The sequence below is a fragment of the Glycine max genome, chromosome 3, assembly GCF_000004515.6.
Source record: "Glycine max cultivar Williams 82 chromosome 3, Glycine_max_v4.0, whole genome shotgun sequence".
NCBI classification, from domain to species: Eukaryota; Viridiplantae; Streptophyta; class Magnoliopsida; order Fabales; family Fabaceae; genus Glycine; species Glycine max.
Genome location: NC_016090.4, coordinates 38955873 through 39027250, shown reverse-complemented (window position 1 = coordinate 39027250; position 71378 = coordinate 38955873). Strand labels below are relative to the sequence as shown.

Sequence of the window (71378 nt, the reverse complement as noted above, 5' to 3'; positions counted from 1 at the left end):
GCAATTTGATTTGAATTGGAATCGCTACTAGCTGAAGACTCAAAGCTACACAGACGATCTAAATCTTGATGTAATAAATGATCTGAGGGGGATGAAATATGAGAGGAATTACTTTGCTTAGAGTTACTGGGAAGTTTGACATTATTTTCCTCACACCAATTTGCTATCATAGCTTTAACAGTATAATTGGGAATGAGATTTGTATGGACAAGTATCTGGCGAGTGTTGGGACAAACAGTTAGCCCATGATCAAGCCACTTTTGAATGGATTGCCTTTCATATGTCTGACCTGAAGCCACAATAACAGCATCTGACATGAGTTCTAATGATAAAGGACATCGAAAATAGGGGGGAATTGAAACACCACTTTTGACTTCAGGGCGCTCAAATTTCATCACATAATCACGTAAACTGCACACAAGATTCACAATTTGGTTAATTTCATCCAAGTCCCCTTTTGTTTTATTGACTTCAGCATTTGACCTTTCCTTTTCCACAGCAATACTTTCTATCAGTAGCTCCTGGTTTGATATCATGAGTAACCGTATAATTTCCTTTAGAGAATCATAGCAAGGTTCGATATTATCCCTTTGATTTCTCAATGCGTCTTCTATATAGATCATTGCAGGTTCCTTCTTAAGACACTGAAGTTCCTGCATATATTGCTGAAAAGTAGCTAGCAATTAGTGCCATAATTCTATTGAGCCGCAAGGCACCCACAAAACAGACAATAACTATTACTGCCAAATGAAGTAGTTTGACTTTCTTTACCCTGTCCTTTTACTTTTACAGGGGAGTGGGATAGGAGAAGTGAAGAACAAATGAATAATGATAAGGAAAAAATTTACTTTTAACGTTGGACCTACCTGAAGATTACCCGAAACCAAAACAGATGCAGGTCCCTTTAGTGATTTAACTATCATGTGACAAATCTTATATGAAGAGTTCTGTAACTTGATCAACAATTCCCCACTTTGAAGAACCTGAAAATAGAATATTCCCAACAAAATAGTTAAGAGGTTGTGATCAATCTCTTCCAGAGAAGAAAGACAGATGGGGGAGGTATTGGTGGTGCATTGTTTCTTTTGACCTTGTTCAAATGCCAACATAGAGGTTTAGGATCTTAAACAAGTTCAATAACAGTTGTCGAATAATGATATTTGTTCAAGTACAAGAAATTAAGAATGTAAGTAATTACACTGTGAATCCTGCTCATCTTCGGGCCCCATTTTTCAATGAACTCCCTAGCTTCATTAACCCGCATATCCAATTCTTCACATTCTCTATGCAGATTTTCATCGAAAGGGATTTTGAAATCCACAATATCATCGAGCACTGGTTTCAAATGCTTCAACACACAAACCATATTATTACAGTTCTTTTGAAGGGGCATAGGTTTCACTGCTTGGCAAGAAACTAGATGTATGAATCGCGAAATGCTGTTGACAAGACATTTCACTGAAGATGTATTTATTTGACCTGCTTCAGTTAGACCAAAATAATAGCAAACCAGTGTTACAAAAACAACAAAAAATAAATTAAAAGAGAACATTTGTAACAAGCACTAGGGAATTAAGTTAATATTTCGCTAAAATGAATATAAACCCCCTCTAGTTACAGGACAATTGCAGCAAAATTTCATGTGGTTCAAAACTCAGTAACATGGCTCCCTAAACTTACCAAACACATAACCGTTTGAGCATGTGTAGGAAACCCTTGAAAGGAGCCATTATGCACGATTTGCTAAGTTCAAGGAATCAAATTGATTAGTTTCAAAGCACATGGTAGTTTTTTGCAATTGACTTATTTTTCATTCATTTCCAGCTCCAAATGTCTAGTTTTCTGATTGTCCAACAACAATTAGTGACTAAACTAGAGTCCAACGTTGAAAAATATTCTAAAAAACAGTACCACATGTTTGTGTTCACGCAAAAACGCAGATCAGCATCTAAAGACTAACACATAAGCACTTGAACCGTGCTAAAGTAGATAACACAAAATAATTTTGCACCATTGCATGAAAAGGCAAATGGATTTCACTTGCAAGTATAGCAGGTCTAATATACAAAATTACAAAGAGGAACTCAATGATTCACTAAAAGAGACCAAATGCAATTGCTGAATGAAAATGATGCATGCAAGACAAACCGTTAAAGTCCATGGAAGGAAAAAGAAAATTCGGTTTTCAGAGGTTTCAGTAACCTCACTCGTCAACTCAAATGATACTAATTCAACTTTCAGACAGAATTATTCATCTGCCAGAACCATATATTGGTAAAGTACTTCAATTTACTCTCTCTTTGACAACTTCTCCCAAGTTTTTCCAATGAACACAGATAGAAATAACACATCTTTCTATGACCAATCTAAAAACAACTCTACATAGAGCCTCGACAACAAAAACATAGCAAAGGGTACCCAATTATTAAGAAATTTCTAAAATGTATAACACCGCACAAAATCCAGAAACCACCCAAAATAGTAGAAACAATAGACGATCCTCCAATGGATCAAAAGCTACAAAAGGGCACCTGAGAAAGCCATGGAAAATTATAAGAAAACTAAAAAAGAAGGCATTTTGTGAGGAAAAGTAGCAGGTTTGGTTTGGATGATTGCATTCGCAGACATACCTATATGCATAGTTATGAAAGTGGAAGAGTGGTGAAAGAAATGGTGATGAATTTCAAAGCACGAGATTGTCTAAAAGAAGTGAAATGATATGTGAATTAGCATGATGATGATGGTGAGTGAAAGGGGTTCTTCTCCTTCGTTCATGGCATAGCTCTGTTTCCCAACAATGCTACCCGGAAAGCCTGACGCAGAGGGTCCAACAACTAAAGGGAAATTTTTCATCAAATTAAGTTAAGTAAAGAACAACCTAAAATAACCATAAAATAGTTAAGGTGGTGGATCCTTAACAATCTTAGCACACAAATCGAATTAAGGTCTTATTCTATTGCTTTCAAAAAGCAATTTTTTAAAATTTTAAAAAAAATAATGTGAAAAAATTTAAAATTTTTGTAATATATTTATAGAGTTTTTTCGGTATATTATTTTTATAGAGTTTAGTTTTTATTTAGTATAAAAAACTTTATATCGATAATCAATAAAAAAATGTTTAAATTACATTACTAGTATATTTAAATTATAAATTATAGAAAAAAATAATAATAAATGTATCATACATATTAATATTTAAATAATGATAGTATAAAAAAATACATTACTAGTATATTTAAATTAAAAATGAATATTGCATAACTAAACTGAGACAAAAGTTTGGGCAAATTAATTTATTGTTGATTTGAAAATTTCCTTCATGAATGATTAAGATAAGCCCTTGTCTTAATTTCCCGTCATTAAGGTAGTTATAAATTTTTTTATAAAAAATTAGTTTGACTGCCATTATTTTTTGGATAGTCATTCTCTTAATAATTGATAGATATTTTAATTATTTTCTTTTTATAAATTTGAGTTTCAATTCCTGTGACAAAAAGAGGGGAACTAGCTGGTTATGAAAGAGAAACAATTAAAATTTAAAAAAATTGTCTAAACATGTTAAAAAAAACTGCCATAAATGATATATTTATTAATTTCATAATAATTCCTTTAAAGTCGTATTAAAAATATTGTAAAACCAATAGTGTCATTTTTGTGTAAGGAGAAACAAGTTCAACACTATGAAGGAAGGGATATTTATTATCTTACCAAAGAGTGAAAAATATTGTAAAACCAATATTCAAACAACATATAAAATAATTTGTAATATAGGCCATTCATCATTAGAGAATATCACTCCGCACTTCACCCAAAAATAAAATAAAATAAGTCAAGAATAGTGCATTTATAGGCAGATCTATCTAAAGTATTATTCATCTATTAAGTGCTTAAAAACATACATTTCGTATTCTTTTGAATAAACTATAATCTCTCCCACAAAATACTACCTTCTCTTAAAATAAAAGTTTCTGAATTAAAAAATTACAAAAGTAAAGACGATAATATCATATGTATCTAGATTATGGTAGCAGTCCCTAAGAAATTACATTATCCTTTAGGTATTTAAAATCATCATAAGTAATTTTTTAAGTATTGAAAAATCTTTCGAATTAGTTCACGATCTTTAATAAAATATATCAACTTAAGGAATGAAATAATAGATATTTAATATTTTAACAATTACTTGCATTATTTCATTACTTTTAAGGAATACTTAAAGATAAATAATAATACTAAAGAAATTAAATTCGTAATTTATTTTAGACTAAAAGATAATTTTTATCCTCGTATATATCTAAATTTATATGTATAATTTTTTAACATTAGTTATATATATAAGTGATATAAAAAATGTTTATTTAGATTGATTACATACATAATTGATATAGAAAATATTACATTTACATTGATTATATGTATAAATCATCATTATGGATTTGGATACTAACTTTAATCCAGAAAAAAAAAATAACACTTATAATTTTATAAAAATATATAATTTTATAAAAACGAAAAATATATTTGAACCTTTATTTTATTATCATTCATCTCATTTTTATCTTTTTCCATTTTTCATTGCATCACTTGAACCATGTGACTAGCGTGACCTACCTAAAATCACCAGCCATTCAGCCAAGTCCTTATGGATAGAAGGGCTAGCTAGGTCTACCAAAAGAAAAAAAGGGTTAGGTAAGCCATTAAAACTCAGAATTCATTAGCAAAAAAGGACTAGGCTACTACCCGGTCTACACTCTTCCATTTGATGCAATAGTGCAGTTAGGGAACATCAATAGTACCATTGAGCTGAGTGGCAATGCTAGCTTACTTAGTTGGGGACTTGCATTGGGGCAATCTTTGCTGGCTATATTGAATTGTACCAATAACCAAATCGTCCTTTGGATCCAAGCCAATAGCAATAGAAGATCTGACCCTCCCTCCGTGAGCACATTTAAACATTCAGCTGTGCCTGTGACATTTGTGGTAAGCATGTGAGCCAACACCAACACCATTCCATGACATGAATTTTTCTTTTTCTCCACAAATCACAAATGGGGTGTCATTGTAGTACTGTCAGTAACCTTCAATTGATCATTTTCAAGATTTGCCAATGTTAATAAGATGCCATTTCTTTTGCTTTGAATTAGATGAATCAGATTGACAGGCCCACGTAAACAACTTTCTTGACTATGTTCCGCTCCGATTTATTTAACCACTATGCTTTGAATTAAGGCAAAATAACTCATAATATTTTTTTATCCATAAATATTAATTTATTAATTTTGTTAAAAATATTAGTTACGACATTTGAATTTACAACATTTTTTTCTCTTTTTTTTTTTACTTTTTTTAACCACAAAATTAACCTTATATCTTCTAATGATTCTCATATTGTGTCTTGAGAACTTTTGTGTTGCATTTGATTCATATCAATTCTGTTAGAGAACGTTAAATTCTTAGGCAGTGCTTAGCCAGCTCCAACTCCAAGTCAAGGTTTCTATCACTCATTAAATTCTTAGGAAGTGCCAACCATAAGCATTGTGGTTTTGAAACATTGAGTACAATGAGTAGTAATTGTGAAGACCGTCAAAGTCGTGGAAAAAACTGCTAATAAAGTTTGATATTTACATAACTACTTTATTAAAATTGTGGACAAAGTGGCTCTATGCAATTAAGATTTTTTATCCAAGACTTATACTAATGGGTTTTTAACAGCAATTTATATATACTAATGGGCTAATTGTTATAAACATATCGCTCATGTTTTTCTTCTATTTCGTTTTTACCTTATTTTCTTTTTATTTATCTCTTCCTTTTTCATTACATCACTGTCACACTATACCAAAGAAAGATTTGGAAAGTACGTAGCACTTCTTGGATATTAACCTACTTGTATCATATCTGTTTTTTTTTATCCAAAGTCAAAACAATATTGTATTATGTATCAGTCGTCGTGATCAGCTACACAATTTCTTTGTTCGCTATGCACATAGTAAATGTTTATGAACTTAATTAAAGTCATACATGTCAACTTAATTAGACCCGTTGGTTATTCTTGGACTTTTGTTTTGTTTTTACGAGCTTTATTTATTGTCATAGCTGTAATAATCGTAGACTTCCTTTTTTCTTTCGTATATCTTACCCATAGCTGTAAATAATCATTCCTTTCATTATAACCATTGATGTACAGCAGCTTTATCTATTTGTTATTTTGTTATATCATCCTCATAAAGTCACACCAAAGTCCATACTCTTGGAAGAATTATAATGTACTTTATATATTGGATTTTATATCATTCTTACATTTTTTTTTTAAGAATACATATATTTTTCACGATAAACACTCTTTCAATTGAATAGAATTATTATTAATGATAAAATTATTTTCCTTAGCACACACAAACTATTTTTAAATTTTTTAATTTTAAAAACATATAACTCATAGTTAAATGAACACTTAATCCACTAATTATTTAATGAGTAACTAGACATCTGACTCATGTATATATATTATTTTTTGTCTCATCATTATTGATGTATGATTTCCAACACAATTTCTCTTATCGAGAATTAGACATGTCAATCATAAAATTTGTTAAACTAGACTTATACAGGTCTAATAGTAGTTCGATAGCAAGTAACATAGAATGTCTAATGATACTCATTAGAATAGACTCTAATACTATATTAGAATTATGAGTTATGATTGTAAAACCTTATAAAATTGGCTTATAAGGTAAGGTTTGCGCTTCAGTTATACTTTATTTTAGTCATATAAAAGTTATAAGATTGATTTGATGATTATGAAGAAAGGTTTAAGGGTTGAAGCAAGAAGAATAAAGAGAAGTTATAAGTTTAAATCTTCTATTAGTATTATAATAAAAATTAATATTTACCAATAAAAAAAATATTTTAACTGTATCATTATACTAAACTGATGTGGTAATCATTTTATTATCCAATAAACAATGTTGAAATATCATGTGATTCAGATATTGATTATTCTCGCTATCCAATAAATAATGTTAAAGTGTTATGTGATTCAGATATTGGTCATTCTCGCTTGGGTTTTGGACACCCTTTATATCCTATACATCTATATATTTTTTATTTGTTGATAAAAATAAAAAAAGAATTAGACGACATGAGATTTCAACCCCTCCTATAATTTATAAGCCTTTATTTTTTTCAATAAGCAAGAGTGTTGACTAAGAGAAAAAAACACTCAAAGTTATCAATACATTTTCTTCGTGATTTTTACATAATTACGTTTTGATTGAACCACCTACTCTAGATACGAGATGTGATTTTTAAAGATGTGTGATACGTATTTTCTTTTGCTTTTGCTATACCCTTCTTTTTTGGGTTAAAATTGTATCCCCTCATTATCCCTCAAAAAGCTCAAAGTCAATCGGTATCAAGCTAAACAAATGAGATCTTCCTTGCTCGCCTTAGATTGGATTACATATTAACTATTGCTTATCTTGTTTGCCGTATACGTCATGGTTTGCATAATAGAGGGATTTTGTTTCCCCATCTCTTCCTTCCCCCATGTGAGTGATTAAATTTGATAAAACAACACACATTAAAAACTAAAGAAATTAATGTCCAAGTTACTGAATCAGCGGCCACCAACTCACAAGCTTCTTCGGCTAAACTTTCAAATTGGGGACCCCTTGCATGTGAATTGTGAATATTCTATTCCCTTTTCTATTTAGCGGCACTTGGTGACTGCTATATTAAGTGGTGATAAGGAAAATGTTTATATTGGAAGCAAGCATAAGCACTATGCAGGCAAGCCAAACGTGATGTTGTCTCCTAAAAGAAGGAAAACATCTTTTTTTTTTGGCGATGAAGGACAACTTTTTTTAAACGAAGGAAAACAAAGTGGGAAGTTAAAACTATGAGCTCCTAATTTTAATTAATCATCTTTTTTGTAAGTGAGCTTTTCTAATTTATTTTTCTTTCACCCTAACAATCTTTTAGGTAATTTGAAATGTAAAACCTTCATTCCAATTAATCTTTCCACTATGAGGGGGTGAAAAGGGATGTAGGTTGAGATTTTTGGGATGCAGGGGAAAAGAGAGCTTTGTTAAAATAAACTACTCAGAAATAGTTTCGGCCTTGTTTGTTGGGTTTGTGTCATTTACACCCCACTTTTTTGCTTTTTGTGTTGCCTACCTATTTTTCTGTTAAAAAAATTGACAAAAAACATTTTATGGAAATTAATTTTCGTAATATAATAATTTATTAAAACATAACTATATTAGAGAGACTAATTTCTGTAATATATATGAAAAGTGAGGGTAGGAAAGTGAGAGGGAATAGTGATATTTTAGGAATATCAAAAAACAAAAAATAGAAAATGGAGAGTGTGAAGAGCAAAAAGGGATTATGAATAGCATATATAGATCCCTTTTGTCATAAATATTTTGCTACCCATGTAGTCCGTTCGGTCCTGTTTTGCTAAGCTATATAGCTTTCAGATCCAATGTTCGTTTTTGTTTAAGGAATATAATTATTTTCAAAAAATAAAAATTGATAAAAAAAAAAGTATTACTACATTTATTTATTTATTTATTTTTGCTGGATATGTAAACAAAATGGTTAACAATGGCCTGATAAGGATTATAGCTATACAATACGGTTAACAATGATTAATAGTCCCGAAGCATTATCATACTGAAATGGTGTACTTTTAATCAGTAAAAAAAAATTCAAAAATCTCATCGTGGGAATACAGTTACAAATTCAAAATCCTCCGAGGCCTGAATAATAGCATGGTTATTCTATTTAATGATCCACAAACCCTCAAGTATTTGAAGGAATTAAATTAAAAACGATGAAAAAATAAACCAGATAAATTCACAGGTAAAAAACAGATATTGGTAAAATCTGTTGTTCCTTGATTTTGCTTCTCTAACTTATGGTCCAAATCAGCTTCCAGTTAGCAACTCCATGAGCTCACTCTTCTTCATTATTGAAAACCCTTTGAGGCCACGAGACTTCGCAAGTGCCATTAGTTCAGACAGCTTCATTGTACTCAAATCCTCATGTTGTTCCACTTGTTGGTCCTCCCCATGTTCATCATTATATATTTGTTCAGAATCAAGATAATCATCATCATGTGAAATCGCAATCCCCACTTCGGGGAACAAGGGCTTATCCTTTGGATCAAGTTCCAGTTCAGAGTCATGCTCTGGCTCAGGATCAAGCTTGATGCCGATTTGATCCTGATCTTTCTCTGTAACCACATTACTCAGGGGACTGCATTCACATCCTTATCGTCGTTAGAGACAGGTTGATACTTTAACCGAAAAAAAGAAGACCGTCGTTGGAAATTAGATGGAGGCCTGATAACTAATGAAATGTTAGTTTCTTGAGACTCATTATTAGGAGTACCATTTAAATCAGGAAATTTTGTGCTTTGACTTTCATTGTCTTGACCACAATCTTGCAACCAGTCCAAACTATCGTTTTCCCCTCTGTTAACACCACTACTTCTCTTTACTTGCTCAACTGAGTGTTTCCTCAGTAGCTTGAGGAGAGAATTAACAGAACCATTCTATTTAGACTGTGCTTGGGATGCTTCAACTTTCTTTATTTCCTTAATAGTAGTAGCTCTCTCTCTTAGCCGAGCCTGAACCTTCTTAAACAGTGTAATAATCTCCTTCTCTTTAGGCCTAGGGGCAGCATTGGCATTGGCATGGTTTTTTAGTGTGCTAGAATGAGATACCAATGAACCATTTTTCAATGATAACATGTCTTTTTCAATGTTCTCAAAGCTGTCTCTGTCTACATTGAGCCACTTCCTGCTTCTGGAAAATCCATGCTTGTTTTGCCTAGAGAAAGATTCAGGGTTCCTCCTCGCTTCACACACAAAAGATGCACATGCACCCCTAGAAGAACACTTTAGCCCTCTAATTGTGACATGTGAATGAATTCTGTGGTAACCCTGAGAGGAGCAAGAAAACACAGAAGCTGTTCTTCCAGAAACACCCAAACATGGAAGAAACCTACCTTCTGCCACTCCACATCCCACGGTATGACCAAAACCACTTCAAAAACCATAAAGAGAGAAGTAAAATAAAATGAACAGAAAAAATATAATAAACATATAGCCATATTTATTGGACAAAACTTAGATGCAATTCCATGAGTACTTTTGCTGTTGTTCTTCAATCAGGATTGGAGTTCCACCTTGGTAATCTATTTGACATTTATTGAAAACCTTTTTATACCCGAATTACTGAAGTGAAACTCCAATTCTAATTGGACAACATCAACAAAAAACACTTGTAGAACTGCATCTAAGTTTTGTCCTTATTTATGTATGACAGAAAGCAACACAATCCATCATAGAAACCTAGGATAAGGCACTAAGTAATCAATCTCTGAATTGAGCAATGATACATACATCACAATTGTTTTAGGAATTCAAATGATCATGATTTCAAGTTTATCTCAGTAGCGGATAGAGAGTATGATCCAGGATATATATTACTAGTGCTTCAGTAAAATGGCACAATTTAATTGCAGAGTGGTTATTTACAGAACAGCAGTTTGATTTTTTTTCAATCATGACGGAAAAAGAAGCTGAAAACGATCCATGTCTCAAAAGCTAGCTATCATAGGAGGCAAACTGAAAAGAAACATAAGGAAAAAAAAAAAACCTAAAGGCTAGAGTGGAGGAAAATGAAAGAAGAGAGTGAAGAAGGGTTATGGTATGGTTCAAAGGATGAAGGTGACAGAGAAAGACGCTCACCGGCAACGTTGTAAGTGTTGGCCATCATCAGATGCATTGCTTGCAACATCGTAACCCAACCGCCCTCACTCAACGGCGGTTGCAGCAACCTTTGCTTCAATTTGCACTCACTAGCAGTCGCAGGTTTTTTCTTGTTGCTAGTTACCCGTGTCGTGTCCCATAGTCATATATAAGGGACATTCTCGGGAATCATTATTTTCATCAGGGACCAACTGAAATTCTCGCTCGGGCAGGAACCTTTTATTTTTCTTTGTTATTATCATTAAGCCTAAAAAAACGAGTGAAAGTGTGGAACATTCATTTTAATCCTTTCAAGTAGTTAAATTACAGTCATTTTTCTTTTAGATTTTATGTTTTCGAATAAGGGGAGAAATAAAAGTATAAAAAAAATCTTGAAACTGGCTTTTCCAAAAACATTTTTTTAAAATATATTCTTTTAAAAATTACATTTTTAAAAGTTTATAGTTTTTAAACATTCTAATTAACTCAATTTTCCATTTTAAGGACAATTAAGTCTAAAAAAAATTAAACCAAATGAAATATCTATAATCCCTAAGTGGTTGAGTCAGAAATATCTTTTAGTTAGTCAACAATAAATGATTTAAAAACATGTTTTAAAAACCATTCACACACCTCCAAACCTGCTGGAAGAAAGATACAAATGACTCCTTTGGCAAACATCCATTCGTCTCTAATTCCAAACAGACGCTTGAGGTGTGTTTGAATAACCATTCAGTTGAATATAACTCACATTTAATCTAATAGTATTGTTAGTTGTTACTTGTCTTTTGTGCATTGAAATGCACAAATGAACATTTGGTACCTCTCACACAACAATCTAAGCACACACTAGTGTGTTTGTTTTACTTAAGACACTTTCTAATGCACGTTCAACTGAATCCTATACTAGATTGACGTTCAACTAAAAGTAACGCTTATTCAAAGACAACTTTTTATACATACACAACTTTATCTCATACTCCCAAGTTTAATATAACTTATTATAATAAAAAAAACCAAAATATAAGCCATTATTTGTTGAAAATAAATTCTCCCAAGCATACACTACAAAATTTAAAAAAGTAAAGAATCGCATGCTTTTTTACTTTTAAGATATGAAGTACAATTTTTTTTATTTGATATTGATAAAATATTAAGCTTAACAAAACGATATATATTATAGAAAAATATACTATTACTATTTATACATCAAACAAGCAATTTATCCTTGGGCTTTAAAGAAAAAGTCAAACATCTAATATGTATAAATTAAAGAAATCACACAACTGATAACACCACCATCACATTCTCTTGCAAAAAAGTAACATCCTATTATTGCTCTGCCTCAAACAGGGGATACGTACAAAACTATCTAGTTAATGATGATCAGGAGATTCGCTTGTTTTGACATAAGTATATGTTGTGATTCACTTGATAGAAAAGTGCATTCATGGGAAGCACGTTTTCCCATTTGGGTTGACAGGAATGTAAACCAAACAGGCCTAGGCCTTGTGATTCTTTGACATCTCCTCAACATCAAGTTCCACTGCCAACACGGGCCAATCCTTTAGCATGCTGGAATGACTGGCAAAGGAGTAAATTATATCAATATTTTTTTTAAAGAAAAAAAAAAACCTTCCACATACCATTTTACATAAGAAATAAGATAGAAATTTACTAATTTAGTTCACCTGTTCCGTACACAGTGATGGTCTCTACACAGGTTCGCAGGCGATATATGACTCTGCCTACAATGTCTGTCATATTAACTGGACCAAATAATCGACTAGTCTTTATGGAGACATTCACCTTAGACTTTAGAGCTTACAGATACTACACAATTTCAAAGCAGCTAGATGTTGAGGAAACAAAATAACAACAGCAGCAAAAGTTTCTTTCATTAGGTGGGGATTGGCTACATAGATCAAATGACACCATGTTGTCCTTTTATAAATCATGTAAGAGCGACACATGCACAAAACCCCATGAGTTTAACAGAGTTTTTGGTAAAGAAGTAACACAGATTTAATATCCTTATTAGTAGAGAAAAAAAATATAATTAAAGAGACAAAGGAAGAAAACTAAAAAGAGAGAAAGAAAAACATTAGTATTTGGAATTCCAGAGGTTTTCAATATCATTAAATTACCAAATCATGCCTAATTTTAATTATTTTAAAAACAGAAAGCTGTTGTTTTATTTTCCAACAAGTAACCTTGTATACTTGTACGTCAATGGTAACTTATTGCTTGGTGTCATGATATTTTACTATATAAAACTTCTTAAATAATCAGCATTAGCTTCTCTCTTGCAATAAAATGCTAATGCCAATTGATATGCTCCATATATAGAGAGACCAGGAAAATAGAGCAGTCTTACCTTGGGTTTTAAACTTTTATTTTCAGCATCTACCCAACACTGATCCTTCTCAAGAAAAAAAGGGTTCATCCTTTTCATCAGTTGATACCATTTCATAACCTTCAATACAGTTAATTGCCTGACAAGATAGTTATCTGCCTTCAGAGGGTTTTTCAAGACCACTAAATCTCCTACAAAAACATGCCTGTCAAAGAAACATGCACAGCATTTGAGATTGCATTGATTGATGAACACCATTTGAAAAATTCAATCGTCAGTCAAAATCTCTCTAATTTTAGTGGAAGTCTAAAAATAAAAATAAAAAACAGAAGTGAGCAATGATTTCTAAATTTGCAAACTGATAGTCAGTCAACAACATTTTTTGGGAGAGGAAGGGGAGGATTATCAGAACTCATTATACCATCCATAGACCATATCACCGACCAGATTACAAAATGTAAAAAGAAAACCTATTTTAAAAAAATCTACAAATAACACAGGCATAAGCATGAAGTTTATCACATTGTTGGTGCCACCTACCATATATATTTTTTAAAAAAGTAACATCTGCAAGACCAAAAGCCTCAAATGGAGCTTTACAACGATTAAAATATAAATCATCATAGGCAAGAACCACCTTATGTTTTAAATTTTAACTTCAGAACTGATAAATCATAGTAAACTAGTGCTCAAACTAAGACATGGTAGGAGTTTCTCAAAATGAGAGACTTTTAGTAACTTACAAACAGTCAAATCTATATGTGATATCAATATACTAACTTGCTAACACAAATCAATCCTTTTGTTACAATAAAAAATTGACAGCCAGTTATTAGGTAGCTGTGTTTGTGTTAATTCTGCATTAGGACAGTTATTAGGCAGTTATGTTGGTTTCAATTATGTATTGGCAGTTTTGTTTTAGGATGTGGCGGTTAAGGTGTCAAATTGTTATTTACGGTGTTTTGAAGGAGAAAACTCCTTGTTACTTGTTAGGGGGAAACCTTGTGTTTGTTGATGTTTGCACTTAAATTTGGCCAAAAAAACAGATAGATTCTATGATTTATTCAGAATTCAATGTGTTTATTTTCTGAGTTCAACAGTTATAAACTCTAGATTCAATTATTATGTAATATATGAAATCAAGATGAGAAAAGCATCTGTTTAAAGATTTTTCATATGAAAAGCAAGGAATAAATATTGCATTTCAGGAGAATGACACATCCTAAGCATAAAATGGACCATATCAGCCAACTCACAATAGCAGTTAACAATTCTACAATCCAAAGAACTGTTGCACAATGAGTATGATTACTTTGGATCTGCAATTGGTAATTTCCGAACAAGAAGAGTTTCTGTTTTTCCAATACTAGTAGAAGCCACCTGGTCTCCTTCACTCCGGTGCAAGTAAGTCAACTTTCTCAGCAGGACAGTCTTATAAATGAAGTCGCTTAGCTCTTTATATGTAAGTTGACATCCTTCAACTTTATAGCTCTGTTTCACATCATTAAACCAATCTATAGATGAAAAGGCTTACAAGTTACAACTAGGGTATTTTAAGTGCTAATGTTGGAATAAATTGCTAAAAAATACAGAAAAAGCAAGTACGTGTACAACTGTAAAACAGTGGATCAACCACTCATTGCCAAATAAAGGGTTTTAACTTTTAACCACTCATCTATGCATCTTTGATGCCTGCACTATACCAGTGCAAACCTTACAACTTCAGGGTTGAAAACTAGAATGCCTTTTGCAGGTACACACCTTCCCTCTTAAACCTGAGTTATGATAGCAACAGCAACAGCAACAGCAACAGCAACAGGAACGTAGAAGAGATCAACACATTACCTGAAGCCCATGCTGGAAGGCCCAAGAGAAACACTGCGCGCCCTACCTATTTGAAGGACTTGGTGTGATTTTGGCCTACAAAGTTTGTTACTGATATGTTATAATCTGTTACAAAAGGCAGTGTATAAATAGGATATCGAATACATGAATAAAATCAGAGAAGCATTTGCGTAGAACTTAGTTTATTTCAGGAGGTGCCTTGACCTCGAATCCAATGCGTTCATCTTCATCCTCTCGCTCACAACAAGTTACCTAACACTAGGACATAACAAAACCCAAAATAAACTTTGAGGGATGAAAATTGTAACTTTTTAAATTTAAAAGACCAAAATATTTGTTTTTAAATTTAAGAGACTAAAATTAAATGCACCCTTAATTTTCAAAACCAAAAATATAATTAAACCATAAGTGTATACAAAGGAAATCAATTTCTACAAAACTTTTATCCGTTGATGAAATGAAGCGTTATTTTCCGTTGTGATTACTAGTATATGAAAACATTACACATTTTTTCTAACGTGTAAAAATTTATTTAAATTTATAAAATTAAAAAAAAAAGTTAAATAAAAAATAAGATTCATAAAAATATACTATTTTAATAGACTTTAATAGATAAAAAAGTATATTCAAAAATTGTGTCTGAAAATGAGAAGTTAGCATCTATATATATAAAAGGAGAAGGATGAGATTTTTTTTACATATCTTTATATATATAATATATAAAAGAAAGTGAGTTGGGGACATTTTTGTAAATATTATTTTGTCTCATAAATGGGAGTTAAATTAATAATTGTATGGGAAAAAAAGTAAATAAAATATTTTTATTTTAAAGAAGAGTAATTTCACATTAATAGAGAAATTAGTTATTTACATTAATGATATATTAATTAGCAGTTTTAATCAATAATAAAAATTAACAGTTTTAATTCATAAAATACATTTAATACACTCTTAATTCATATAATTAGGTAATTTTCTATATTCTAATATGCACGTTTTAGAAGTTGAATAGAGAATAATAATTTCTAATATTATATTATTCTTATTCTATTTAAACATGTGCTTTTATCGGTAATTGAGTTTGTTGTTGGTTTTTTATAGGATCATACTTAACAATGGTATGTTCATTGAGTTTTGGTGTGAATTATTCATTACAAGAGACAGAAATGGAAGAGGAGGTGATAAAGGCGTTCAAATAGGGAGAAAAATTCAAAGTTTTCGGTGTCGTACTTGCAGGGAGAAAAGTTCAAAGTTTTTTTTTTTTTACATTCATTTGAGTTTTTTCATTAATTCTTTTTTTGTTATTTTATCACATGATTAAACACACAAATGGCAAAAGATCAATGAGTTCATATTACAATCAATCAGTAGTTAATAACACATTAGTTCTTTTTCTTTTATTTATTCATGTTTTAAAAAATTATTGGGTCTATTAGATAAGATTATTCTTTTAAAAAATTTATTATGTTTTACGTGGTGTGTAATATGAATCTGTAAAATATTATATTTTATTCATTAATATTATTTAGATTTTAATCCGTTTTATATGTTTTTTTTTTGGAAAATTTGTTTTGGATGTTGTATTTATTTTGTTTTACATTTTTTTAATTATTTTTTGATGTTTTGTCTTAATCCACCATAATTAAAATCATTAATAAATTTAAAATTTAAGTATACAAATATAATTATAAATGGCATGGTATTAATGGATAATATACGTTTAAATAAACAAATTTGATTGTATCTTTATAGTATAATGATAAAATAAAATTATTATATTAATAAAAATATATTAAAATATATTTTTCGTTCTTATACATATTAGAAAATTTGAAATCCGTGTAATTTTTATGATATATTTTTCATCCTTATAAAATTTAAATATGTTATTTTTTGGTCTGGATCTAAGACGAATTTGAGAATTTTTTAAAACTTAAATTATATGCTAAAATATATTTTTTTATCTTTATAAATATTGAAATGTTTAGAATTCATTCTTGTAAAATTGAGTTTTTTTTGGTTCTCAAAAAAGTGAAATTTGGGAATAAAAATAATCACAAAATCCAGAAAAAAAAAATTACACAAATTTATAAGTTTTTATTTCTTAAACTCATTATTCTCTAACTTTCTTTATCTTCTTCGAATTTAAATAAATAATTTTTTTAAATTTTTCTTCCTTCCAAAAGCCTAACACCTTCATTCTCGAACTTAACACTATAAATATCAATTCAAGTGTTCTATCATAATCAAACATTGTCAACAAACTCTCAAATTCATCTCTCTCATATTAGCTTGGTGGACAAAGAAGATGAAGAAAGTTAGGGAGGAGAGATTTACAAATGTGTGGGTTTTTCTTTTTACATTTTGTGGTGATTTTAACCCCCATAAATCACTGTCGTCGATCAAACTGAGTAAATCTGAACCTACTTCCGACCAAAAATAATAAATTTCAATTTTTCAAGGATGAAAAAAAGACTCAAAATTTTATAAAGATGGATTTGAACCTTTTGATATTTATAGGGATGAAAAATATATTTTAGCTTATAATTTAAGTTTTAAACCATGTAGGCTCATATTCACCAAAGCTTAATTCCAAACCAAAAAAAGACACACATTTCAATTTTATAGGGATGAATTTTGGATTTTTTGATATTTATAGAGACGGAAAATATATTTTAACCTAAAAATATGATTGACAAAAAATTATTTTGGTAATGAAGATATATCAATGAAAACCTATTAATGAAAATACTTTTGTTAATAATAAAATATTTCATATCTTTTTTAATGAAAACCTATTAACCGAAATATTTTTATTAATAACTGAGATAATTTAAATATGACTTGATATGTTATTTATCGAAAAGTCTTTCAAATTTAAGGGAAGTTATTTTTTCTATTTTCTATTATGAATTGCTTATCTACTTTTTTGATATTTATTAGTATATTATTTTTTATATGTGTACTCTTTAATAATGATTTATTATTTTAAATTAATCAGATATTTTTCATATCAAAAACATATTACAACAAAAAATTTCATTTTTTTAAACTTCAAAATATAATTCATCACGTATTTTTTTACATATATATAATATCCTGTATTAATTATACATTATGTTATTGCATATATTAATGATGTAAAGTTGCTATAAAAAAATTAAGTTCATTTAACTTAATTGATCAATGATTTATCAATTTCATTATATTAAATTGATTTTATTTATATTTTCTTTGATAAAATATTTTGGACATGTGATGAATAATTGAAAACTTATAAATCTGTTTTGATAATTTATAGTCATTTATAAAAAAAAATTAAATAAACTTAAATAATAATAAGAGTCCCATTTCTAACATCAATACATATTTTATTACATAATAACTCAATTTCTTTATTATATTAACTTATTTTAGAATTTTTATTTATTATATGTCAAAAGACAAATCATTTAATACAAAAATACCTATATTTTTTAAAATAAGTCTTGCTTATATAAGAAGATTACATAAAAATCAGACATATATATATAAATAAAATATTAATCCCTACATCAATTTGTCAAAAATATCTTCTTAAGAAGACACCTAACACAATCTTTGTATTGGTTAGATTCGACGTGAAAATTTTTAAGTTGAAACCGTGACAAATTCAACTCATGATTAAAATATTTAGGGCGAGACAGAAAAAGACGTGAAAATGAGTTAAATGCATAATTTATTATCATTAATTAAATCCCACCCACAAACAAATCCCAGTCTACGGCATTGATTTTTTTTTTTTTAAAATAAAAAAAACGTGTCACAAGCAATTGATCAGTATATTGACACCACCACACACACCCCTCTTGTCTCTCGTCACTTGTTCACTTTATAATCTTCAAAGCTCAGCTTTTTACTTTCCTCACATTTCACCCGATCTAGTTAGGGTTCCTTACACGATGGAGCGGTTGAAGTGGGCGCAACTGGGTGAGAGGCTGAAGACCGGTGGGGCCCAGATGGGGCGAATGGTGAGCGGAAAAGTGAAGGAGATGCTTCAGGCGCCGACGCCGGAGTCCAAGATGGTGGACGAGGCCACGCTGGAGACCATGGAAGAACCCAATTGGGGCATGAATCTCAGAATCTGTGGCATGATCAACAGCGACCAGTTCAACGGCTCTGAGGTCGTTAAGGCCATCAAGAGAAAGATCAATCACAAGAGCCCCGTCGTTCAGACCCTCAGCCTTGACCTCCTCGAAGCCTGCGCCATGAATTGCGACAAGGTCTTCTCCGAAATCGCTTCCGAGAAGGTTCTCGATGAGATCATTCGCCTCATCGATAACCCGCAGGCCCATCACCAGACCCGCAGCCGGGCTTTTCAGTTGATTCGGGCCTGGGGCGAGTCCGAGGATCTCGCTTATCTTCCCGTCTTTCGTCAAACTTATATGGTCTGTTTATTTATTTATTTTTACTGATTGAGGATATTGCCATAACTGGATTACTTGTTTGTTACTCTTGTCTTGATACCTGTGGTCTGGACAAAAAAAAAAAAAAAAGAAGAAGCTTTCTCCCATAGTAAATCCTATTTTAGTACCTGAATTTGTGAGACACTATCGTACTAGTCCTTGAAATTAGATAAATGTCGAATAAATTTTTTAAATTTTAGGAATTTATTTGATATTTTTCTAATTCAGGGACTGCTATAAATACGCCCAGCATATTCAGGGAGTATTGATTAAAATGGGGTATACTCATTTCTCAGGTGACGCTGGGGATTTTTATCTTGTACAGAATATTGATTTTGAAATGTAATTGTATTGGGCTTCATGTTCTCACTTATTTTCTGCACTTTATGCAATGCCTTCTATTTCTACATTTTACTGTGATAGATTCTCTTGCATCCTTCTCTTTCACATTTATTTGAATCCTTCATCCTATCTTTTTGATGGCAGAGTTTGAAAGGAAGGGATGAACCGGTTGACATGGCGGGAGGAAATTCACCACATGTTCCGTATGCCTCAGAGTCATATGTAGATGCCCCTGAAAGATACCCAATTCCTCAAGCTGAACTACATGATATTGATGATCCAGCAGCTTTCTCTTCTAATTACCAACACATATCAGTTGAAGAGAGGAAAGAGCATCTTGTGGTTGCTCGAAACAGTCTCGAATTGCTCTCTAGCATATTGAATTCTGATGCAGAGCCTAAAACTTTGAAGGTAAACATCTTGATGTTAGAGAAAATCAACATTACCCGAATAATAAATTGGTGTTTTGTATACTACTTCATCATGATGTTTTTTTGTATGCATCCAGTCTTTCTTTTTCCTCTTTTTTTTTTTCCCCATGCTTTCCATCTACTACTGTTAGATAATTGCTATATATGGCCTTGTTCGGACAGACTTTTCAATAAGTACTTGTAGGAGAAGAAGAAAATAAAAAGTTAAGATATATTAAACTTCTCTGACAAGTTAAAATCAACTTTTGCGTTCCAACTTCTGTAGAATAAATTCTCATTTAACTTATCCAAAAGTTGAGATGCATAAGTTGATTTTAACTTATGGCAGAAGGTTCATCTACTCTGTTTTGTAGTTTCTTTTCTTGTAAGTGTTTATAGAAGAAGTATTTGCCCTTTATTTTCTTCTCTATATTGCTGACAGAATAGTTGTTTGATGATGGAATTTGCAATAATTTTGTGTGGCTGTAGGAAGATTTAACCGTGAGCTTGTTGGATAAGTGCAAGCAATCTCTCTCTATCATCAAGGGGATAGTGGAAAGCACTACAAACGATGAAGCAACACTTTTTGAGGCTTTATATCTCAATGACGAGCTGCAGCAGATTGTTTCTAAATATGAGGAGTTAGATGCTGCTCAAAGTTCTGGGGCACAACAACCTCAAAATGCTGACACTGACAAGCATGATGCCAAAGCTGTTCAAAACCCCAATGAAGTACCCGAAAATGAAGAATCTGAAGCTGCTCAGAATCTGGATCGAAAGCTTCCCCAAAAGTCTAACACTCTTGAAGTCAATGCAACTGAGGGCGAGAGAGATGATCTTGCTGAAACTAAAATAGTGGATGGTCTTGCTGAAACTAAAATAGTAGATGATGGCACGAAGGAGAAGAATGCTGAATCTAGTTTCAAGCGAGATACCGAATGAGCAAAGCATAGTTGGCATATGTATCTTCTAATTCGCATTTTATCTTGTCTTTGTTCATATCTTGTAATAAGCTATAGTCCTTCTATGCGGGTGATTTACATTGCCCAAATGTGTAATTGGCAGGAGTTTCCATCCCGAGGATTGTGATAACATCCTTGTGAGATCATGCTAGTTTCTCATAATATTAAGTGGTTCCCACATTTTGATCCGCTTCCTTATATTATTAATGCGAGAAGGGGATGAAGTTAGTACTGTTGTTAGTGCATAGAGTGTGGAGACAACTAATCGCGCACATTGGAGTACAGATTAGAAAATCGGACTCTTGTTTGAGTTTTATTTATGATAATAATGTTTTGTTTTGTAAGTTATATAGAAATGACTACTTTGTTTGTTTAGTTTGTGTTTTGTCACTTGCTTGTTGTAAAGGAGGATTGCATGTCACGTTTTTTACCTGAAACTTGAGGTTTAGCGCTACCTATAATGAAGCAGCATGTGCACAAGTGAACTGCAAATTTATTGTTAACAATTAATCCTATATCTAAATTCTTATGGGGGCAAGAGAAAAAACCAAACATATACACTTTACGTCTCACATGCTACGTTGGTTGGTATGATTGAAATTGATAGCAATTCAGTAGAATACCACACAGGTCACAATACAGAAGCCACTTACCTACAGGACTTCGTTTGAGCGCCAAAATGCACAAAGGCACTAAATGGTTGCAGAAATCTTCATTAATTAGTTACAACATTCCACTAGTTTGTTGATGGTGATAATTCTGTTACAACAAATTGCATTCTATTAGCATATTAGTATAAATATGTAAATAAAGTGGAATGAAGAATCGTTGATGGTGATAATTCTGTTACAACAAATTGCATTCTATTAGCATATTAGTATAAATATGTAAATAAAGTGGAATGAAGAATCAATCAGAACAATTATCTCCATTAGTTTCCTTCTTAGTTCCTTAGCAGTAGTATGTAGTGTAGCGTTTCGTATCAGAAATTCAAGAATCATGGCTCTTATAATGGTTTAATTGATCAATTTTATGTTGTTATTGGGTGATGAAATCCATTGCATCCAAAAATCTGATTTCTAGCTCTGATGAGCTCAAGAGAAACCATGAACAATTTAAATAGGGAAAGGCTGGATCTGAAGAAAAATCAGTTATATCCAGTTTGCTCTTATTTTGACTAGAGAAATTCTCAGGTGCTACAAGTGCCAGGAAAATCGCTTACTCTGTATTTCTAATATAAACGTGTACCACATCAGATATAGCACTACTAATGCATTTGACTCAGATAGTGATGGCCACCTTGTTGATGTGATACACATTCAATAGTATAAATCAAGAGAAAATTCTAGCTTTGGAAGCACGTAAGAATTTCTTGTATATATTGACAAATGAATGTAGAAGCAGAGTCCTTTTTTGGTGAAGACCTTCTGAGTGTGATGAAAATGAAAATTGTGTTTAGGGGAGGAAATTTGAATTGCTATTATGATGTTGCAAAGCTGAAATATAGGTTTAAAATATTGATGGGATAGATACAGAGTTTAGCATACTTTGACACAGTAGTTGTGCATTTTGGACACTTTATTAGTTTATTGTGTGTTGTTTCCATGTTTTCAATACAGATTGATGTACAATTATAGTGAAGGATCCCATTCATCTTCAGATATTATTTGCATTCAATAAAAGAACATATAAAACTCTCTCATTGGATAGCATTTTCACTTTAAAATTTCAACTAGGAGTTACGTGTGCAAGTTCTGAATGGGGCTCCTCACAAGCCCTCTCCTCTTCTCATATTAGGTGAATATGATTAACAAATTTGGAGAGAAAAGTTGTATATTCATTCAGTCAGTTGAAATCAGTACTGGTATGGCATATATACAAGATGGTTTACACGTACATTTCTAGTTACAACTTACAAGCTAACTCCTACACATAACTGAATCCGTTGGGAATAATGGTCAAGGGGGAATTAATAGGGTGTTTTGAATATATTCATGGTGAAGGTGAAGCAACAAATGATTGCTTCTACTTTTTCATTGTTTGACCATGATTTTATAAGGTAGAATTAATTTTGTTTGCTATCCAAGTAGTTGCATGGGTAACGGTGGGTTCAACTGTCACGATGCTGCATTCTAAGTGACAGGTGGTATGATGCATGCAGGAGCCATGCAGCCATGCTCATGTGGGATCTGCATCTGTGTTGGTTGGTGATATTGATGATGCATTGGACTCTGAAAAAGGTAACGTTCTTCACATTATTAACTGATTGGAGTATTATTTGTCATTTTGGCCTTGTTCTTATCGTAATATTACTGCATTGTATCTACAAGTTGCATAGCAAGTAAATCTACAAGTTGCATAGCAAGCAATAATTTACTTTGTGCAGCTGTTGGAGAACTACTCTCACATTTTATCTGACCAAGTACCCCGGCTCTGCGAGTCCTAAATGTACAAAACTCAGTTGCAGGGTCCACATTAGAGGTTACCTTGCAAATGTGGATAGTACCTTCCTTCCCTTAGCACGTGCTGGAGTGAGTTTATCACGTAGCTAGGTTTGTCAGATTGGGCTTAGAGTGATGAACATTCACCAATCACCAGTTTCTTGATTCAAGTTGCAGAGCATGGAGTGATGAAGATTGAACCACGCAAGGGTGACTACAAGTTATATATTCTACACTTTTTAAAATTTAGCTCATAATTAGTTAACAATATATATAGTGCTATATATTTCTTCTCTCAATAAACAATGTAGTACTATAATGGAATAAGAAACTTGAAATATGTAGAACAATATATAGCTCCATCATTAAGCAAGAAAAGGGTTTTTTGATTGGACAAAATTTAAATATAGTTCTTAACATGCTGTTTGTCATGTTCTGTTATTAGAATTGAAATTTATCTCAAGATTTGTACTAAAAAAAAATATGTAGATTAAATTAAACTCCAATTTTAATTGGAGAACAATACAAACAACACTTAAAACCTGTAATTAATTTTTCTTCTTTTTAAAAGTGGTTCAACAACACAAGCTTCAAGTTTTAAAAGGAAAAATGTCAGCCAAAAACTTTAAATAAAATGGTAACAAGGAAATTATTCAAAAATTACAAACCTCGTCAAAATAGGAAAGAAAAAAAGTTTAGGGATTTAGAAAAAACATCAATCTAGTTCCACCTTATTTTATAGAGAGAAGAAACTAATATATAAGAACTAAAAAACAGAAGAATAGAAAAAAAAAGTATTGACAGGAAAGAAAAAGTAGCTGTATGCTTATAAGTACTTTGAGGATTTGAATTCTCTCTTATAAAACACAAACACAATTTTTAGATTTTATTTAAATAATCATCAATCCGATTATAATTATTTATATATTTTTCTATTTTCAAAGAAGTAAATCATGAGCTTTTCCAACTCAACATCTATTTTTTTTCTCTCAACCTTTTTCACATCTTAAGTAGTCTCACCCTTTATATATATAACTTATTTCTTACCTTTTACATTATGTAACTTTTATCACCAAAACCAACAACTTTAAAATTTTATTAAATAGACTCCACAAGTAACTTGACACTCTTACATTCATCGACATTAACTTTTATCTGTTTTATAAATATTATTGTGATATAATTTAATCAAAATAACCACAAACTTTCATAAAAGGTTCTTATTAAGCATGGCATTTAATAAGCAAAAACAACTCAATCACTTTCATATAGGAGGTAGCCTAAGTACGTACTCAAAATGCCAACAAATAAAAAAAAAGTTGCTTTAATAATGCCAAAACAAATTAATAAAACACTTACAACACCGGATTTTTTTTAATTAAAATGTGCCATTTAGGATAAATAGTTAATATTTTTAATAATTATTTAAAAAGCCGTATCTACTAAAATGATTTTTATTTGGTTGAAAATATTAATATGTTTAAATCAACACAATCTATCAAAATTAAACTAAAAAAAAAATAAGTGTACGTGGTTAACATTAGTACAGTAATATAAGAGGAAAATGAGAAATTAAGAAATTGAAAGCGAGTCTAATTTTTAAATTATGAACCTGCATATATAAAAGGAAAGAAAGAATCCAGGAAGAAAAGAAATGAAACCATGCATGGTCCCCTCGTCATCACGAGTTTCTGCCATTTGCAATAGAAACACTGAAACACCTTTCTCTTTGTCACTTAATTGAGATGCCGAAGCCACCTCACACCATGAACTTCATGAGGTGTAGCACCCAAGGCTTCCATAGCCATGCATACTGAAGAATGTCTCAAGCTCAGCACCCTACTTCTGTGACGTGTCCCTCATTCACCTTCCTCTCTTCCCTATAAATAACCACGCCTCAGGTTCTCCGCTTCACAACTCAAACATTCTCTCCATTGGTCCTTAAACACTCATCAGTCATCACCATGGCCAAGCTAGTTTTTTCCCTTTGTTTTCTGCTTTTCAGTGGCTGCTGCTTCGCTTTCAGTTCCAGAGAGCAGCCTCAGCAAAACGAGTGCCAGATCCAAAAACTCAATGCCCTCAAACCGGATAACCGTATAGAGTCAGAAGGAGGGCTCATTGAGACATGGAACCCTAACAACAAGCCATTCCAGTGTGCCGGTGTTGCCCTCTCTCGCTGCACCCTCAACCGCAACGCCCTTCGTAGACCTTCCTACACCAACGGTCCCCAGGAAATCTACATCCAACAAGGTCCATCTTGTCCAAACTTCACATATAAATATATAATAGACTTAAATATGTTTAAGGGTTTGATAAATGAGGGAATTTTATTTTAGATTTTTAATAATTTTTTTTGTTTTGAGTTTTTATATATTAAAATTTTTGTTTTGATTTCTTCCATATGACGTAACATAATCATATCATTGATAATGTTGGGTTCCTAATTTTTGTTTGTTTGTTGTTTTGTAATATGAATAGGTAAGGGTATTTTTGGCATGATATACCCGGGTTGTCCTAGCACATTTGAAGAGCCTCAACAACCTCAACAAAGAGGACAAAGCAGCAGACCACAAGACCGTCACCAGAAGATCTATAACTTCAGAGAGGGTGATTTGATCGCAGTGCCTACTGGTGTTGCATGGTGGATGTACAACAATGAAGACACTCCTGTTGTTGCCGTTTCTATTATTGACACCAACAGCTTGGAGAACCAGCTCGACCAGATGCCTAGGGTGAGCCACATAGCAATATTAGATATTATAATTCTTTAAAGGTTTAAATATCATTTTAGTTCGTGGAGTTGCACTTTCTAATTTAGTACCTATAGATTAAAATATGCCAATTGAATCCTTATAGTTGTGTTTTTTTATCCAATTTGGTTCTTGTCTTGAAATAAATGGACAATATTGTAGCTGATAAAAAAAGGAAACTGGACTACATTGTAACGTTAAGATTAGAATTCTTAAGTTCTAATACTAGCTGGTTACAGATTGACAACTATTTGTTTTGACAATTCTTGGCAGAGATTCTATCTTGCTGGGAACCAAGAGCAAGAGTTTCTAAAATATCAGCAAGAGCAAGGAGGTCATCAAAGCCAGAAAGGAAAGCATCAGCAAGAAGAAGAAAACGAAGGAGGCAGCATATTGAGTGGCTTCACCCTGGAATTCTTGGAACATGCATTCAGCGTGGACAAGCAGATAGCGAAAAACCTACAAGGAGAGAACGAAGGGGAAGACAAGGGAGCCATTGTGACAGTGAAAGGAGGTCTGAGCGTGATAAAACCACCCACGGACGAGCAGCAACAAAGACCCCAGGAAGAGGAAGAAGAAGAAGAGGATGAGAAGCCACAGTGCAAGGGTAAAGACAAACACTGCCAACGCCCCCGAGGAAGCCAAAGCAAAAGCAGAAGAAATGGCATTGACGAGACCATATGCACCATGAGACTTCGCCACAACATTGGCCAGACTTCATCACCTGACATCTACAACCCTCAAGCCGGTAGCGTCACAACCGCCACCAGCCTTGACTTCCCAGCCCTCTCGTGGCTCAGACTCAGTGCTGAGTTTGGATCTCTCCGCAAGGTACGTACATCATTCATCAAAGATCAACATACATTTATACATTAAACTAATATTTGTTGCCAAATATTTATTAATTTTATTGATAATTAATTTTTTTAGAAAATTTGTTTGATCACTTTTAATGGAGTCTTTCATCTTAATTACATTATTTATACTTAGACTAATGATTTATTGATTAATAATAATCTTAGATACACTATAAAATGTGTGACGGAGTTATCTTAACACTTGCATGGATTCTATCTTTTCTGTCTTTATATATAGAAATAGAGAGAAAAAAAAAGAAAAGATTGATGAAAAAAGCAAAACAAAAAATAGTATTATTATAAAAATATTGGATGAATTTGTTGTGACTCTTGCATGCATTGATGTACGATGCAGAATGCAATGTTCGTGCCACACTACAACCTGAACGCGAACAGCATAATATACGCATTGAATGGACGGGCATTGATACAAGTGGTGAATTGCAACGGTGAGAGAGTGTTTGATGGAGAGCTGCAAGAGGGACGGGTGCTGATCGTGCCACAAAACTTTGTGGTGGCTGCAAGATCACAGAGTGACAACTTCGAGTATGTGTCATTCAAGACCAATGATACACCCATGATCGGCACTCTTGCAGGGGCAAACTCATTGTTGAACGCATTACCAGAGGAAGTGATTCAGCACACTTTCAACCTAAAAAGCCAGCAGGCCAGGCAGATAAAGAACAACAACCCTTTCAAGTTCCTGGTTCCACCTCAGGAGTCTCAGAAGAGAGCTGTGGCTTAGAGCCCTTTTTGTATGTGCTACCCCACTTTTGTCTTTTTGGCAATAGTGCTAGCAACCAATAAATAATAATAATAATAATGAATAAGAAAACAAAGGCTTTAGCTTGCCTTTTGTTCACTGTAAAATAATAATGTAAGTACTCTCTATAATGAGTCACGAAACTTTTGCGGGAATAAAAGGAGAAATTCCAATGAGTTTTCTGTCAAATCTTCTTTTGTCTCTCTCTCTCTCTCTTTTTTTTTTCTTTCTTCTGAGCTTCTTGCAAAACAAAAGGCAAACAATAACGATTGGTCCAATGATAGTTAGCTTGATCGATGATATCTTTAGGAAGTGTTGGCAGGACAGGACATGATGTAGAAGACTAAAATTGAAAGTATTGCAGACCCAATAGTTGAAGATTAACTTTAAGAATGAAGACGTCTTATCAGGTTCTTCATGACTTGGAGCTCAACCCAACTTGGAAAGTTCGAGAGTATTTGGACCATTGTGCTTTGTGTCTTCAAACATAAAACATCGCTCCAAATTTAACATGGGAGCTAAAAAATGTGTTTTTCTGGGATTTTAATTTTCAACAGAGTCAAGGATGGTGTTGCATATGATGTCTTGATGTCCATTGTCCACACTAAATAGATATTGGTTTCAAGAAATATTAATTTCATTTTCATGACTTTCAATTCATAAACCTTAAACGAATATTAATTTAAAATCTATCCTCAAATGATAAATTTTAAAAAAAATTACCCCCAATCGGTAATTTGACTCACAAGTTAGTTAGTTGATATTTTGAAGCTTGAAATTCGACATGGACATCAGACACAATATGAGCACAGACACTCTCGCATAGCTAATGTGTAAAACATAGAATGACAGGACATCACATATATTTTTACACACACAAAAAAAGAACTCTAATAAAAAAATATGTGTAGCTTAACAAATATATAAATTGATGGTAAATAATTTACTTTTTAAAATTCATCTATGTTTTTTTATATGATAACAAACATAAAAAAGGTGAGAAACATTAAGTATTTTAATATTATATATATATATATATATATATATATATATATATATATATATATATATATATATATAATATATTATATTTTAAGTTGGCCTACAAAATGATGAATACTTTTTTTAATAATATTAGTGTGCGTTCTTTTAATGTAAAGGTGCTAATTTAAGTGTTTAAAATATATAAAGATGATAACTTAACTATTCTTTGAATAAATGGAATTATGTTTGTGGCTCACTACTTATTTCCTGCAAAATGTGCAATCATTCCCGTATATTTGGTGTCCATGGCCTTAAATTTTAGGCTCGAGTCCTCATTCTCATTCTTGTCCATTTCTTATTTCTCGTGTGTGAGGAGCTACAAGTTCTTAATGCTTTGATAGTTCTTAATCATTGCATAGAACTACAATTAATCTATCCAGATTGTTGCATTAATTGACTCGAATAACCAAGAAACTTTTGGCAGCCATGGACAGTGGGCACAAAATGTGCATAATTCCTTGAACAAATAAGACTGAGGTTTATGTGAAAGCAAAAGGAAAAAGAAGAAAGAAAATTTTAACAGTCAACATTTGGTCAACACAACTAATTTGACAGAAAAATTTAATTTCCTGATTTTAGAAAAGAGAGGAATTAACGGTCTCAATTTTAAAATCTTAAAACTAAAAAACCAAATTTATGGATTTGATAAAATAGGAGGATCAAAATACATTTAATTTTTTAATTTTTTTTGTTTTAATTGATTCTGACAGCTTTCAAACTGTCACAAATTGTAACTTATTTTTTAAATGAATAATGGTAGTAGCTAGGGCTGAGCATAAACCCGAGAGAAGCTCGAACCAAACCCACACTAAAGGAATAAATAAAAAGACACAATCGGGCGGTTTCAAATTGTTTATTCGGACTATACGGGTTTAAAAATTGCTTACATGGGGTTACTTTATTCGGATGAGGGTTTAAAAAACTTCCTCCGGAGAAGAAGAAAGTGTTTGAGGCCGCAAAAGAAACCAAGCCACAACGCAGATTGGAACACACCCAAGAATCCGTTGCATTCACTAAGCCCGAACCTGACAAAATCGAGAGGCTAATGAGTTAGAGACAATCCAGATTATTTTCTATCAGAAATACCCACAGTTTTTAAACTCTGACTTTGTAATTTGTTAATTGATTGATATGTCATTACTAACCTACCTATGATAAAGAGTCAAAATAAATTTTTTAAGATATAAGAATCCAATACAAAGAAAAAAAAATTAAAATTAGAACTCAAAATAAAATTAATCATATTTATTATAGACCTAAAACATATAAGTATTTTTGTTTAACTAATATAATTGTTTAAAACTTAGTCATTTTCTTCTTATTTTCGCTTACTTTTTTTTTATATTGACAATCAAAACGAGGATAATCCAAAAAACAAAATGTCCCTAATATATAATTTCTCTATCCAAGAAATTATTATATATACAGTACAAATTATTCTCCACTAATCTTTATGATATGTAAATTAAAGTATGATTAATTATTTCCTAATTAAATTAAAAAAAATTGAGTAACTAGTATCACATAAAGATCTGTCAAAACCATGAATAGTGATAATTTCATAACACCTAATAATTTCTCTATCCCTAGAGTGAGGTCATTTTTGGACGGCCCTTCTTCTCACTTTGAGGATCCCATCATTGTCACACGGTGTATTCATATAATTTCATATGTCATAAACCCGCGAACATGAAATGAAACCATGGTCCCCCTCTCCACCACCGTTTTCTGGCAATTGCATGCAATACAAACACACTTGGTATTTGTCACATAATGTTGATGTCGAACTGTCGAAGCCACCTCACACCCATGAACTTAATGAGGTGTAACACACAAGGCTTCCATAGCCATGCATACTGAAGAATGTCTCAAGCTCAGCACCCCACTCCTGTGACGTGTCCCTCACCCACCTTCCTCTCTTCCCTATAAATAACCACGCCTCAGGTTCTCCGCTTCACAACACAAACATTCTCTCCATTGTCTTTGAACACTCATCACCATGGCCAAGCTTGTTCTTTCCCTTTGTTTCCTTCTTTTCAGTGGCTGCTTCGCTCTGAGAGAGCAGGCACAGCAAAATGAGTGCCAGATCCAAAAGCTGAATGCCCTCAAACCGGATAACCGTATAGAGTCGGAAGGTGGGTTCATTGAGACCTGGAACCCTAACAACAAGCCATTCCAGTGTGCCGGTGTTGCCCTCTCTCGCTGCACCCTTAACCGCAATGCCCTTCGTAGACCTTCCTACACCAACGGTCCCCAGGAAATCTACATACAACAAGGTCCATAATCTTGTTTAATTTTTTTTTTATCAGATGTTAATGGTTAGTTTTTGTTAGTAAAATTGATTGAAACTGTGGCTTTTGTTTTTCTTCTTAACCGTCCAACCTATCTTATATATTCAAATTAATAATAACTTGTTTCAATTTCTCAGTTTTGTGAAACCATGCATTTTGAAAAGAAAATGGTTATGCTAATGTTTTTTTTTTCTTTGTGTTGTTGTGTAATATATATGAATAGGTAATGGTATTTTTGGCATGATATTCCCGGGTTGTCCTAGCACTTATCAAGAGCCGCAAGAATCTCAGCAACGAGGACGAAGCCAGAGGCCCCAAGACCGTCACCAAAAGGTACATCGCTTCAGAGAGGGTGATTTGATCGCAGTGCCTACTGGTGTTGCATGGTGGATGTACAACAATGAAGACACTCCTGTTGTTGCCGTTTCTATTATTGACACCAACAGCTTGGAGAACCAGCTCGACCAGATGCCTAGGGTGAGCCACATAGCAATATTAGATATTATAATTCTTTAAAGGTTTAAATATCATTTTAGTTCGTGGAGTTGCACTTTCTAATTTAGTACCTATAGATTAAAATATGCCAATTGGATCCTTATAGTTGTGTTTTTTTATCCAATTTGGTTCTTGTCTTGAAATACATGGACAATATTGTAGCTGATAAAAAAAGGAAACTGGACTACATTGTAACGTTAAGATTAGAATTCTTAAGTTCTAATACTAGCTGGTTACGGATTGACAACTATTTGTTTTGACAATTCTTGGCAGAGATTCTATCTTGCTGGGAACCAAGAGCAAGAGTTTCTAAAATATCAGCAGCAGCAGCAAGGAGGTTCCCAAAGCCAGAAAGGAAAGCAACAAGAAGAAGAAAACGAAGGAAGCAACATATTGAGTGGCTTCGCCCCTGAATTCTTGAAAGAAGCGTTCGGCGTGAACATGCAGATAGTGAGAAACCTACAAGGTGAGAACGAAGAGGAGGATAGTGGAGCCATTGTGACAGTGAAAGGAGGTCTAAGAGTCACAGCTCCAGCCATGAGGAAGCCACAGCAAGAAGAAGATGATGATGATGAGGAAGAGCAGCCACAGTGCGTGGAGACAGACAAAGGTTGCCAACGCCAAAGCAAAAGGAGCAGAAATGGCATTGATGAGACCATTTGCACAATGAGACTTCGCCAAAACATTGGTCAGAATTCATCACCTGACATCTACAACCCTCAAGCTGGTAGCATCACAACCGCCACCAGCCTTGACTTCCCAGCCCTCTGGCTTCTCAAACTCAGTGCCCAGTATGGATCACTCCGCAAGGTACGTACATCATACATGTTATAAATTAAGCTCAACAAATGTTAAAAAATGGTAATAGTTATATATAGTAATTAAAATGTGTGACGACAAAGTTATCTTAGCACTTGCATATGCATTATTCATGTGCTTTTTTTTTATATATAGAAATGCCCGAAGTTATTAAGTAGTCACAGTTTCTTGTGTCGATTTTACTAATCTAATTAATCTCTGCATGAGATGTAATTATGCATGTGTTATTAATTTTTGTTACATGTGATACAATTAGTAGATAATTTTGTCCTTTAGATATATGACTCATGAGTATGAAATTTTTTTCAACCTTGAAAAATTTGTTTTTGACTTTTAACCAAAAAATACTTTGATTAAAAAAAAAGAAAAATATTTTTGTGCCAAAAATATTCTGATTCACAAAAACATATTTTTCTATGAGACTATATATTGACATGTGATAAAATACCTGATAATAATTTCCATAGGATTAGGAAGAAAAGGTATAAGATAGTGAGATAATTAATTAATATCATGATGAAAAGATAAAAGGAAAATAATAATATTATAAAAATATTGGATGAATAACATGTTGTGATTAACGTACACTTGCATGGATATTGATGTATGGTGCAGAATGCTATGTTCGTGCCACACTACACCCTGAACGCGAACAGCATAATATACGCATTGAATGGGCGGGCATTGGTACAAGTGGTGAATTGCAATGGTGAGAGAGTGTTTGATGGAGAGCTGCAAGAGGGAGGGGTGCTGATCGTTCCACAAAACTTTGCGGTGGCTGCAAAATCCCAGAGCGATAACTTTGAGTATGTGTCATTCAAGACCAATGATAGACCCTCGATCGGAAACCTTGCAGGGGCAAACTCATTGTTGAACGCATTGCCAGAGGAAGTGATTCAGCACACTTTTAACCTAAAGAGCCAGCAGGCCAGGCAGGTGAAGAACAACAACCCTTTCAGCTTCCTGGTTCCACCTCAGGAGTCTCAGAGGAGAGCTGTGGCTTAGAGAGCCCTTTTTGCATGTGCTACCACACTTTTGTCCTTTTGGGCTCTAGCTAGTGCTGGTAGCAGTAAATAAGAATGAATAAAAGAAACAAAGGCTTAGATGCCCTTTGTTAAGTGTAGAATAACGGGTATAGTAACTATGTACCCTTGTGTAATGAGTCACTCAAGTACCTATGCGGGAAAAGCATAAATAAAAGAAGAAATTCCAATAAATTTTCTGTCCAATCTCTTTTCTTTTCTTTTTATTCTTTTCTATCCTTCTTGCAGAACAAAATAAGGAAATATTGTTGATAACAATTGGTCTAAGAGATAGTAGCTTGACCGATGATATCTTTGGGAAGCGATTGCAGGACATGATGAGCATGAAAGACTAAAATTGAAAGTGTCACACCCCCAAGAAAGAGAGTTTTTTCTTTTTTTTTTTAGATACATATAACAATATTAATAATATTGTTATCATATATATATATATATATAATAATAATAATAATAATTATTATTCATGCCAATTAGTCGATTTTAATTTTTCCATAAGGAAATCAATATTTTTTACATTAAATATTTCCATTATTTTTACATTTTTCTGATTTTACAAATATAGTTATCATTTTTTTTTAATTTAAAAAAGGTAAAAGTAAAATATGTGTTTTAATTAAAATGTGTTATTATATTATTTTAAAAAATAGTATAACAATAGTGTAATATAAATAGTGTATACATTTATTTTCTTGTAAATAAGTCTTCGTAAAATGCAATTATACCTGCAGATATTGATAAATAAATTCATAAATAGAAACGCAAAATATTTGTATAATAGATACAGATAGATAAATAAGTGGTTTTTATTGTAGAATTTTGTGACATAACACAAATTTGATCCTCAATAACTATATATCGTTTGTTTTTTCTTTTCACTTAAGCTCAATTTTACATATGAGTATGTAAACTTAAAAGAAAATTTGTGCTTTTGATATATATATATATATATATATATATATATATATGAGTTCATGAAAAACAAAGTGTCCCAGACTATTTGCTCTAATTTATTTGTAAGAACCTTAATTAATCGGTTTCATATGCGTTTGTATACGTAATTGCTTGTGGTACTTTTCTTCGGGCTCCATGTCATCGTCTGCAGCAAAATATAGATCTCAAGTTCAAGAGAAGAGATACAGATAAAAAAGAAATTGAGCCACTGAAAATATTAATCTATGTTAAATATCGCATTAACATTTTGTATTTTTTAAAAATGTTTAGCATTTTATATTTATTTTTATTTTTATTTTAATATTACATTATAAAATTTATTACATCTATATTTTTTTTCTTTTTCACTTCCTGAGTGTTGAATAGCATATTTGATGGACTATAGTTCACAGCCACCTGCCCAAACAAAGGTTTAAGTAATTTGGATCTTATGGGCATTCACTCGGAAGAATGGAGACACGACATATCTATTCATTTAACAACAGCTGTCTTTATTCAGTACCTACATTCCTACTTAGTTTAGATAGACATGAATGCATGTATGTGAAACTCGATTCTATCCAACAATTAATGTACGTACACAATCTTAAAAAAGGAAAAATAAATCAAATAATAGATATCTAAAATTTACATGTACATGTTTGGAATGAATATTAATAAAATTAATTTTAATTAAATTTAATTTTAAAGTGATGAAATTTATGATTAAATATTTTATTATCAAGAATGAAATTATACATGTAAAAATTTATGAGTTACGCTATTTTTTTTATAACTAAATAAATTACTACTAGGAAAATGAGTCTAAGCCTATAATATAAAGGGATCGACATGCACTTTATGTTTCTAAACCATATTAAATTTTTTTTTAAGGCTAAATGAGATGGCCAGGATAAATACGCTAGAGGCTCAAAATACCAATTAAAAAGGAACAATATACACTATTATCTTGCACAGTTACAAGATATAGAGCATAGAAACAGTAGGTACTAGGTAGGGCTCAGAAGATATCTAAATTTCGTTGGTCTTGATAAAGCACAGGTTAAGGTAGCAGAAATTAATTATGAATGAGGAAACAGAAAAAGAATTTGGGTGATTGTTGGATGATTCTGTGAAGAGGCACCGCAAGGCCAATAAAGTTGATAAGGGGTAAGAAATCAGGGTTTGGAATACATGCAGGGTCCAGTGACGTGTCTCTCTAATCTATAAATTAATCAGCACGTAGCAATTCCTCCTTTGCTAGCTATATCCCTCGCAACTACTGTTCAGTTCAGTATGCTCAAGCATTCTGCGCTCCTCTGCTTTCTGCTCTTGTTCACGTGCAGGTGCTTAGCTCGTGATCAATGCCAGTTCAAGCAGCAGTCCCAACTCGATATCATCCATGCACTGAAACCTCACAATCCCATCGAATCCCAAGGTGGCATCATATCTTAAAATACAAGTGTGAAAATGAAAAAATTAAACACCCGAAAAAAGACTTACCAACATGAGGTTTATGATTTTAGGTTAAAGTGTGTGTTTGCGATTCCCTTATGTGATTGATTACTCCCCTCAATTCCCAACATGAGCTATGTTGCACTGGCGTTGCTTTTATCAACCCCAATGCCTTCACTTGCCATCCTACGTTAATTACCCCGAACTCCATTTCGTACTCCAAGGTTGTTCAACAACTTGATATATATGCACACAACACAATCCATTCCTCCTCATCAATTTATTAGTCTTCTTATCCATCAACTTAATTATTTCCATAGGAGAGGGAGTGTTGGGAATTGTAATTCCTGGTTGTGACGAGACTTATGAAGAGCCACAACCGGAGAGTGAGCATGAGCAGGAACAGGAACATGATCGCCACCAGAAGGTTCGTTACCTGAGGCAGGGTGACATATTCGCTGTTCCACCTGGAATTCCTTACTGGACCTACAACTACGCAAATGTTTCCCTTGTTGTAACTCCTTCACACTGCCAATTCGGCAAACCAGCTTGATCGAGTTGCCAGAGTAAGAAATTCATTGTCAACTTTAACGCAGAAATACACCAACACAACAACAAACTCTATAACAACTAATAAAAAACATAAATAAATTCTTCTAAACTTATAAGGATATGTGAGAAACATAAAGAATAAAATAAAAAAAAAATAGAAATATAATTTGTTTAACATGAAAAATTTCTCAATATAAGAATAAAAATCAGATCAAATAAATAATTTCATTATAATCAATAAAGATACAAGAGAACCTCCAATAAATATACTAATATGTTACAAATAATCAAATCAAAACAAACCCCACAATTAATAATAGAGACAAGAAGATAAAACTCTAAAATATAAAGAGTACAATACCAAACACTAATATCTTTCTATAGATATCTTTTTTTCGATCAGAATGTTTTTCTTGATCCCATCACAATAATTTTTCATTTTATTCTTTCTCTCTTAATAATTTGTAATTATTTTTCTTTTTTAAAAGAGTTTCTCTCACTATATCTCTTTTTAATCTAACTCCTCTCAATTTAAATAAGTGAAATATATTCTCTTCTCATTTTGGACTTTTACTCCATATTAGAAAGGAGTCCAAAAAAACCCAGTCCAAAAAAACCCAACAAACTTAACATGGTCATCATATATTTCGTGATGCATATTAAACCTTTTTTTTATTATTATACTCGTTTAATTTGGTGGCATGTTGCAGAGTTATCTTCCTGGGAACCCAAAAGAAGAGCACCCTGGTAGTGGTGGGTGCAAGCAAGAAGAAGGTAACAATAGAAACATGTTCGGTGGCTTCGATCCACGTTTCTTGGCAGAAGCATCCAACGTGAAGGTGGGGATCACAAAGAAGCTTCAGTCACATGCAGGGGACCAAATCATAAAGGTGGAAAGAGGTCTTAGAATTATCAGGCCACCCTTGGAACACGAAATTAGAGAAGCAAAGTAGAAGAAAAACCCAAGACCCGAGAAGAAAGAAGAGGTGGTAGAAGAAAAAGAAATCAGAAAGCGCAAGCACCTCAAAGGAGAACACGAGGGATGTGGAGAATGCGAAGAGAAAACTAGAACACATTACTACCTTCGCCGCGAGTGGCATGAACATAAAGGACAACAAGATGGAAAAGAAGAATCACGAGAGAGATATAAGGAACGTGGTGAAGGTAGTAATGTGTTGGAAGAAAGCTTGTGCACTTTGAAGCTACACGAGAATATCGCTGACCCTTCACACGCAGACATATTCAACCCAAGAGCCGGTCGACTGCGCGCCATCAACAGCTTAACCCTCCCAGTTCTCAAATTGCTCCGTCTCAGCGCCCAATTGGTTAAACTTTACAAGGTCACACAAATATATATTCTTTGAAAATTGAATTTTTTTTATTCATCTTTGGTATTATTAGTTTTTGTTAGGGTGTTAATTAATTGTCTGGTTTTACAGAGTGACATTTACGTGCCACACTGGAGCATGAACGCAAACAGTGTGGCCTCTGTCACACACATGACAAATAGGTGAAATGCTTATTTCCTTCAGAAGTGAATAAATAGGGTGATTTGACAACCAACTATACGCCAGGATTGCAGTTGAGAGAAATTTCAACAATAGTATATTTTAAAAATTACATTGAGAAGTCATATTTTTTTATATCCGGTTCTTAAGAAATGGTATGACATTTTACAGGTTCTTGTTTTCATATTGGGATCTTAAGTTAATATGTTGTGTTGATTGTGGTTTTATCATTACATAGACATGGATAAGGCATTCCTCTAACCTTCTTTCTACTTTCCCAATATCTAGTTTTGCTCCCCTATTTAAGCTTGGAGTTTGATGACAGATACAATTGAAGGCTCTATACAACACAATTCTAATTTTTCGGTGACTTTCAATTGCCTTGTCAGATTATCCAACTATAATCTCTAGTTAATTCATACCGATAGTGCTACTTGTTTGTCTTGTAAATTAGCAGTCTTCTGTGGTGGGTTTGGCTCCTTCAAAGTTTAAAACTTGTAATTATATTTACAGCACAATGTCAAATATATTATGGTCAAAGAAAAAAATTATGTTGGACTCATTTGAGACTCATTGTTGAAACATGCCAAACTTAAATAAGAAAAACCTTGAGTCTGAGACAACAAAATATTGTAAACCCTAGTGATGTTATTTTCACATTTGTCATGTAGTCATCGTTGATATAAGTACATAACGCTCCGTTTTCACTTAATTTACAACCTATCTATTTGGAAAAGGGTACTTTTAGAAAGAAAGAAAAAAGGTTATTTTTTAAAAAATGAAAAGAAAAAAGTATAAATAAAAAAGATAATGCAAATGGCAATTACCGGTATTTATCTAGGTGGAGTCCCAATCTTAAAGCGAACTGATAGGAGTACATTTGGTTTGAATGTGGGTGGGCAGCCACCATAAACTTCAAATATTTTTAGGTCATTTTTCCAAAAAAATAAGCCATGGTTGGACTTAGTCTTAACGTTTTTTGTTTGTTTGTTAGATTAAGAAATTTGACTTTATATTTTAGTTATATTAAAATTATTTTAACTTTATTACTATATTGTCTTAAAATATGTAAAAACACAAGAACTTACAGAAACAATATTAATATTATTTTAAATATTTAATCAAACGAATAAGTAAAAATATTTTTATTAAAATAGAGATAGAGAAATGAACAATAATATATATATATATATATATATATATATATATATATATATATATATATATATATATATTTTATCACAGGCGGTTGATAATTTCCCTTTTCTATAGAAATATATGTAGGACGAGTTTGCTTAAACTAAAAAAAATAATTTTGAAATAAATATTTTTTATATGAATATTTTTTTAAAAACAAAAACTGATTATTTATTTTAATAAGTAAGTTTAAACAAAACTGATTATTAATGTCTTAAACATTTGTTTTTAAATAAATGAAAGAATTTATTACCGGAAGATTTAAAATTTATTTGAAGAATAAGCTTAGTCTAACTAGTAAGGGTAACTTTGTCTTGATCCCACTGTCGAATTCGAAACGACCTCACGTGTTCCTCGAAAGCAGAGATCCACAGTGCAAGTGTAACGTTCAAACTAGCATAGACCAAATCCGAAGAAATATCAGAGTGCTCAGATCCCTCTCACCACATAAATTTATTTTCTTTAGCAAACAAGCTGAAAAAACCAGCAGAGTTAGAAGAAGAAGAAGAAGACAAGAATGGCTTCACTGTGCACCACGCTTCTCTTTTGTCTCCTCCTCCTCCTAACCTTATCTTCCCACTTTGTTGCAGAGGCAGAGAGACATGGTATACCCGGCTTCCTCTACACTCGGAGCAGAGGCAGATGCACGGCACAGTAAGAAACATACTTCTATTCCCTTGTTAATGATGTCACCATATGTTTCTGTTTCTTACGATGTCGTTGACTTAACTCTACTCTATAAAGTTGGTTTATAGAGTGAGAATTGTCTCATATTTATATATTTTATTTTGACATTATTTCTAATCGATGTGGTTAGGTTTTGGAGCGGGAGGAGGGAGGCGTGGCCGAGGATGGTGCCGGAGACATCGACGGTGTCGAACGTGTTCGGTTCAAGAGTGTACGAACGGTACAGATCGGATCTGACATTGTTGGAAGCAACTGCGAGGAACGACGAGGAGAGTAACCCTTTCGGAGGATTGGTCAAAGAGGGAACCGCAGCGTTGCTTAACTCTTATGCCAGAGAGGGTTTCCCTTTCAAGCCTTGGCAGGTTAAGACTTTGCTCATAAAAGCGCTGGTTTCACACGCTGAAGCTGCTTCTCAAGCCAATAACTTCTTGTTGGCTAATCAGGCTTGCTCCTAAATCCTAATCTAATCTCAAGTCAAGAACTTTGTCATCATATATATATAGCAGTATTGGTATATTATATAGTATATACTCATGATGATGATCCAGTAATGTTTTAGTTGTGTTATTGGGTAAGTCCCACTCGCTTTACCCTTTTTTACATTGATCTTTTTGTGCGTTTTTTCTTGGATAGACTCGAATCACTACATTGTGACGTGATTTTGGAATATTGGAAAGGGTGATTGTTGATATGGTGGGAACCCTTGGAATGGAGGAAATTAAATTAGTACTGATTTTGTATTTGTGTTCTTCGCCACCATACTTTTTAATTTGTCTTTAATCTTCTTTGTTCTTATCAGTAGTATCCATGCTTGTTGATGTATTTATAAAGTGATGGGTGGATTAGCTTTCGGTTATTGTGTGATATGTATACATTTGCGAATTGCGGTGTCCAACTTTGAAGGCAGAGTTTGGTTTATCTGGAAGAGAAATGAATAGCGAAAATTGATAAAAAAATAAAAATAAAATTGAATTAAAGTAGAGAAAAATAATATACGAAAATGCTATTTCTTTAAAAAAAATTCCTCATGAACAGTACTTTCTGTTCGTGTTTTATAGCAGTAGAGAGATGCGAAGAAAACAAAGGGAAATGTAAATGTCAGACAAAATGAGGGTCATGAAGAAAATAGATTAAAAAAAGAGTTCTAAGAAAATATGTTATAAAAAGAGAATAACTTGAGTAAACCGTCACTTGTTTTTGAGATTATGATTAGGTCCGGATTAATTTAGTGTTTAACTTTATAAAATCTTTATTTAGTACTACCTTACAACCTGCCATTCACTCTACTCTTTTTTAACTATGTTTTCCACTAACACTAAGAATTCAAGGAAATGTTTTGCTGAAAAAAATTAAACAGAGAGACATTTTGAAAAGATAGATATTAAAGTGAGTTTTGTAAAACTAAGAAGAGTTAATTATATCTATATCTGTAATTATTTTTTTTTTCAAATTTCACCTTTAGTCATTGAATTTTTAAAACATTTTCGGTCCTATGCTTTTTTTTTTAACAGTTTTAATCCTTTTTTTTTATCGATTAACAATGCTAATTGATGATGTAATACTCTAGTTAGCATACTAATTATTTGTCATGTCATTAAGAAATTTGACGGGAACAATCACTTTTTTTTTTAATTTTTTATTTGTTCAAATTAGGTGTTGATATCAAATAAATTTATGATGAATTAAAAACACAATTTATTAAAAAAAATTAAATATAATAATACTATCATATTCATTGATGATGATGTGGGTAGTGAATGGATTATTTACATGATTGTTATACAACAATAATAGAGATATAAATTACTATTATAGTGAATTATGTTTTTTCAAAAAAATTAGTTACCAACAAATTATTTAAAATAGTAAGCACTAATTAACGGCATATTCATGACAATGAGTCAGTTAATTTATTTTAAAATTAATAATTATTATTATCACATATAAAGATAAAGATATAAATTTTAAAATCATAAATCTAATATCATATATATGGAGAAAATATAAAATCTAATTTTAAAATCAAAATGCTAAATAAAATAATAATAATAAACATGCCAGAAGAATGAAAAACTTAGAATCGATGCGTTCAAATATATAAAAATAAATAGGATAAAATATAAAAATTCAAGATATTTACTTGTAATTTTATCACATGCATTTCCACCCTCTAGATCCACTAAACAATGAGTGAAATTTAAGTATTTTTTTAAAAATCTTTTTATTAACATATATGATCTTTATTACTTTATTAGTAAGTTCAAAACTTAAGCTTTAGTTTCTTTTTAATCACTATAATTATAATTAAGATGTTTGATTTTTTGGTGAGATTGTGAGATATTTTTATAAATTTTGATATTTTAGTTGATTATGAAATTAATTCTGGATCCAAAACTAAATCTTACTTAAATCTTTAGTTGTTTTACGCCTAATTGATTTGCTCATTTGTATGCAAGTCTGTCACTGACAATATTTTTTATTTACAATCTTCAAACACTACTTTACCTTTGATAATCATATAGTTATAATTTATTTTTAAAAACTCTTTTTTTTACTATTCATTTTAATATATTTAACAAAAAGAAAAATGAAATTCGCATTTAGATCAATACTTTAGCCTTTTATCATAGTAATACATCACATGATTACGAGGGGGAGGAAGGAAATTAAAACCGTAGCTAGAACAAAGGGTGCAATATATCGTGGGATTTTTAACTTTTTTTTTTAGAGTGGATTTTTAACTTGATTACAACTTCATACAAATTTCTCAAACCCTGTGTCACAACAATTATATTCTGTACATATTGTGGTGTGGACTCGAAAATATTCCACGCAACCATAGAATATATCTCAGTTTCATTTAACAGAAAAAGCTGATTCATGTATTACTACGCCTATCACATGTTTTCTGAAATAGACTAACTCTTGTCTCTTACTAAACAAATAGTGTAAACCATTAACAAATTATCGAGTAAAATAAAAAAAAGAGGTAGATTCTAGACTTAAGTTGATGCCAGCTTAATAATTAAGCAAGGTAGTTTGTTGGTGCTGGAGAATTTGGCAGGCTTTACCTACTCCAGCTTTATGCTCTTATTGTCAACAATATTCAGCCCTTAATAACTACGCCACCCCTCGCAGCAAAACCACCAAATATGAATGCAGTAATATACTATTCCACAACATGACACAGAAAAAAGAGAATCTAACACATGCTACCATGTATGTTATAAAGGACCCAAGTTTCCATTTGAACTTGACTTTAACTTTTAACCCACCTATTACTATATCCTCCTCTTCTATTTGAAGCATTGCTCTCTTCTCCTATCAATGAAATCCTGCATAAGCCTAAAGCTAAGGCTAAGTCTTCCACCTGCTAAAAAGGCATGGAAGAGCATCACTTCCACCCTTGGTAAACTTCATAGGTCCAAATCCAAAGCCATGAAGAAACCCAGAAAGCATTATTCAAAAACCACCACTAAAAAGGTTACCAAGGCCCCTCCTAAGTTCCTTGCTACCAAACGTTTTCGTCGCAAAAGATTAGCCTTAGCCACAGTGAGAAGCTTCATCTTCGGGTTCCACAAGAAGCCTGCACCTGTGTATATTGACAAGCTCTTTAGAGAGCCTTCATGTGACTTGGTGGGGCATTTGAAGCCACAGACAGCACAAAAACCACGAACTGAAAGGCTCTCTGGGGGAGAAGGAACAACAAAGGGTGGTGGATCTTGCACTTCAGAATCAGATGGCATGTGGGAATCTTTGGCTTTAGCTTCACCTCAAATGCAAGGAATAGATGAACGAGCAGAGGAGTTCATCACTAGATTCAGACAAGAGATGGCGGAGCAAGAGATGATAGCAAGAAATTTTTAGCAAGACATGTTTCACTATGCTATAGTTGCTAAAGTCCAGAATCTTAGTAAAGTTGTAGTGTAATAACTGTCAAGTATACATCTTTTTAGCTTGTTGATGACTAGTATGTGTGGATACTCTATCAACTTGTTTTGTTTGTTATTTTCCCATTCATTGAGATAGTAAAGAAAATAGAAAGAGGTGAATAATATTTCTAAAACTCTATAAGACAAAAATACACTATGCATTATCATGAGTTCTGATATGATTTTTTTCTCTCTTTCCGTTATTGGCACGAAAGAACTTGCCTCCAAAAAAGTTGTGTTGCTAAGGAGTAAAGACATGATAGATACTAATGTGTTTGCTGAAATGTGTCCCATGCTCATTGCTTTAAGCTAGAAAACAGAGTTAAGACAACTATGTTTAACCCATTTTTTTTAACTTAACAAGTTTGAACTTAAAAGCTTTAAGGATACGCAGAAGTTATTTGAGGGTTTTTCTTTTAAAATTTAAAAGTTTTGGTAGAAACAAATTAAAGCTTTGATTTTCTTAATTTACGACTATGACATGAAAGATAACTGATTAAAAAAACTAATACCTCAGTGCCTATAATCAAAGCACGAAAAGACAATTACTTATTCAAATCAAATGTGTGCATGATTTTTCAATACTTAGAAATCCTTACAGAACCGGTGCCCCCCATGGCAATATAGTTAAAATGTACTTGCAATTCCGACAAAAATAGTTTGGAGTAACAGAGATCAGAGTCCCTATACTACACATCATTAGAACAATATGGCTAAGCCTAAATGAAGTGGTTCAAGAACAATGTCAATATACATCCATGGAACTAAATGATGCTAACATCCCAAATTCATTAAAATCCCTTCACATGACCAATGTATTGAATAATAAACTCCAGGTGGAATGAACTTCTAAGACCAGATCTAATATTCTGTTTGATTGGTTACAAAAGCTCAAAACCCGAATCTAGAATCTAATTCTTCTATGCAATTTCATCTGGTTGTGTGATGCAGAACAAAAACAAAAATACGAAACAACACATGCATGTAAAATAAAATGAGCTTTTGTCCACACTTCAAGCCCAAACAACTAATGTCAGGGGGCATGTAACACTAATATCAAGGGTCCGTACTTTCAACATTCAAGTATAATTAAATATATATATATATATATATATATATATATATATATATATATATATATATATAGACCTTGGTAATTAATTAGGTCAACAAAGTTATTGGCACAAAAATATGATTAAATCCACAGGGTGTACAATAAGACACAAAGAATGACACCAACAAAAAATTCCAGCAGCACCAGTGCAATAGCTATTACGAATTGTCTGCTTGCAGCACTTATAGCCCCATTGGTTATCATTCCAGTATAAGCCCAAACAGTCGTGTGGATGTTAATGTAAACTTTTTCTTCATAGTTACTCCTGGGGAGTGCTGCTTCCTGTTGGAAACATCAGATAAATAACAACTAAATCTATCATCTTGGAAAAGAGCAATAACCATAAGGCAGATCCTTAAAACTGAAACTAAAAAAAAACGCATGCAAGTTGCAAATGCTGCACTATAAAGATTTAGAATGCATATCTTTCCTGGCCCTTAATAATTCTACCAGCAAGATCATACTCAACTTGCATTTGGCTTTGACCCAGCACGATCATTCAGTGTGTGTGGAGTCAGTAGGTTCAGATTGGGCATGTGGCCTTCAAAGCTCATTTGTGTGGGCTTTATAAAGATTGTGGACTTTGGGCTAATTGTAGACAGCGTTTTTGTTCGTTATTTGTTTTTCTTTGCAACACTGGAAAAAAAAAAGTGAAAAAAATATCGTTGCACCCTATTGATGAACAAAAATTAAAAATCTGGCATTGCACCTTTTCGGCTTTTTGTTAAGCAATAGTGTACTGTTTTTGACATCAAATAAAAAAGTGTACTGTTTTAACAAGTTATAAAAACGTCTTTTGCCTATAAGAGTGTAATGTGTTGTTATATTTGTCTCTAAAATAAATAAATAAAAACAAATAAACTTAATCACTCATTATTATTTTGATCACTTAAGTTTTTTTTTCTTAGAGTTTGGACGAATGTTATTCACTGACTGTATTTATATAAACTTATTTTAAATTTTCTGAATTTCAATAACTAACATAATAGCACAGTATATTTTTCGCGATTAAAATAATAGTTCACCCAATAAAAAAAAATCAAAACAAAACAAGCGATTTTAATGTTACTCACAGCCTTAATCGGTATAAAAGACTAACAAGTGAGACAATGCACACATAAAGACCATTGATCGTTTTGTTGTCACTTTTAATTCTCTTTTTATATGTCTAATAACATTACTTTTTTCTGCTGTCAAAAAAATAACATTACTTCTTATATATGATAAGCCTATCAGAGTTTTTTAATCGGATAGATCCTAACTCCAAATCTTCGTAACATATGATTATGAACTATGTTAAAAAAAATGGCGGGCGGCGTGATTATAATCGGAAAAATAAAAAAAGAAGGGAAAATGAAGAGTTTGAATTTTTTTATTATTATTACACAGAAGCTACAGCCTACAAGTTCTGGATAGAAAAAGAGAATAGGTGAGTATAAATTTGAATATGCTGATGAAAAAAATTATTAACCGATACTGTTATGTTATTTGACACTCACAGAAATAAGAGATAAGAGAGAGAAAATTATAAATATATATGGTAAATATTAAAAAGTATTTATATGTATATCTATACAGAAAGTTTCTATATATACTTGATGAAAATTGTATTATTTCACATCAGTATTGATAAAAAAAAATTACATATTAATGGAGAAGGATACAATCAATGTTTCCCAATTATACCATTTATATGTTACGTTAGACCCGTTATACAGAAAATTTTAAAGTTTCATTACTATTGATGTCGAATAACGGATCTCGAATTTAGGTATAGGTATGTATTTACTAGAAAAAAAAGTTTTATCACATATAATAATTTTACTCAAAGTAGGATTATCTTACAAAAAAATTATATAATCATTAAAAAACAACTATTTCAAAAAAAATATATAATCATTAAAAAACAACTATTTTACATAAGAAAAATGATACATAAATACTTTATTATTTCATAAATATTTATCATTTATTTCTATCTTTCTTATTATTATTTAGAAATCTTATTATATTTATATTTTTTTCCTCTTGGGTTAGGTGAATGTTGGATAGCATTATAACTATTTATCAAACATTTTTTTTATATAACTCATCATAAAAGAAACTAAAGTTGGATAATGTATGAGTCTCATTTTTTAATGAACCTAAGACTATTTAAACATTCATAATATATTAGTTTTTAATTTTTTTTACTAATTGAAAAATTCATTTAAATGTTCCGTTGAAATGATACTTAAAGTAATATTTTTTAAAATGATAACTTTTAATTTTTTATATATATTTTTTCACTTTTATCCTCTGTATATTTATTCATTTTTTATTATATTTTTTAAAATAAATCATGATTTTATTATTATTTTTAGTTATTTCAACAATTAGTTTTATCAAATATTTAATTTAATAAGCTAGTTTTTAACTTTCATTTACTAACTAATTTTTTAACTTTCAATTAAATTTTCAGCTTCCAGCTAACTTTTTAATTAATTTTGTTAAATATACTCTAGAAAACAAATATTTGCTACAAATGATGCTTTTGATTGGGGATGAGAATAAGACAGATCAGGCTTTAAAAGGTCTGAGTCTAGCCTAAGATAAATTTCTTAGATCTGAGTTTGGCCTATAGCCTAAGGTTTTTATTTTGACTCGATCTGACCTTTTTAAAAACCTAGTCTGGCCTGATAGTCCTTTTAAAAGTCTTTTTCACATTAAACCTTTAATATTCCTTTGATAGTTGTTTTTAATATAACTTTAATATATAATTTGGCTTAATTTTTAATATAACTTTAATTTAGTTGGTAGTCTTACGAATATATTAATAATATAAACTGAAATCACCAAATGATATAAAATAATCCAAAACAAAAGAGAACTTCATACTTGAGGTAGCATCATCCAAGTCTATCAAACCAATATATTAACTATTACAAACAAAAAATAAAACCTACATCTCCATTCCATAGTTAGCTCCTCCAGGTCATACACAATCACCATGAGAATTTCAATACACCATGCAAGCTTTCTAACCAGACAAGACAATCAAAACTTCAATGTGATTTGTATCTCTCCTTTTTCAGCCTTCAAAATAAGAAGAAAAATACATATATGTTAGTTATTGGACTGAAAAACACTACATAAATAAATGAACAAGTTGCTAAAAAATGATTAAATATTACTTATAAAAATTATAATAAGTAATATTAACCTTTGATTTTTTCTTCACATTATATTTGACGAAATCAATCTCCACCATAAATTAGAGCTTCAATAGATTCTTCGTTTAATTTAGAGCAAAATTCATCAATTACTCTACCTCCAACACTAAATGTGGACTCTGATGCCACAATTGAAATTGGAATAACTAGTATATCAGCAACCATCTTAGACAATATTTTATGTTTGATGCTATTGTTCCTCCACCCGTTCAAAGCACTTAAGGAATTATTGATAGAAATCATATATCACCAAGTGAAAAAAAAAAAAAAAAACCAACGTGAACATGCCTAAATCAAGAATCATAATGAAACTTGTTAAAGGAATAAGGAGATGAAAGAAAAAATGACAAGGTTTTGAAGTTTTACCTCTATCAAAGCTTGAAGTGAAAAGGATACGATGTTTGTTTGCTCTGTAATTTGTTTAGTTGTGTTCTCTATTTTACTTCAACAGAGAGAAACAACCTAATAGGAAAAGGAAACATTAAATGGAATAGGAAAATAAGAAAATAAAAATAAAATACTAAGGAATATAAAGGGAATGAAGTGAATATCTTAAAATTGGTAAAAAGAATGAAACTGCAGTCAGCACATGACGACTTACGCCACTTAAATTGTAATTAAAGTTTTATTTGATTATAAGAATGAAAGTTATAAAGCACTAGTGTGTAATCAAAGTCTGATAGTTTTAAAAAAAATATTAATCATACAGTGTGTTCTGTTGAATGCAATGACACATATGTATTGGTACCTAAAAAAATAATATAAGTATATATATATATAGGCCGATCTATCATGTTTATAAGGCTTTTTAATAAACATAAATCTGATTTATTTAATTTAATAGACTTTTTAAAATCCGAGTCTAACATTTTTATTAGATAAGTCAATTCAGATCAGATTTTATATAAGAGAAGTTGTAGGTCCTTATAGGCCAACCCTGACCTATTCTCACGTAATATAAAGATAATCACGTGGAGTAACAGTAGTAATGAACACACACACTTTATTATAATCACATCGAGTAACAGTCGTAATGGACACACTTTATTAATTTCTATCTAGGAAATTAATTCAAGTCCAAACAATAGAAGAACAATGACATGATCTTTTGTTTTCCGTTGAATGAAGGACTTGGTCTCTACTAATTAAGAGCAACATTAACTAACATCACAATTCCAATAACTGCGTAAATTCCTCAGCTCTGGCATAAACATTGCACCAAAAGTCCATGCCGTCGTCGCACACACTCGACGAACTAGCATCTATAAGGACCCCTTCTTCGGTCATTAGAGGAGACATCGGTAGAAACTGATGATCATAGTCAATGGTCGGAAATCCGCTTGTTGTCTCACCGGAATTATCAGACGACAACACTTCCGACCAGAAATCCTCGTCCAATGCAAGATTATTCTCCGGCGTGTCGATATCATCATTAACATTTAAGGACATGTCATGGTTATTGTTAATGCTACCGTTGTTGTCACTAGTGGTGAGGGAGGAGGAGGACATGTGGCTAGAACATTGTGGAGGAGATAGTGGCATCATGTCCTCTGAGTTCGATGCATGAAAGGGAAAATTATTATTCACGGGCTCTTGTTGTTGTTCTAGTTTGGCGTCTTGGTTTGATTTGGAGGCGTCCACATCTAACTTTGGTTGTTTTTTGCTTCGTTTTTTCTGGTCGTGGCTTTGTTTATAATTTTGTGGCAGCCTCTTCTTCAAGTGGGTGTGCCACACGTTTTTTATCTCGTTGTCTGTTCTCCCTGGCAACCTTGCCGCTATAGCCGACCATCTGCACGCAATTGTGTAATTATCACAAGATTAGTGCACAAATTAATTAATAAAATAGGGCATGGCTTGCTGCTCCAAGGTCACAATAATGATACAGTAGTAATAATGTTGTGGGATATTGATTGATGTGCTTAAATGTTATGTTAAAAAAAGCACGTGAAAATGTTGCAGCGAAAGAGAGAATCTTTGCAGACCGACATAATCCAACTGATTATGATTTTGCTTGCCTTAAAAACTAAGAAAAAAAAAAACAAAAGTGCTCATGGGCCGAAACCATTATCTGAAAAAAGAGCAGTAACTAAACTATTCACTTTCTTTAAAATAATAATAAAAGAAAACACGAGGCTGTCGAGAAAGAATTTGATATGAATTTGTATATACTACCGAGAGTTGAAGTTTATGAAGTCACATGCATCTCCTCCATCAGTTTCATGGAACAGAATAGAAGAGGACCCAACATATAGAAATGAAGATATTCTGGGAATCTTAATTAATCTGCTTCACTGTTCGAGCCTGAGTACTACATATGGAATTATATGTATTATTGAGACTATCCCTTGTGGAGTCTTGGCTTTTCAATTAACCTCTTTCATTAAGGATTAATTTCTTTCCATTAAGTTGGACTAAATCATCTATCTTTAACGAAATAATGTGAAATGTTATGCTAGCTAGCTAGGGAAAATGTTTGATTACCTGTTTCCCAACATTTCATGCAAACTGATTATGGTGTCCTCTTCTTCTCTGGTAAAGTTGCCCCGTTTGATGTCCGGTCTCAGATAATTTATCCACCGGAGTCTGCAACTCTTTCCACACCTTAACAGCCCTGTTGATCAAAAAGAGATATATAGAAACTTTTGTTTAATTATAATTCATGAAACGTACCATAATTGAATTCCTATATATGTTATTTTCTTCAAGTAATTAGTTCAGCAGAATTGGGTTAATTAATTATACTCCTTCACACGTACCAGCTAGTTTGGGCAATGCACGCCAATTAGCATGGTCATAAGTGTTGATATAATTGATGAGAATTTGATCTTCTTCTGGAGTCCATGGCCCTCTCTTCAACCCCATTTTCTCGCAGCATGGAGCTCTCCCCATTTTGATGACTTAGACTACTCCTTCAACTTCTAAACCCAAAAACTATCTGTTGTTTTGGATGTTGAAACTCTTGTTTATATATACACCAAGTGGATTCAAATCTCACACGAGGAATAGTTGCTCTTTTATATTAGCACGAGTGGGGAACTGAGTTGTACATAACAGTACAAAACACCAAAGCCCAAATTATATTAAATAATTAATAATAAATAATGTTACTTTGCCCATTATTTTTTTTTCTTTCTAAATATTTTGTGGCTCTCCTCATCGACCTGTATAAGTGTACGTCTCTTTCACACGATTATAATATAGTCAAATAAAAGCGTGGGGGTTTGCCTAATATATTTGGCTGTACAACAGTATGACATTGAACTAAAGTGCTTTTATAACTTTGAACTTTGATCATTTGTACTCCTACTTTGTCTGACTGTCCTTAGTCCTAAAGTATTTCGGTATTCAACGTGGTAAGTAGCTACATAAACCTTATTCAAAAGAAGAAGAAAATAAAAATTACAGCCATGAGCTACATGGTTGAGAACATCACTATATTTTTTATTAGCTAGTTCTGAACAAATATCTATGATATATGGGGCCGGGTAGCAATTGTATATTCATATAGTTTTTCATCTCAAAGTTGACTGGCTCAAAACATTGATATTTATAATACTGAAACAGTTCATTATGCTGAATTTGTGAACATCACTAAAACAGTTACAGCACTGGTTATTTATTTTTGACCTTTTAGAATAAATTAAGTTCATCGTGCTTCTTTTTTTTATTAATGACCAACTCAGCATAAGGTGTGCTGAAGTTGGTGGAATTCAAAGCTCCTGATACAAAAAAAATAAAAAATAAAAATAAAAATAACAAAAAATGAGGCCCTGCCTACAAACCAAAGAAAGAAAGAAAGTGAAGCATGCATTATGGAACCAATATCACCTGCAGCATAAACATGCTGTAACATCTTACAATTTTCTTTCTTTTAAAGTTCATTATGCTAGTGTAATATTTCAATAAGCACACATGAAAGTCATTATATTAGAATTAAGGTCAGGTTTCGATACGGAAATAGAATGTATGTTCCCATAGCTGTATGTAAAAACCAAAAATACCTATCTCCCGAACTTATATCCACATTCAATATAATGTTCATCCTCTATTGTGTAAGTATCCAAGTATCCATATTTGGACTCACTATTTACACTATTTTTAAAGATGAATATGTTAATGACTAATTAATTGTACTTTTAATAATTTAAGTTGATTAGTAAAATTCAAGAATGATCTTGCAATGACACTGACACAGTTATGAAATTGAAGATGCTAGACGATATAATTATAAAGAATTAGGGTTTACAATTTTAACATCAGAAGAAAAATAAAGGGTTAAAATAAATTTTGAATTTCATTGAAGGAATATATGTTGAAATTTTCTATTTCAATAATTAATGTGAACTAATATTATAAGACAATTATATTAGTTATTTATCATCAGTGAGTTTTATTTTATGTGATCAAATTAAGTTAATTCGCTAGACAATTAAATCAGATGATATGAACTATTAGGTTAACATACTATGAGAAGACTATGCTCTCAAATGCATCGAGTCATCACATATAATTTCTCTTCTCTCCATCTTCTGAAGAGTTAAGAAGGTCTAATCAAGGAATAAAGAGATTTCGATTGAGGAAGAACTATAAAGCCACCGATTACCTACAGATTCATATTTCGTTGCGTTTGTTTGATCAATCATTATAAATCCAAATATTCCTAAAATTCTTGTTGATAATCTAACGTAATGTGTTACTGGTAATTATTAATATTTTATAATGATCTTCTAAAATTCTAATAATATAAATACGATATTATCTTTTATTTTAAAATTAATATATATAATTAACATGTGCAAAGTATGACAAATGCAAATGTTCTTTGTTATACTATTTTGAACACATATTCATGTAGGTTGAGATTTTTTTAAAAATAATAAAAAATAAATTTTATATCATATTTAATGATTCTTTATTTTAATAATATAATTTGAAATAAATTTTAACTAATAAAAGAGTTTTTGAAGGAATCTCTCACAGAATGTGTTCTTTAACACTTCACTTCTCTTTTTTTTTTTTATCATTCACTTAGCACCTCATTTTGAAACTGGAGAAAAAATTTCTTTATTTTTTAACAAATTGTAGAAGGAAAAAATAGACTTGCATATTGGGTTGACGAATATCGATCCCCAATTAATGATGACAAGGGTCATAGTGAATAGTAGCTCAAAAAGAAACTATAAAGGCACGTGTACAGTGTGAAACTATATGTTGTCGGCAACTGCATATTCTTTTTTGTATGCTTGCATATATATGGTTGCCGGGGAAATGTTTTGTCTTAACCTCGCCATAATTGAAAAATACGAGTTCTAAAAAGAGCCACGAGACAAGAGGTTCTACTGTTGACATATATAGTTCAGTTGACAAATGAAAATTATAATCGTATTAATCCAAGATATACATACAAGTCACGTTCATATCATATCATATACATATATATTGCAATTTGCATCCACACGTACGCTTGAGTATAGTACTTCTGAGTTCTGACCTTCTTGAAGAGACGTGGACAATACTAAGTGCATTGTTTTGGACCTTTTGGGCGGCCGGGAACCTTTTTTTTTTTTAATTAAGAAATAACTATTTTTTTTTATCAAAAGCTATGACAATTTTTATCTTTTTTGGAATAAGGTAGTTAAACACGCATTAAGAATATATTATCCAACGTTTATATCATTTAAGATTATTTACTAGCTAGATCTCGACGTGCATACTCCCAATTCGCCATTCGACAATGGTTTAAGGTCAAGGCTCGACGTACTTATCCAACCTTGATCCAGTTACCTACTGTAAAACCAAAGTTAGAAGCTACCTGTTCGATCCTTTGACCTAATTACCGGACCACCGGGCATAACAATTAATAGAGCTATGGGAAATAAGCAAGGATCACTATAAAAATATCAGACATATACTAGTAGTTTATTATATCTAATTAGTTAGCATCCATTGATACATGGGTTGGGCCTCACTGGCCTCATTTTTTTTTATATATTTTTTTATAATTAGCAAAAATATAAATGATAAATTTAATACTACATGTGTTGTGTTGTTAATGTCCATTTTAAGATTAATAATATTCTGTGTACATAGAGTTTTGTTTTTAATTTCTAAAACTTGTTCATTGTTGATGCATGTACGTACTCTATTTTATTTCTCTCATTTTATATTATATTTTACTATTTTATAGTACGAAAGACAACTTATTTTTTATTTTAGTTTAATAGTAATTTAAAAATATTACATCATCTTGCTTTAATAAGTTTTAACTTTCATACGGGCTTAATCTTATTTTTGATCTCTTTTAAGTATTATATATATATATATATATATATATATATATATATATATATATATATATATATATATATACTTGAGAGATTAAAATCGCACAATGATACTTGGAGATCCGGTTAACACAATTGAAATATAAAAATTAAAATAACACAATTACAAAGTCCAATTAAATCTTTTTTTGTATTTTAAAAAAAGTGGGTGAATAATAAGTAAAACAAACTTTGAGATCGAGGCTAAAATTAAGGCTTTGAAGAATTAATTTGATAAAATTAATTACTAAGTTACTAATTAAATTCAATTAGTGTGGCTATTAGAGATTCACATAAATGATTTTACTCAAGAAATAAAGCTATTGGCAAGCATGTGATGTGAAATCATTTCAATTTAATAAGTGTCTCAAATTCAAGTTTGATGGTATGCAATTATGATGAAGATTTAGAAGAAGAAATTTGTGCTAAATTGATTTTCGGTTATAAAAAAATACTCAAGAAATAAAACTGAAAGGAAATTCAGAGTACAAGAGGCAAGGCCTAACATTCTCTCCTTCCACTTCATTTGATGATAGTCTGGCGTATTATGATTTGGTACTTTTCAAACGAAAAACTGCACATGCGCTTGACCATTTGTTTGAAAGTTTGGGTCAGCATTATAATGCGTTTTGCTTTGATCAGCTGGTAGATGAATAATAGTCTTTGTTGTGGATTTTGAAAACCTCTCTCTGTACAAATGTGAAAAAAAGCTTAAGCAGATCCTCATTTTATCATAATGAATCGGGTTAAGACTTTCCTCAACCAACTATACCTAAACATACCTAAAGTAGCTTACTTATCACGACACGTTTAGTATAACATCATGGCAAATTCATACATTAATTTCGACAATTATTTTTCATGATAATTAGGGACATTTTTGTTGGGATATATCTAAGATAAGAAAAATGGCAACAGCAGATTGGAAGATCAGATGAAGCACTGTTAAACTATTATATTTTGAAAATTTTCTAACATAACGTAAATATATATTACTGTTGGAAGTAGTAGAAGACAAATTACTCAAACGGGGTATGCTAGTGGGTTATCAGCCTGTAAAAAGGAGTCAAACAAAGAGGCTTGTGCTAGCTACTTGTGGCAATCAAGTCGGCAGCCCAATTATTTCTTTAAATGAATGAATGAATGACTTAGAGGCATTATTTCTTGTAATAATTTGGGCAATTTTGAGGGAGTGAGTGAAGTAAAGAGAAACTAGTCAAAGCTAATAGACTTTGGCAACCAAAGTTGACAAACCTTTCAACTGGAATCTACAGCTTTATCCAAGTCAGCAATTCTCTTTCGCCTGAAGTTTGAACTCAATCTTTCCTTCTTAATTTTTGCCCTTATTCGTTGCACTACTTTTATAATAATTATTTTAAAAAATATATTTATAATATTTTTTAACTACTTGATAATGCAATTTTTTTAACACTAATAATGAATAAAATTAAACTAATGATTAGGAGTAGAAATGCATTGTGTCGGGTTAAGTTTTGATAGGTTTGAGTTTGACCCTTAATTAAAAATATATGGTTGAGTCTGATTTATTTATCTGTTAAAAGATCTTTCTTAAGGAGTTGGTTTGTCATATATGAAAAAAATCTGATTTAACCTACAAACATGTTTAAGGATCTACTTTGTGATCATTTAATATTAAAAATAGACTTAATTAAATTTTCCATACTTTTAATATAGGTCGTTTTCAAATTATTACCTAACATTTATTTTTCTCAACCAAGTACCAAAAAAAAAAAAATCGTTTCATGTTGCTACTTGTCGTTAGTCATCTTCTGTTAAGTGATAACGTAACAAACGGAATGTCACATTATCAAGCCTTACCACAAACACCCCATTATCATTTCATCATCTTCAATGATGTAGCACTGACGTGTCAATAATTGAACATGATGATATGACACTTCGTCTACTACGTCATCACTTAACAGAAGGCGACAAACGACAAGTAGTAAAATGAAACTAAATTTTTTATAAGTAGGTATTTGACAAAAAATGAATTTTTAGGTAGTAATCTAAAAATGACCTATTTTTCAGATATAAAAAATTTATTTAATATATGACATGAAAAACTTATTTAAACCATATATAATTAGTGTTTTGTGATTTATGTCCAATGTACATATATAACATGTTATGTCTTTCCTCACTCTTCCTTCACTATTCTCTAGACCCAAAATATATATCTCACAATTTGATCTTGTTGGATTTTCTTTTAAATTTGTTCAAACATTAAATATACACATCTAAACTATTTAATTGTACCTTTAATATTATCTTATTAATCTAATTCAGTTGATTAAACATGATAAATTAATAGGCGAGTTATTTGAAAATTTCAAATAGTACTTTTTTATTCCTACCAATAAAAAAATCTTATTAATTTAATGTATTTCTTATTTTGAATGAGAAATTATATTAATAAAATAAATAGGATAAAGTTTCTTAAAGTCTATATAAAAGTAAATTACATATATGTTCATCAAGTTATTTTAATTAATTTTTAGTTTTTTTTATAAGTTTACAAATATTTGATCAAATAAAAGTATTTGAAAAATGATTTTTTCTTATTGACTTATAAGATTTTCTTTTAAAATTACTTAAATTAATGATTACCATTTTTATTTTTATTTTTAATAAAATTTATCATTTATCATTTTATCTGAAATTAAATTATTTATTTTGATAAAACTCCTTCTTATCATTTGTTAACTAAAAAATTAATTTTTCAGATTGGCTTAAATAAGTTTTTTATACTTGAAAAAATATGTCATTTTCAGATTGATACTTAAAAAATCATTTTTTATCAAATACTTACATAAAAAAAATAATTTCATTTTACCATCTATCATTAATTCTCTTTCATTAAATCATGATGTGGTAAATGGAGTGTCATGTATTCACACTCAATCAATGACATGTCATTGCCATGGCATTGAAAGTAATGACATGACAATGAAGTGTTCATGACAAGGCGTGATGATGTGACATTTTCCCTGTCACGTCATTACTTAACGAAAAATGATTAACGACAGATAGTAAAATGAAACTGAAATTTTTTCATATACTTGGGTAAAAAAAATAAATGTTAGGTAATAATCTAAAAACGATCTATATTTCAAGTATGAAAAATTTAATTAAACCTTAAAAATATGTATGTTAGACCTTATCATAGTTGAATATAACTTGTTTATACTATATAAACTTGTTTTCCATGTTTAATATAACATTTAGGATAACTTATTTAAAATATAATAAAAATTTTAAATGAGATATAAATTTATCTTTTCAATAAAGTTAATTATAAGCTTTAAATTGATTTTTTATGTAAATAATTTAAAGTGACAAAATAAATGCAAGATCTAATGTAATATTATTATTATTATTATTATTATTATTATGATTATTATTTAAATAGGTTGAGTTGCTAGGTTTAAAAGATTTTTTAAATAACTTAGAACATAACATTTTTAACTGAATAAAATTTTTGACATGGTTTATTTTCTAAAAAAAATTGATCTGTTCCAGTGTAAGTTAGGCTACGTTCTTATTAAGTGATTTGACCTATATCTTAATGGATGTACTAAGGTTTCTTAAGCAAGTAGCCAATAATTATTTTTATCATTCTCTCTCTCTCTCTCTCTCTCTCTCTCTCTCTCTCTCTCTCTCTCTCTCTCTCTCTCTCTCTCTCTCTCTCTCTCTCTCTCTCTCTCTCTCTCTCTCTCTCTCTCTCTCTCTCTCTCTCTCTCTCTCTCTCTCTCTCTATATATATATATATATATATATATATATATATTTCTTTTTTCTCTTTCTTCCCTTCCTTCTTCTCTTTTTTCGAGTCTCCTGCTTGATTCGTTCCAACTTGTTAGTGAACCCTTGGTCATTAGTGAGATTCTTAGAATTTTTCTTTTATAAATATTTGTTGTCCATCTTCTTTTTATATATAATAAAAAAGCAAAAAAGAAGAAGGAAAAAAATGAAAAAAATTGCTATTAACATCAATTTTTTCACATATACAATATTTTCTTTCATTTCGGATCTGACCCTTTATTTTTCAAAAAATAATTATACATAAAAAATAAATGTCATTAGTCACACCTCCATTTACATGCACACTCGCACTTCTTTCGAGCATAGCTCAAATGAAGTAAAAGTTGTTATTTAAACAACCTTTTTTTTTATTTTGCTTTATTATTCTTTTTTTAATTTAGCATTGTCTAGTTAGTTTATAATGTATTATAAATATTCTTTCACTTATTTATTTTTTCCATGTTTTAACCCCACACCCTTAATTACTAAGTGTATTCTCCACTTCTGTTCTATCCCTTTCTATTCTCATTCAATTTATTTGTGCATGTCTCATCTATTGATTACTTAACATTACGTTAATTATTTTGAAATTCTATGTTAGTATTCTTTAGTATACACTTACATTTCTTGCACTCCATGTTGAATCTCCGACTTGTTTGGCGGTGTTTTAATAAACGTGTGGGAAATTTAGCGAATGTCACGTTGAATCTCCGACTTGCTTGACTTCGCAAAGTTTACTGCAAACTCGAAATCTTTTTCACATTTCGTGCACTCCATTCTGGGTTTTCGACTTACTTGATGGTGTTTTAATAAATGTGTGGATAAATTTAGTGAATGTCATGATGTGTCTCCGACTTGCTTGACTTCGCAAAGTCTACCGCAAACCCAAAATTTTTTTTTTTACATTATGTGTCCTCCATGTTGGGTCTCCGACTTGCTTGACTTTACAAAGTATACTTGAGATTCTCTCTTTTCTCCACAAACAAATAATCACTCAATTTTCCTTTTTTTTTCTCCACAAAAATTGCACATTACTCGAGATCGCTTCAAGATCCAATGCCTTAAGTGATTCTCTCCGTTGTTTTCTTAAAATTCAATATCGTTTTAAGGTCCAACGCCTTAATAACTCTTTGTCACGCAATTAAAACAAATTTTTCAAAAAAAAAAAATCAACTCAACACACAAACTATTTTCTACCCAAAGAACTACATAAGTCTGATTTTCTCATTGCACCTGGGGATATATAAGAGCAAGAGCAAACCCCTTGTCAACCTAAAAAACTAAAAAAAAAACATAAAACTCCCTTTTTTTCTTCTAAAAAATAAAAATTCACTTTCTTTTTATAAATATACAAAAAATTTATAACAAACATAACTCAAGTTCTCGAGGGAAAAAATATAATTAAAAAGTCACTTTATTTTTAGTACACTTGATGAAAGGTTGTCATCTTCATGAAGGGCACATGGGATGCTAACACTTTTCCCGCGCGTAAATGACTTCTGAATCCTTTTTCTCAAATCATAGACCATTCCTTATCCTTTTTTGTTTTCTCGACGTTTTCCTTAAATAAACGTTGGTAGCGACTCTCCCAATTTTCCTTTTTGGAAGATCTCTTTTTATCTTTTTTATCGTCATCCTTTCATGGTCTACGTTGTGATAATATCAATATGAGAATGATGTTGTTATTGATGATAATGTGACATGAGGTGATGTTCTTATTGATGATAATATTGAAATGAGATGATGTTGATATTGGTAATGTCATTGAGATAAGATGATGTTGATGATGATAATGCCATTGAGATGAAATGATGTTGATGTTAAAAATGACATTGAGATGAGATGATGTTGATGTTGAAAATGTCATTGTGATGATGTATGTTATGTATATACATGGGGGGTGCAGTGACCATGATGGATATCCTTGGTGGGAAAAACAGAGTGGTTAAAGAGTTTTAAGTATCTCTCGAGGGGGATGACTTAGAATCTTTAATTATCTACGGTCAATGCATTGATCATGCTCATGTTTCATATTTTATATTGCATGAAAATAGTATAAACTTTGTCAGTAAGTATTTATAGTTTCTCATGAGGGGAAATACTTGTACTTGGGGGCATATCACTCTGTTTGGAACTCCCTTAAGACTCAGACGTATTACCATGGGGGGAGTTGCTTGTGCACAACAAGGTGACCTCAACACTTGTTATCTAGTTTTTCTAAGTGAGAATGTCGCATTGACATGCTTAGCCTATTTCCTGACGAATGATACCACATTACATTTGAGAGTAAAAGTCAGATGCATGCATCATACTGAGCATGATTGGTTTGAAATTGTGGAAAGTTGATGAATAGTTATTAAGTATATGTTATATTGATTGATAATTGTGTATGAGCATGATACTTGTTATTGTTTCTCTTGCCAATTATGGTTATTTTATAATTGTTGGTTTCTTTTGTAATAAATTCACCCTTGCAATTTTTGTACCATGTGGTTGGTATATGTGATGATCGCGAACCTTCGTTCGTGGGAGTAGATGAGCAACAGTAAATTATGTGGAGTGAAATTTTTTTGTCGGAGCCGCCAAACCGACACAATGACGTTGGAATTATTTTAGGAGAAAGTTAATTTTTGTTAATCAACTCCATAGTTGGTTCTATAATTTTTTTTTAATTAAGAACGTAAATTATAGATTTAATTATATGTATGAACTAATTTACCTTCCATAATGTGAATTATGTATACTAGTTAATATATCTATATATATTTATTTAAGTATTTGTATGTTGTTTTGTAAATATATATCGTAAAAAAGTCACTCTCATTTTTCATAAATAAATTAACAAAATTTTCATTTAAAAAATTAAAATTTATGTGATTTAGAATAATGATATCATAGCCACGGGTAGCTACGTATAACACATTGGAAACATGACGTCGAACGCCTTGTTTAGCAATTAGCCTCATGAGAGACGTTTATTTTTTTATCAGCCAAATTAACAAACAACTTTTATTGAAAACATAAGCTACCTGCAGGAGTACCGAAAATATCAAAAGCAACTATATATTAAGTAAGTCGCAAAACATAATTCGACCACAAAAAATCCAAGTGAGCCAACCATATAGTTTTCACGTAGCTCTGCTGGTATACGTTTTTATTTTGCAGCTCAATAATATGACCCCATCACCTACTGCATAATATCTAGCAGTACCAGTTGAAAGTTGTTGTTGAAAGGAATTTTAGTTCCCTTAATTTTCTATCCAGATGTAAGTGTACATAAAGGGAGTTTTTTTATTTTATTTTTGGAACAAAAAAGAACACTGAAAAATTTCACTTTTAAGTGTTTAACACCATCATTCGTTTTATTTTCATAATTCTCTAGTGTATCAAAAAAAGATGACTATGATTGATTCAGAATTTGATACGCATGATCGATCACAGGACTTCACGCAAAATAATGTGGAGTGTTATAATTAAGTCGTGGTCCTTGACAGCATCTATATTTAATATACATATATTAATAGCAAAAAATTTATTTTTTAGTAGGCCTAAAACAAAAGACTTGGACTGACCTAAAATAAAACCTAATAAAAAATTGCTTTCAAGAAAGATCAAATTTCTTAACATTCAAATAATTTAAGTTTTAATTCCAGCACATTTCATAACATTGAAACCAATTTTCAAACTGTTTATCAGTTGTGTCCAGCACATTAACCAAATTTTAAATTGTATACATGTAATACATAATTGACCCTGATTTCGTGATCTAGCTCCATGAATAATATGATCCAATGATTTCAATATGCATAACATGTCGAACCCCACTACCTTAACATTCAACAAGTAAAATAAACATGTATACCTAGTTACTCTACGAAGGGGAGGAAAAAACTGTCACGGACAAATTTTTTCAACCGGACTTTTGACTGTTTTGATTATTGAAAGTGAGTTTTTAACTTGAATTCTAAGCCAAGTAATAATTTTGATACTATTTTCTAATAATTTTCTTCGACTCATGATGTTATATATGATGTTTGAGAAACCCACACGCCTCATATATTTTATACAAAAGCTCCAAAAAAGTGGATTGAATGGCTTTAAAGTTTAAAGTAGCAAAATTTAATATTATTTAATTCAGCAAAATTTAGACCACTAGGCAGTTAGCACCTTAAGAAGAAACTTGTAATAAGTTAAATTAAAAAAAAAAAAAAAAAACAAGTGAATAATATTAGATAAACGATCTTACTTTTGTGCATTATCTCAATGATCATTTGCGGTCTCCATTCTTTAGGTCCCCGTGCTTTAGAGTTTCAATGTCAGCAAAATCTTACACTAGTCTACTAACATTTTGGGCATGGTGCATCTTTTTAGTTCTTTTTTATATCTCCCGTTACTTAAATTTACTATCACGTGAATTTGGGTTCTCATGTGTCACTACTTCTTAGTTTGACCCCAACGTGAGCATCTTCTAACCTTAATTATAAGTTTATCCTATACCTGATTAAGCGTTAATTAACCTTTGAGAATATTAGTCGGTGCAAACTAGAGAAAAACAAGCAAGGGATTTGTCAATAACAATATTTTGAAATGTCAAGCTGGCAGAGACGATGAGGAATTAAGGATCTCCGGTTAGTGAGCAAATAAGTTTAAATTAACCGAAATGACTTTTGCAAAGGTTACAGGTGTGGTTTTGTTTTTTTTTCCATGATCTAGACAAAAAAAAATTAAAAATTAAAAGTAAAAAAAAAACTGATAAACTAACTAATCAAATTAAAAGTATTTGATAAAATTAAATGTTGGAGTAATTAATATATATATATATATATATATATATATATATATATATATATATATATAAATAATGACAAAAATATACATTTAGTCATAAAGTTAAAATTTAGAAAAAAAATATTTTCAAATATTTATCACTTTTATATTTAAATTTGCTTTAAAAATTAGGATTCTATTTTTTTTAATCTTATTCTCATTTATAAATATGCCTATGAAATGAAATGAGATAATATAGATTAATATATGGTAGTTTTTATGGTTTTATATAACAAAAAGATACTATTTAACGATAGTGTGAAAGTGTTAAGAGTTTTAAATATAAGATAAAAGATGATTTCTAAATATATAATGAGATAAAAAATTTATAAAAAATAAATAGTATGGCTTTTGTATTTATACTTTCAGTCATTCATAGTCAAAGTCTATTTTCTCACCAATGAACTTAAATCCTCGAGCTAAAAAAAATGTGGATTTAGTCCATTCTCTATAAGATTTCATGTCTTTTTTAAGGCAGACAGAATCAGACATTTTTCATTGATATAATATGCTGGATACAAAGACGAATAACATTGAAAATATTCTCACAAAGACGAATCAGATACTTTCAGTCATACCCTGTCTTCTAACAAATTTAATTGAATAAGAAGGATTTAATCTCAGGATCTCTCTAAATTATGGTTAAGAAATATCCCACAATCTGTAATATCTTCCCCTTTATTGTATATATGATCAACAATCTGATTCAAAAACAACATTAACTCTGTGGTGCTGTGAAAGCCAAATTATTGTCTGCAAAATAGTATTGACCTCTCCTCGTGCTGAAAATAAGACCAGATTTGGCCATCAAGAAGCTTCAATCCGCATCCCTCAAACAAGCCACAAAGTCCTTATCATACCTTCCTCCATCTTCATGTTTTTTGAAGAAAGGTATGTCCTAACATTACTTTTTAAAAAATAATAGATAAAATATACAGTTTACTCCACCCATAGCACATCAAAATTTCTCTCAAAGAATGGATAAAAACCTACTTAAATCAACATGAAATTTATCTAGAATGCAAAACGGCTCCCAGTTCCATCCAAAAACCTATCAGTGTGCCACCCTTTGTTCTGCAATTCCCTTAAGAATACAGGAAAGACACCATTCATTTTCTCATAAGCCTCATGCAGGACACTAGTAGCACTGAGCTCATGAGAGAAACTATGTGTTTGTGCAGCATATGCAGCAACTAGCCACCCCCTCAATGCATCTTCACCACTAGCATCTTGTTCCAATACCATGTCAATGCATTTATTTCCAAAATTTAAGAGAAACTTCTCCTCAGGGAACACTTGTTTTAATTCAAGAAGCCTGGAAGGCTTAATGACCTTGTGCACATCCTTCCCCACTCTTACATTTCCAGCATCTTCTTTGACATGCACATTGAACAGCAGATTTTCTCTATATCTTAGATCAGCAGGGCTTGATACAATTCCTGCCTGCGTTGGAATTCAACAAACAGTTAGACAGAATTTCATTTGTTATTTTTTCAAATAATGAACAGAAACCGAGAGATTTTTTATTTATTACAATAGTTAAAACTAGACCTTGAGAAAATCAGCCACAACCATTGCAGTTCTTCGTGGATTCAACGTATTGATAGGAGTTGCTCTCATTTCTTCAGACACACTGTATAAATGTATTATTGAAAGGAGAGGACCCGCAACTAACTGACAAAAAATGATTCATAATCCATCAGTTGGAATCATCAATACAAATATATTCATCATTAAGATGTGCAGCATGATCAATTATATATATCTCTACAAGACAAACAAGGGAAAAAAAAATACTTGCTTCCTAGTTCCTTTCACATTATGAGTAATGATTCTGAGTGCATGTAAACAATATATATACGACCAGTGATTGAAAGGAGAGAGAACCCACAACCAACTTACCAAAAAAGTTTCATAATCATCCGTTGGGAATAACCAATAAAATGGATACTTACCTCTAGAAAGTGCTTCCTTTCATATTTTACGTAATGCTTCTGATTGCAAATAAAGAATATATACGACCTATAATGATTCCATCACCGTTTGGTTTATAATCTTGCCACCCACCATAACTTTTGGTTTAAATTGAGAATGTTAACTTTTCAGTTAACTTTAACACCAGTTACTACTAGTACTATTTATTCTACACATTAACCAGAGCAATTTAACAATTTTCAATCTATTCCCTTAAAGTTACTGTTTATTTTACACATTTTCAAGCTTTTGAGGATTAAGCTAACATTTTCAGGTTAAACAAAATTGAAAGTGACTAAATGATACACAAAAATGTTGAGGAGGGTTATTTGGAAATAGTTAAGCTACAAGGGGTAAAGCATAATTTATCCTAATAATTTAGACAAAGCCCAAGAATTAATAAACCAAATTCTACAAACTTGTTTTCTTAAGAAGATTACAGGAAGACTTAGCCTTGAGCTGAAAATAGTCCAATTTCATTGAGTTCTTTGGAAAGGTCATAAATAGTCCAATTTCATGGAAGATCTCTCCCTAAAAGTGCATTTTGTCCCCTATTCTTACCCATTCTATTGAAATAACGTACTTTCTTTTTTGGGGGAGTGGATTGGCATGTAACATTGAAACCAACTTCACAAGTTTTCACATAATGTAAATTCTTTCAATTCTCAAGCATTTCAGTAACAACCACATCCCCAAGAACATTTCATATATTGTTAGCGCAAAGTAATTGTAAGAGTCAGAACCTGAAAATTTAATTGAACACTAGAGCCCAAGAACAAACAAATAAAAACTCTATACCTTTCCCTGCATTGATGCACAGATGGTAGATGCTAATTGAATTCCAACTCCAATTCCAATAACATTAAAGAGAGTTGAAAAAGCCTCTCCTTTAGCAAATAGGTCACTGAGATTTCCTTCTTTGGCAAATGAAGAATATATAGGCAACCTTGTTGCTCTTGCTGCAACAACTGCCATCCCCTGATAACTCCATAATAACAGAAAGAGAAGTTAATAGTCTAAAATAAACGTTACTTTTACTGGAAATCTAGTATAGGATGCTAAGAAACATGACAAACACATGGTTGAATGAACTACGAGCACTGAATCAACTTTATACTGCACACATATACCAAAATGTGTAATTATTTAAAAAAAATCAAAAACATATAAACCTTTGCAAAATTTCCTAAGCCTGCCATTTCAAGAAAAAGATGTGGGCATAATGGAGAAAGCACTTCCAAGCCAGTGCCTATATCATAGAGCGCATCAGCTGCAACAAATGTAAAGCTAATCACGGTTAGACAACTTGAGAACTTAGCAACTAAGAGCTAATATAACAAGAAGAGAAGGCGGTGAAGAAAAGCACCAGCCCAAATGCAAACCTAATAGTCTCCAACGTTTAGGTTCAGAATCCATTCTAGCTCCCCAATTGCTACATATTAGCTTCCCTACATGTTGCATTCCATCCTTTAAAATCTGGACGTAAGCAGGACAAAAAAGTTATGCATTAGACAGATGCCACTATTACTGGTTTGAGAAATTGTCATTTGAAATTACCCAACTAACAGCAGTTGCTTGCGCAGGAGTGGGCCTCAACCCTGCAGCAAATAGCAAGGACTGCAGAAAAATAAGCATAGAGACCAAGGACACCCACTTAATTATTTCAAAAAAAAAATTATTACATAATTGCACTTAACAAAAAATAATCAAACATGAATAAAGAGTATTTTAAATCTCAGTTGCCAAGAAAGCAAGTTTAATTTTCCAATGTCAAAGACAAGAACTTTTTTCTGGTTACATCCTTTACTGAGTTTTACATGTTACCAGAAGAAGACCTGAGTTGATAGAACTGATAATGCTGCACTGGTAACGTGTTGCACAGCTCGAAACTGCGTGTATCTAAGATAGCCTTCATTCACACTGCAAGAAAAACACGGAAAATGTAAGTCACTGAACAAGTTTCTCTAGTCTCTACACCATAAACTATAAGTATAACATATTTTCAGGAAAAAGCAAAAAAACCTGTACGGATATCCCGAGGGGAAAAATTTATTCATGAAAGATCCAGCCACCCTTTGGTATAAGGGCCTGGAATCATCGACAATCACTACCTGCAGAGAAACCAAAAACACTGGTTAGGGCGAAAAAAGCCACACAAACACACACTTGGAATAAAACTCAATCAATTTTGGAACACTAAATAAAGGTTGCTTCATTACAAAACATAACATATCCCAAATTTTGAGTTTTAAGAGTCAAAGAGCTGAAACAACAGGAAGAAACCAACAGCATTGCAACTTGTGCTAACATCAAAGTTATAAACTTTAACATCTGAAGCGAACTGAGGTTGAACAAATTCCTAAATACACAAGGTCAGCTAATCAATGACACAGTTATGAGGGTTTAGGCCATAACGTGTTTGTTACATACGGAGAGTAGAAAACAAAAAAATAGACATTTTTTAGTAACATACGGAGAGTTGACCATCGGGTTCAAACTGGTGTCGACGACAGACAGAGTCAGAGGTTTCGAACCACAACACGGGGGCTTCACCTTCTTTCATCTCCTGTACTTATCAAAAATCAAATCCAAGGCACATTAATAAACCAAAAAGGAAAAGAGAGATAATGGGTACAGAAGAGAGCACCATATCCATGGAGAATTAAGGAATCCACTGTGTCTCGTCGGCTACCCCAAAAGCCTCCGAAACCTGCTGTTACAGCGCTTACAATGTTTTTTTTCTTTTTGTTTCTACTCTCAATTAGTAGATGGGGAATAATAGTAGTAATTATTTTCATAGAATACCGATTATAGTTCTTGATTGGTGAATAGTATAATATATTTTTTTCACTGATATTACATGGATATTAAATTCAATTATTAATTTTTCCTTTTTCATTATTAACTATAATTTTTATTTTTTCAAAACTAAAATTCATAGTAAAAAATATTTTTTAATATATACAATTTATAATATATAAATTATATTTTAAATTTATAATAAATTATTTAAATTGTAGTATTGAATGTGAGATTTTTATTATTTAAAATAAAAAATTATATTTTTGAAATAAGGAAGAACTTAAGAAAAATGTTTTATTTTTTTCAACTCAATATTTTGTATAAATCTAACCTTCTACTATTATCCCTTGTTACAAAAAAAACTAATTCCTCTCTCTTTCTCTCATATTTTTGTTTTGTTCCCACTCTTCCGAGAACATCAAGAAACCTATGTTTAAAGATCTTCCCCCATACCTTCTCATGTAATCTCTAATCTTCTATTTCCCTTTTTCTTTTGTAAAAACATGGTGGTGACGGATACTACTTTCTATGTAGTGGATGTTTTTTTTAAGCTTCAATTATTTTCGTTCTTTTTTCGGCTTCTAAACCTTCAAAAACTTTAGGATCTTCAAGGTAAGGGAGCTTACCTTGTTTTACTTTCTATTTCTGCATGCATCACAAAGAAGGTCAGATTTATACATAATATTTAAAAGTCTAAAACATAAGATGGATGACAATTGCACACTGAGGTTGAGGTCAAGGTAATATGCAATCCTTGTTGTCATGGTAAGTCAGTACCAAAATATGTCTATATGTCTATTCTGACAAAGTCACTCATTCATTTCCATAGACCAATTAACAGCTTTTCCCGATGGTCGATAATGTGGATTCTATAAGTTTCCCTCTTCTAAAAGAAATGTTTACATCCAAATTTCACAATTAAATTAATAAGTTTTATTTAAAATTGAATCTGTCTGCAAGTAAGATATTTACTTGACATTGACATGTAACGACAGTAGATCGTTACACAAAAGGATGAATTAAGATCACTCAATGCTTGATTTAAACAAACAAATATCAAGTTTTCAAAACAATATGATTAAAATGCATGTCTTTTATAAGTAAAACGATGTCTTGATATGATGGTCATATGATACGATAGCAAAAAGCAACACATTAATTTTATATGTTGTATAGTATGTAGGCTTAACAAGAAGTACTTATTATCCTATGTCTAGAGAGTACGCTCGAAAAGTTCAAAAAACAAGGTCAGGAGAGTACAATCTACCCAACTCATAAAATACACGCCTACTTGCAAGAAAAGGAACAACAACGTACTTTCTAATAAAAATAAATATGCCTCACTACTACAAGATTTTCTATATGAGAAAGGAGAGATACACATAACAAATTGCTTTATCTAATTAAAATGATCAATTGTTGAAAGACGTTTAATGATAATGCCCCAATGAACAATTTTTTCTCTTTAAAAAGGACAAACAAAGAAAACTTACTTCAAATCAAAATGGATACTTTTTTATGCCTTCCTATAAATACCAAACAAATCCCTAAAAATCGCTCCCTCCTTTTCATCTCACTTAGCTTTGTGATCAATTCATTTTCCCTAAGCTTCAATCCATCTGCTTCCATCAACAATGTTGTGACAATTCTTTTTGTCACAAACATTTAGTAGTAAATTATACCACTCAAAGAACTCGCAACCTTTTCTCATGTTACCTGCAGACATAAAAGGATTTTTTTATTTTAAATTTCACATTAATGTTACATATGAAGCTTACAAACCTCCATGGTTATCTACCTTGAATAGTTCATAGCCATAAAACTATTTCCTTTTTTCTGTCTAAGAGGTCATAAATGAGCCTCCATGTTACAGTGGCACATATAATGCGACGCTTTCACGATCAAGAGTCAGAGTTAAATGATGTTGCACTCATTTCGCGCTCACCTCATCCATTGATCTTGCAAGCCTATGTCGTCTGTCACAAACGATGCTTTGGAAAAGGTTTTAGATAAATGAGTTTATGCGAAGTGTTTTAAGGTTAGGAAATTTTGGGAAAACAAGTGGCATGACAATACCAACTACTTTTTGCCTTCTTTTTCATTATTTGTTTTTAATTAAACTACATTATTTAGTCAACAATAAAAAAAAATGAGAGATATAAAGAGGATTGAATGGTCAAGAGAAAAAAAAATAACTCTCTTCTCACCAGTGACCGATTATCATTGGATGAAGATCAACCTAATAAATTATTAATTGACCTTCATCATCCATTTTATATTTAACAAAATTTAAATAATTTAATAATATGTAAACTTGTACACTTGTAATTTAAGATTTAATTAAATTTAATATATTTATAAGCATAGTTATGACCTTGTTTAAAATTTTGAACATACAACATATTTTTGTAGAATTCAATATATATAAACAATCTTAAATTAGAATTTAAAATATATATTATTAGTGTACAATAACAAACATAATCTAATACACACATAAAAATTAGTCAAGAGAAAATTGAAAATGATAACAACTTTAACGGCTCAAATTTCAAGATATGGTTATGCTTGATAAAAAAATATAAGCAAATTCATAAATAATAAAAATATAAGGTATATAAGTTTATTTTCTAATATGAGTGATGTTATTTGACTGAAAAAAAAAATAAAAAATAAAAAACTTAAAAATGCATGATCCCCTGAATCAACCATGTCACCAATTTGAGATTGGGTTACATCGAGTTGAACTAGGTCATACCGAGTCATATGTGAAAAAAATAAATATTTAATTATACTTTTAACAAAAATAAATATTTAAAAAAATATCCTCCTATCATGTCCCCATGTGTCATGGTCCAACTTTAAAACTTAAATGGTTAATAGATATAAATGTCACTTTTTTTTACAAGAAAATGTTTCATTTTTTATTATTTTCAGAAAGTCAGAAACATAAACATGAGGGTATGGGAACCCAAAAGTCGTAACTCAATAAAATATACGCGGCGAACGGATGAGGCGAGCGGTGAACAAAAGTGGGTCCCATGGGCGGTGGAAAATCCTTGTCTTTTTCTGCAGTATTCATGGTCCCCAATTCCACTCAACACTTCGCGTTACTACAACGCACCGCCCCGATCTATTTTCCTTTCTTTTCTTCACTCAACTCTTAATATATATATATATATATATATATATATATATATATATATATATATATATTCTCTTCTCTTCTAAGTTCTAACATTGCATTATTCACTTCAAAGTTCAATTCTTTCTCTGTCGTCGCTCTTTCTTCAACTTCAAGCTTAATTCCTCATGTCTTTCAGAGGCCTCAGCCGGGTAAACATTCTTCATGGTTTTTTTTTTTTTTTGTTTCTTTGCTCCATTTTACTATTTACTTTGTTAGTTTTGATCCTTG

At 31.5% G+C, this 71378-nt stretch overlaps 9 protein-coding genes and 3 pseudogenes across 16 annotated transcripts in view; 7 read left to right on the top strand and 5 right to left on the bottom strand.

Annotated features, from left to right (window-relative positions):
* The window catches only part of LOC100782215 (U-box domain-containing protein 3), a 5130-nt gene extending 2259 nt beyond the window's left edge, over window positions 1-2871 (bottom strand). For 2 of the 8 annotated variants that reach the window (XM_006576878.4, XM_006576880.4), the window contains exons 1-4: window positions 2631-2871; window positions 1199-1482; window positions 867-983; window positions 1-665 (exon numbers count right to left, since the gene is read on the bottom strand). The exon at window positions 1-665 is cut by the window's left edge and continues 1240 nt beyond it. In XM_006576878.4, coding sequence (XP_006576941.1) covers window positions 1-665; window positions 867-983; window positions 1199-1482; window positions 2631-2640 — 1076 coding nt within the window. In that variant the 5' untranslated portion in view covers window positions 2641-2871. Of the gene's footprint in view, window positions 666-866; window positions 984-1198; window positions 1483-1680; window positions 1744-2630 lie in introns of all 8 variants that reach the window. The other 6 variants (XM_006576879.4, XM_041014094.1, XM_014773829.3 and 3 more) reach the window with 5 other exon arrangements.
* Window positions 2872-8760: 5889 nt separating this feature from the next.
* Window positions 8761-10811, bottom strand: LOC100781678 (rho-N domain-containing protein 1, chloroplastic-like; annotated as a pseudogene).
* Window positions 10812-12106: 1295 nt separating this feature from the next.
* Window positions 12107-14974, bottom strand: LOC100780591 (uncharacterized; annotated as a pseudogene).
* A 3808-nt stretch (window positions 14975-18782) lies between these two features.
* Window positions 18783-21302, top strand: LOC100777747 (TOM1-like protein 2). Its single transcript, XM_014773826.3, has 3 exons — window positions 18783-19390; window positions 19895-20161; window positions 20650-21302. The coding sequence occupies exons 1-3, from the start codon at window positions 18905-18907 to the stop codon at window positions 21100-21102; spliced, it is 1206 nt and encodes a 401-aa protein (XP_014629312.1). The 5' UTR covers window positions 18783-18904; the 3' UTR covers window positions 21103-21302.
* A 4174-nt stretch (window positions 21303-25476) lies between these two features.
* GY1 (glycinin G1) lies at window positions 25477-28119 on the top strand. The gene is made up of 4 exons (NM_001248898.3): window positions 25477-25813; window positions 26042-26295; window positions 26587-27144; window positions 27526-28119. The coding sequence occupies exons 1-4, from the start codon at window positions 25528-25530 to the stop codon at window positions 27913-27915; spliced, it is 1488 nt and encodes a 495-aa protein (NP_001235827.2). The 5' UTR covers window positions 25477-25527; the 3' UTR covers window positions 27916-28119.
* Window positions 28120-30976: 2857 nt separating this feature from the next.
* Window positions 30977-33768, top strand: GY2 (glycinin subunit G2). The gene is made up of 4 exons (NM_001248881.1): window positions 30977-31253; window positions 31492-31745; window positions 32037-32573; window positions 33198-33768. The coding sequence occupies exons 1-4, from the start codon at window positions 30977-30979 to the stop codon at window positions 33585-33587; spliced, it is 1458 nt and encodes a 485-aa protein (NP_001235810.1). The 3' UTR covers window positions 33588-33768.
* A 2083-nt stretch (window positions 33769-35851) lies between these two features.
* Window positions 35852-38360, top strand: LOC100780063 (conglutin alpha 2-like; annotated as a pseudogene).
* A 1223-nt stretch (window positions 38361-39583) lies between these two features.
* Window positions 39584-40694, top strand: LOC100776685 (uncharacterized). Its single transcript, XM_003521243.5, has 2 exons — window positions 39584-39921; window positions 40085-40694. Exons 1-2 carry the CDS (start codon window positions 39785-39787, stop codon window positions 40407-40409), a joined length of 462 nt encoding a protein of 153 aa, XP_003521291.1. The 5' UTR covers window positions 39584-39784; the 3' UTR covers window positions 40410-40694.
* A 2396-nt stretch (window positions 40695-43090) lies between these two features.
* On the top strand, window positions 43091-44065 carry LOC100776152 (uncharacterized). Its single transcript, XM_003521242.5, has one exon. The coding sequence runs from the start codon at window positions 43282-43284 to the stop codon at window positions 43819-43821; it is 540 nt and encodes a 179-aa protein (XP_003521290.1). The 5' UTR covers window positions 43091-43281; the 3' UTR covers window positions 43822-44065.
* Window positions 44066-49195: 5130 nt separating this feature from the next.
* On the bottom strand, window positions 49196-51193 carry LOC100775603 (transcription factor MYB14). The gene is made up of 3 exons (XM_003521241.5): window positions 50969-51193; window positions 50694-50823; window positions 49196-50001 (listed from the first exon to the last, which is right to left on the bottom strand). Exons 1-3 carry the CDS (start codon window positions 51099-51101, stop codon window positions 49380-49382), a joined length of 885 nt encoding a protein of 294 aa, XP_003521289.1. The 5' UTR covers window positions 51102-51193; the 3' UTR covers window positions 49196-49379.
* A 12656-nt stretch (window positions 51194-63849) lies between these two features.
* On the bottom strand, window positions 63850-67928 carry LOC100820508 (protein root UVB sensitive 2, chloroplastic). The gene is made up of 10 exons (XM_006576876.4): window positions 67809-67928; window positions 67635-67727; window positions 67184-67272; window positions 66997-67081; window positions 66719-66778; window positions 66544-66637; window positions 66334-66431; window positions 65960-66139; window positions 64739-64861; window positions 63850-64630 (listed from the first exon to the last, which is right to left on the bottom strand). The coding sequence occupies exons 1-10, from the start codon at window positions 67815-67817 to the stop codon at window positions 64202-64204; spliced, it is 1260 nt and encodes a 419-aa protein (XP_006576939.1). The 5' UTR covers window positions 67818-67928; the 3' UTR covers window positions 63850-64201.
* Window positions 67929-71199: 3271 nt separating this feature from the next.
* The window catches only part of LOC100819975 (actin-depolymerizing factor 6-like), a 2224-nt gene continuing 2045 nt past the window's right edge, over window positions 71200-71378 (top strand). The window contains 1 exon segment of the mRNA NM_001252728.2: window positions 71200-71299. Within this exon segment, the coding sequence (NP_001239657.1) occupies window positions 71276-71299 (24 nt within the window). The 5' untranslated portion in view covers window positions 71200-71275.

What these genes read in the sequence shown, in the direction of transcription:
- LOC100777747 (XM_014773826.3), top strand. Translation starts at nt 18,905, where the DNA reads ATGGAGCGGTTGAAGTGGGCGCAACTGGGTGAGAGGCTGAAGACCGGT. An exon ending in TCTTTCGTCAAACTTATATG is followed by an intron (nt 19,391 to 19,894) that starts GTCTGTTTATTT and finishes TTTTGATGGCAG; the next exon opens with AGTTTGAAAGGAAGGGATGA. An exon ending in CAGAGCCTAAAACTTTGAAG is followed by an intron (nt 20,162 to 20,649) that starts GTAAACATCTTG and finishes GTGTGGCTGTAG; the next exon opens with GAAGATTTAACCGTGAGCTT.
- GY1 (NM_001248898.3), top strand. Translation starts at nt 25,528, where the DNA reads ATGGCCAAGCTAGTTTTTTCCCTTTGTTTTCTGCTTTTCAGTGGCTGC. An exon ending in GGAAATCTACATCCAACAAG is followed by an intron (nt 25,814 to 26,041) that starts GTCCATCTTGTC and finishes TAATATGAATAG; the next exon opens with GTAAGGGTATTTTTGGCATG. An exon ending in AGCTCGACCAGATGCCTAGG is followed by an intron (nt 26,296 to 26,586) that starts GTGAGCCACATA and finishes AATTCTTGGCAG; the next exon opens with AGATTCTATCTTGCTGGGAA.
- GY2 (NM_001248881.1), top strand. Translation starts at nt 30,977, where the DNA reads ATGGCCAAGCTTGTTCTTTCCCTTTGTTTCCTTCTTTTCAGTGGCTGC. An exon ending in GGAAATCTACATACAACAAG is followed by an intron (nt 31,254 to 31,491) that starts GTCCATAATCTT and finishes ATATATGAATAG; the next exon opens with GTAATGGTATTTTTGGCATG. An exon ending in AGCTCGACCAGATGCCTAGG is followed by an intron (nt 31,746 to 32,036) that starts GTGAGCCACATA and finishes AATTCTTGGCAG; the next exon opens with AGATTCTATCTTGCTGGGAA.
- LOC100776685 (XM_003521243.5), top strand. Translation starts at nt 39,785, where the DNA reads ATGGCTTCACTGTGCACCACGCTTCTCTTTTGTCTCCTCCTCCTCCTA. An exon ending in AGAGGCAGATGCACGGCACA is followed by an intron (nt 39,922 to 40,084) that starts GTAAGAAACATA and finishes CGATGTGGTTAG; the next exon opens with GTTTTGGAGCGGGAGGAGGG.
- LOC100776152 (XM_003521242.5), top strand. Translation starts at nt 43,282, where the DNA reads ATGAAATCCTGCATAAGCCTAAAGCTAAGGCTAAGTCTTCCACCTGCT.
- LOC100775603 (XM_003521241.5), bottom strand. Translation starts at nt 51,101, where the DNA reads ATGGGGAGAGCTCCATGCTGCGAGAAAATGGGGTTGAAGAGAGGGCCA. An exon ending in TGCATTGCCCAAACTAGCTG is followed by an intron (nt 50,824 to 50,968) that starts GTACGTGTGAAG and finishes TTTGATCAACAG; the next exon opens with GGCTGTTAAGGTGTGGAAAG. An exon ending in CATGAAATGTTGGGAAACAG is followed by an intron (nt 50,002 to 50,693) that starts GTAATCAAACAT and finishes AATTGCGTGCAG; the next exon opens with ATGGTCGGCTATAGCGGCAA.
- LOC100820508 (XM_006576876.4), bottom strand. An exon ending in AACCCGATGGTCAACTCTCC is followed by an intron (nt 67,273 to 67,634) that starts GTATGTTACTAA and finishes GTTTCTCTGCAG; the next exon opens with GTAGTGATTGTCGATGATTC. An exon ending in TATCAGTTCTATCAACTCAG is followed by an intron (nt 66,779 to 66,996) that starts GTCTTCTTCTGG and finishes ATTTTTCTGCAG; the next exon opens with TCCTTGCTATTTGCTGCAGG.